Genomic DNA, 72,089 nt, shown 5'->3' on the forward strand with positions numbered 1-72,089 from the left:
GGCTGCAAAATTGGCGTACTAAGAAGACAACACGACAAGAAGACCGTTTCCTCATCCTGTCAGCACTTAGAGACCGTAGGCAGTCTTCTAAAGCGTTGCAGAACAATATAGCTAATGGCTCTCTACCCAGACAATCTGGACCACACTGCACACAGCCAGCCTCCAGTCTCACAGGGCCTGCCATCACTGCCCTTCACCATCAGGTCCGTTTGCACTGGTGTCTGCAACATGTGCAGTGGAACCTGAACATCTGGAGTAACGTTTTGTTCGGCAAGGAGTCCAGATTCTGTCTATAGCAGCTGGACTGCAGGGTAGAAAAGATACTGACTGCTGCGACTGATAAGGTAACAGCTTTTGCTGGAGGCAGTGTGATAGTGTAGGGCGGCATCTCCCTCACTGGAAAAACAAGGCTTGTCATCATTGGCGGGAATCTCAATGCAGAGAGATATCAAAATGACATTCTGTAACCAGTGGCAATCCCATATCTCCACAGTCTGGGACCGAACTCTATCCTCCAAGATGACAACACTTAAACACATAGAGGGGGGTTTATCAGAGACCAGAATTTGGGAGTTTAAAGGATGGTATGGACTGCCTGCAGTCCTGACCTCAACCTTAATGAACACTTTTTGAATCTGCTTATGGGTGCTGCTATGCCTGAGTGACCAACACAACCACATTGGCTGATATGTGACAAATGCTGGTTGAAGAATGGGATGCCCCAGCAGCGTGTGACCAAGCTGGGGACCAGCATGAGGAGGTGCCAGGCTGTTGTAGCTGTGTATGGTTCTTCCACATGCTCCTCAGGCCTCTGTTTGTTAAATTGTTAAACTGTTAAATTGCCAATATGTCTGGTTTTTTCAGACTTCAATCATCCAATCCAGTAAACGACACCAAACAACAGTCAGTAGTAGAATAAGCTGTTTGGCATTGGCAGAGAAGATCTGGTAAATTTTTCATAGTCTGCTGCTCAACCCACAAATGCATTTTCCTTACAAATGTGACACAATAAGTGGAAATAAACAGGATTGCCAATAGTATAAGATTTATTGGCGAGAGGCATTGTTACAAGAAGAAATAATCAACCAAGCAAATACAGATTTCCTAAGAGACAGGAAATTTATTTTTCGTTTAAATCTAGTTTTAAGAACTTTTAGCGAGGTAATCTTCTTTTTGTCATTATTATATAATATTATACCTATAAACCTAACTGATTGGAAAAATAATGTTTAAAGAATCTACAGGCCATGCACTTTACACAAACCCAGCAAAAAAAAAATTTGTTCTGTACTCAAACTAACAGAGATAAGAAGAAAGGGCTCGTGGTGCTGTTTTCTCCTTATTCTGTTCACAAAGAAGAGTCTTTCATTTACAAGCAAGTGTTTTTTTTCACTAGAAATGATCTGAGCACAAGAAGCAGAGCGACATGAGAAAAGATGAAAAGGCAGGATACTTTCTATCCTTCTGTATGGTTAAAACGTTAAAATTATACACTTTAGCTGTCAATTTCACAAGTGACAGATAAGGAAAGATCTCTCCCTCTCTCTTTCATTTTGATAAAATTTGTTCACATAGATCAAAAAATGATGCATGCACAAATATTTGTTTGGAAATTTCCTTGGCATCAAAAGACTAACAAAAGACGGAACAGAGAAAAACTGGAGATGCAAAGAGATTTGCTCCAAAGCAAAGGCGATATCAGTCGAAACCCTAATGAGGGCATTTTTAATGTGATTAACTGCAGGGCAATTATTGATCCTTTCCAAAAGCTGAAAATTATAATCCGGCAAACTGAAGATGATGAAATTCTGATTATTTGGATTTTATTATATTTTCACAAAAGCCTTTTTAGTTTATCTCTTGGCTGTAATTAAAATCATTTGCAATCAGATTTTTCATGCTGTTATGAATACATTATAACAGATGAAAACATATTTAGGCTTTAACTTGATGTGTTTCGCATTGTTATGTTCTAAAAATTTAAGCAGGACTGTGTCTGAATATCGGAGACAGCGAGGGTAAAAATCCCATCTGTATGGCTGTGCGACGTCTGTGCCGTCTTTGGGGCAAAAAACCCATCACACCCATGAACACACACCCCTCAACAGTCCTAAAGCGCAACAGAAAAAAGAAGGCGAAGACAAGAAACAAAAAAAGCAAAAACCTGAAGCCATGCCATTACACCAGCACTCACTTAATGCATCGGGATGCTACAAATGCATATATATGTTTTTAAGTTTGGTACATTTGAATCTGTTTTAAACAGCTGGTCATGAAGCTAATTTAATTAGGCCATTGCTGAATGTATTTTATTTGGCAAATGGGACTTAAGATTGCATTTTATTCCACTTATATGTGTGTTGTAAATTTCAGCAAAGCCCGCACAAAGCTCTGTGGAGGCATCCACCTATTGCTTGCACAGTCACTACACAACCAATTCAATTCAATTCAATTCAATTTTATTTATATAGCGCCAAATCACAACAACAGTCGCCTCACTTTATATTGTACAGTAGATCCTACAATAATAGATACAGAGAAAAACCCAACAATCATATGACCCCCTATGAGCAAGCACTTTGGCGACAGTGGGAAGAAAAATACAGAGAAAGCTCCGGCAGAACCAACAGGGGCGGCCCCTATGAGCAAGCACTTTGGCGACAGTGGGAAGGATTAAAACAGCATGGACTTTAACAGGAAGAAAGCTCCGGCAGAACCAGGCTCAGGGAGGGCAGGGCCATCTGCTGCAAAGTACTTGCGGTTGGGGAGAGGGAAGGAAGACAGGATAAAGACATGCTGTGGAAGAGAGACAGAGATTAATAACAGGTATAATTCAATGCAGAGAGGTCTATTAACACAGTGGTTTGCAGCATGGACTGGACCAGTGGGAATCTAATAGTCTTCCTCCCATCACCAGTTGTGACAGATGGCTGTTCCTTCCTGAGTGGTTCTGCCTGAGGTTTCTTCCTGTTAAAAGGAAGTTTTTACTTCCCTCTGTCACCAAAGTACTTGCTCAAAGGAGGGTCATCTGATTGTTGGGGTTTTCGCTATATTATTGTAGGGTCTTTGCCTTACAATATAAAGTACCTTGAGGCCACTGCTGTTGTGCTATATTTTATATAAATAAAAGTAAACTGAAATGAATTTAATTCAATTGCAATGAAAAAGTGACACACGCCATATAATCACGGTATTTTGACTGTGCAGCTAAAACATCTAAATACTTTTCCCTTCTTTTCAAAACTCTTATGCAGCACCATTTGCCGTAAGACACAGAGCTACACTGGAACCTAAAAATGTTTTCACACTGATTTTGTTTCTGATTTCCTGTGCGCCACCCCCTTTGCCTTTTTGTTGAATGTTTTTTAAAATCCTGGAAACACCTCTGGCTAGCATGCTTCTCTGTGCTCCTCTTCTCGTTCCCCTAGTCCTAGTCAGCCAACCAGTCATGGCAGACCATGGCCCTTCCCGAAACCTGTATTTTTCTCTGAAGAGAGAGTTTTTCCTCCCCACTATCGCCAAGTGCTTGCTCTAAATTCTATATTATTCATTGAACTCCATGACCTGTGTCCCTTAACTGAAATGGGCAGCTCACAGTTAAGTCATGCTGTGTGAAGAGGAGTTAAATGGCGTGTCAGTCACACATTATTATAGAATAGCGCACAAGGCCTGATGAAAAAAAGAAAATTGGTACCCACCTTTGTGAAACTCATTATCTCTAAATGGCTTTTTAATGGTTTTTCCGCAACCTTCTTATGCAAAGAAAGTGTATGTCAAATTTACGTGGTAATACACCCCTCTGTACTTCCTCTGCAGTTTTTTGGGTCTGCTCAGTTTTGGCAGCTTCCACAAAGTCAACAAAAGTCATCATCCAAATGTTCATTTGCTTCACACCAGTTTCAGGTGCCAAAACAGACACCATCTGCACTCTTTATGAAACTAAACCCACCCAGTGGATGGCTTTTTAAAATAAAACCCTTACAAATTTACACATCCAAAACATTTTTGTTTGTCTTGATGTTATTCCATGCTTCAGAAAAAATTCTTCAGTTCTTCGAAATGTAAAAATATCATTTGATTATTACTGTAAAATTACATGCAGGACAATTTCAACATTAGCAGTGAGCTCTTTCATTTAAATATTATGAACCAAGCTAATCATGACCAGCTGTTCGGTTATGAAAAGGAAGTTACCCAGAATTAGTCTGTTAAATTGATGTTTTTGGAAGGTTCCCTACCCTTGCATTAACCCACTCAAACACAGCATTGCTCAGAAATGCCTACACAAATGGCTATTTTAAATTCTCACAGCATATCTCTGTGTAGGAAAAGGTGTAGGTGTAAACCGCTTTAATACTGCTACACTGGGCCTGTTTGCTCTCCACCACAATGATCTGAAATCACAAGGAAAACCATGCAATAGATAGACTTAAATAGATGGATTCCACAGTGTAACACCAAATAAATCAAAGGCAGTGAGCTTGAGATAGTCATAGAGAGGCACTCCGTGAAGAGATCAAAAGTAGAGCATTTCTGCACCTGCCAGTGACTGTGTGATGCATGTCATGGATGGCTGGCTCACTGAGGGAAAAGGGGACTATACACCCTGTATCATGGTGGCACTGGAGACTGATGTTTCTATGCATACATCACGACTTGTCAGGTCTTATTTGTAATTACCTTGTTGCTCAAGGTTTAGGATGATGTGATTTGCAGAGAGTGACATATGCAAATGAAAACATGCGTTCTTTTGAGATGATGCATCAAAGTGTCTCATTCAAGAAGTGTGATGTCTGACATCTTCCAAACACATCACGTAAGTGCAAATGGTGAGATGGAAAGTGTCCTTTCCTCTAGGGAGTTTCAGGGACGGATGCAAAATACTTGTTGCTTGTGCTTGAACAAACACGTGGCTCTCGAACGCTTTTGCTTTTCTTTGGTCTTACTTATCAGTTTTTAGTTTCCAGAATTCTGTAGAACTTTGCAAATATTATTAAATTGTTATTTTGACTCAACTCGAGAGAACTAAAATTCAAAATATCAAAGAAACAAGAGCAGAATATTAAAAATCCTCCAAAGTTTTTCTCTCGCTTTCTATTTTTAACTTATATGAAAATAGTCCTTTACTGTAAACAGTGTTAACCATAAAAAATGCTATTATTTAGTTCTACTGGTACCATTTACTGAACAATCCATCAAATGTAAAGATCCACATTTAAATCACCAACTGCTGCAATCACATTTTAGCCAGAGCTGCTTTACATTTCAATTTTAGCCTGATTACACTTAGACTGCACAAGACCGTTAAGCTACTTTTAATCAATTTTTTTCTATTAATTTGTTGCTATTTTGCCACATATTGGCCAGCTATTGGCTAATATATTGGTACTAGCATTTGTAACAACCCATGATCAAAACATTATCTGTGAACTGAATTTGCCATGTTATATACAAATGCAAGTTAAAGCTTTGTTATCCAAAAATGAAGCCATATAGATAGATATAATTTTATTTCGAACATGCAAATATAATTGAAATAACAACAGAAAAAAACAAGATTGTGAACAAGATTCAGAAAATGACCGTCTTCTCTGAGCCAAAGCTCATTAAAAATGCACTAAAGAGAAGAGTAGAAGTGTTCAGACAAATCTATATTTGAAATTCGTCTTTGAAAAACATGGACTCCACATCCTCTAGACTAAAGAGGAGAAAGATCGTCCTGCTTTTTAGGAGCTCTCACTTCTTACTTGCATCTCTAACAGTACAGGGGTGCTTTAGTGGCTATGGAATTGGCAGCTTGCAATGCATACGGATTTCAGAGCAACATATTCTCCCATCCAGACGATGTCTTTTTCAGGGAAGGCCTTGCATATTTCAGCAACACAATACAAAACCACATATTGCAGCTATTCTAACAGATTGGCTTAATAGTAGAAAATTCAGGTGCTGAAAGGGCCTGCCTGAATTTTTTGAGTGATCTAAATATGTTGGTTGAGACATTTAATTGAGAAATTTAAGGTTAATTACTTTATACCAATTACTTTGTTTGAGCCTCATTAAAATTATTGCAGTGTAATATGCTGCAATACTTATCCTACCTATCTTGAGAGATTAGCTGTATCATGGTCCAAGGTAGATGCTCCCTCTCATTCTCTTTATGGTTATAAAGTTCTGAAGTTAACTGAATGTAACAGCTTCCATATGCTTGTGTAATCCATAATGTAGTTTTTAGACTCAAGAAAATACTTTTTTTCCAATTTATAATTTCACTTACGAAAAAAAAACCCCAACTTCTGAGGGGGAAGAAACATAAACTAAAAACTAAAGTTTTAGTGTGATCAGTAGAAGCCCACAGATTTGGAATAAACTTCAAAGTACTATTAAAACTATAAAATCTTCAAACAGACAGCAACAGTTGTTGCTAAAATATAGTTAATTTTAAACCCTTTCTTTTCTTTATCTATTGTATTAGTGATACATATGTGATGTGATCTTGGGCTATCTTAGTGATTTTTTTTTACAATGATCATGTATGTTGGGATTTATATGTATTTAGTGTATATTATTTGATGTCTGGTTAGCCATTTACAAGCTGTGATTAGCTCACAAATACAAATCTAAATATTTATGTTTGTATTTTAAATGATTTGTGTGAAGCATCAAAATCTAAATACATGAAATGGTAAAATAAAAATGGTACATTTGCTCAGTTTGAACACTTTTCTATATTCTATTGTGAATAAAATATCTGTCTTAGTTTGAGGTTTTGGTTCCGCTTATTTTCCTCTCTCACTCATTTTCTTTAAGTCCATTCTCAGTTTAGGCAGAGTTGTAGCCTGGTGCTTTCAGGTCCACCTTTAGGCTGGACACTCTCTCTTTGTCGTCATTCCACACCTGTTTCAGCTCTCTTTAGCTGAAGTATCTAGTAGCTGGAGGAGCTGCAGATCTTCACCAGATGTCTATGCCAACCACGGTGGTAATTAGGATCTCTTTGTTAACCTCATATTCTAGCTACTTGCGTTTGTTAACCTCGCTTCTGTCTGCCTCCTACTTGCATTTCTAGTTTCTGACCTCGTTGCATTCTCAAGGAGCTCAGCTTGAATCTTCAGCCAAACATCTGCCTGCCTACTCTTCCCAGCCATCAACCTTACCTCTCTGGAAACCTGCCTGCCCTCTCTACTCTGCATTTACTTTGGCCAGCAGCCAGTTACCACTCCCGAGTCACTTACCTGCTCTCTAATCATTCCAGTTGCCTGTTCAGTTAATCCTTTAAAACTGCAGTCAGTGTACTGACGCTGTCTGTTGAGTCTGACCCCTTTTCAAAGCTTGCAAATCACTGCATTCGGTTTTTATTCTTCATTTTGAGTAAAAAGCATCTCAACTCTTTCTTTATTAGGTTGATAATAGACAGGCAGCTAGACAGATGCCTGTACTAAATGCGTGAAATTAAGGGTGAAGTAAAGCAGGGTGAACTCGCATGTTGTTGACACCATTTATTGAATGGGCTGTTCCATCTCACCTCTCTTGCAGATAATGGTTCCCACATTGTTGCCAGCAACTTTAATCAGCATCCTAGTGCTTCCTGGTCTGGCCACTAACTTCCACTCAAATTCCACTAACATTTTATTATTGACAAATGGATGGAATTTTAGTCACACAGAAGGACGGTACTTGGTGGCTCTCATTGTTGAAGTTTTCCAGGACGTGCCAATAAAATGTGTCAGAAAGTCTCCTCATATTTTGTTTTTCATTTTTATGATTATAGAGGTAATTTTCTTATGCATCAGCAAGTTTTCCATTTTGTTCTCAGTGTTTGCCGATTTGGTTATGTCCCATGATTTACAACAGTCCACCTGTACCACAAGTGCAATGACCATTAGTCAGAACCTCTCTAGCTATAAGAGTCAATTTACAAATATAGGGAATATGATGGCTATAAAGATTACTGTAAATCTTGAGACTCGGGCCACTGTGGGATTATCTTTGCTAAAGTACACGTCTCCCCTGAGGTTAAATTAGGAGGAGACGGAGTTATACTCTGGTATATTGTTTACATCCTTCGCGGTTTTGGCATTAGGAGTATCACATTAGAGGACATGTACCTGATATTGAGTATTTTGGGGGATTTGACTGAAATTGATAGCAATCATATGTAGAAGCATGTGACTTTTCTCCATAGTGTTTTGACATGTGGTGGATTTGGCTACTGTAGTTAGGGTATTTGGCCACAAGAGTGCTCTGTTGATTACCTAATTGCCCATTTTGGCCAATTTTGAAATACTTGGGATATATAGATATACAGCAACACCGTACAGTGCTGCAAGAAGTTCGGCAACAGGAGCAAAGGAAAGTCCTGATGGTCAGCACCACTTAAGACACATCTACTATTTGCACTGATCACCCAAACTGACTGCAGAAAGTCCTGCTAAAGGTTGTAAAGGTGCCTCTGTACAATGCCATCATCCTACTATCTGCTGTGCAGCACTTCAATCGAAGAAAGGAGTCAGAGACACTTGTACTGAGAACTGTTTGTCACGATGTGAGCCACCTGTAGGGAGCTTCAGTCTCTTTTGAGATTTCACCAGCCCATGATCCTAAAGCAAGATACCGAATCATCACGCTTTCACGTGCACAGTTATCCAGTTGAGGCACTCATTCGTAAATATGTGCAATTGCAGGACTCACACTTTCTCCCATAGACACAGTACAGCCCTTGGTCCTCATTGGCTCAGACTTTCCTCACCCACTTGTCCCAACAAACCTGCACGGTCTGGTCCCCCTGGGGGTCCATTGGCAGTCTGCATACACCTTGGATGGGCAATGGAGAGTCCAGCTACCTTAGCCCAGTTCCCTGTGGAAGAGCAACAGTGTCTCTTTACTATATCCCCAAGCTCTGATCTTCTTCAACATGTGGAATGGTGTGGAAGGTGGATATGCTCCCATATACAAATGTGAAGACTGCAACACATTCTAAGGAGGATCAGAAAGTCCTTGAAGTTCTTGAGCAGTGCCCCACTAGGGTTGAGATAGATGGTATAACAAGATATGCACGCCCCTCCTCCATCACAAGGACAGTATTGGCCTCCAGGCACCCAAGAGGGCATTGTTAACAGAGCTGCGGAGCGCTGAACGTCAGATAGCGAGAGATATGAAACAGGTGGAGACCTACTGTGAAGAAGTGCAGAAACTGGAGATGGCAGAGGAACTATTCCCTGAGAAGGTGGATTTCTCCAGCAAGTCATGGTATCATGTAGTTCACCACAATGGCAAGGCTAGACTTATATGCAGCTGTTCATACCGATACAATGGGCTAAGACTCAGCAGCCAGTTGCTTCCTGGTCCAGTCCTGGGACCTTTACTGCTTGGGGTCCTCCACCAGTTCAGAGTTCAGAGAACATACAGTGGCCATAAGTGGAGATATCAAAGCAATGTTCCACCTAATCCGCTTGCTGCAAGACGACAAACCTCTACTCCGCCTTCTGTGGAGAGCTACGAGGAAGGAGGAGGAGTCAGGTTTGTACGAGAGGCAGGTTCTGCCTTTTGGTACAACGTGCAGTCCCTGTTGTGCCACATATGTCCTCCAAAGACATGTAAGGGACAACAGCCAGGGCAATAAATATATCTTGGACATGGTGGAGAAGCTTCAGTATTGGTAATTGTTTGCATAGTACTCAACCCATGCAAGGTCTGCTGTTGCTTTATCAAGCAACCAATCAAAACAAGAACAAAATATGCAGTTTGATTACTAGTAACCTGATTATTTTGTGATACCGAAAGGAACCACAGGCGTTGTTATCTTCATCATTATCACTAATGAAAACAAGAGCTGACAGAGAACACAACATTTTTAGTAAAGCAAGGGCTTTACTAAAAATGTTGTGTTTTATCTTTTTATTACAATCTGATGACATCAGCCTGTTATTGTGTCACTGTAACATTGGGTGTCGTACTAAAAAAATAAAAAGTGTGCTGTACAGCTCTCTCCATGCCCTTTTATATGAAATATTACTCTCTATAGTTTCATGTAATTTCTTTTCAAGATTTTCAATCGCTAACAATGAAGGTCAAGGTCAAATGCCTAGCAAACCTAGGTACCCCAAGGCCTAGTATATTGTTGTAAAGTAAAAGGATAATTGCAAAAGGCTGCAAATGTGAGTATGAATGGTTGTCTGTTTCTCTGTGTTAGCACTGTGACAGACTGGTCTGGTGTACTCTGTGGGTTAGGCTAAAGCGCCCCTGGATCCTGAATTGAATAAGCTTCAGAAGAGCAGCACAATGATGTTTGTTGCTAATTTACTATTTAAAGGGTTAACGACAAATAGGCTACCATAGCTAACTTTCTGAGTTGAATGAAATTAAGCCCAGCACTCTAATTTGTGGACAAAGCAAACCTAGTAGAATAGCATGCTGAATGTTGTAACATTATATTATTGCTGTATGCATTAGCTGGGTGGCTAGCATGTGTAAAGGAAAAATGTTTCTTTATGGATTCTGACTCAAAAACAGTAATGTGTTAAATATTTGCTGATACATTTTTTTAAAAGGTAGTGCATAAAATTACTACCTGTAGAAAGTAATTGGTTGTACTCCTCGTTATATTACGGTTCTGTTATTTTGCAACAGAAATACATTGTCACATAATTATGAGTTAACAATATAAACCTTAGGCTACTGTCACACACAGTGAAACACATTTCTATCCTAATGAGGAAAAAGACTCTTTGTTACCTCAAAGATGAGAGCAAAGCTTAAAATCTGCACAAAGAGCTGTTCGTGATGTTAACCATTAGCTGAGGCGCCGTTACCCCCCGCCAGCCCCGCCTCTATTCTTTGTTGAAAAGCAGTTCAAAAAATCAAAAGTTGTGTCAATGTTCGAGAAATTCATCATTAGCTGGTCACACTCCTTTTAATCACCTGAACATACTTGTTAGAATATCTGACAGAATAGTTTTACATTATCATTAGAACAAAATGAAATGAATCAAATATTCTTGATATTGGAGAGAAGAGTTAAAAACATCAAGAAAATATATATACTCCAAGGACAACTCAGACTCCTGACCTCCTGCTCTGAGCTCCATTTCTCATCATACCAGCGACGTGAGCAGACAGTTAAGTGCTCGTATCATAGGTTTATAATGCTGACATCAGGGACTGAGAGATGATGAATGTGACACTCCAGGATGCTGTGGGTTGTCGGTTTACAACCATTTAGTAACCTGATTAGCTGACAGTCAAATGTTATTGCAAAAGAAAAAAAAAGACCAGTAGATTTAATTCATATATTTTGCTTCATAGGAGAAACTCTGACCTGTCTTTTATTGTATGTGGAAACAATACCAGTATCCATTGATGCAGAGCTGTTTTTGCTATTATAGTGTGATCAGGCTTTAACAGGTGATTACATCACTGTTTCAAACACATCTGCTAAGTTAAATAATTTGTCACAACAGAACCACATATATGAAGAAAATAAACAACATTAGTTCGGGAGCTTTTTTTTTTCACAGTTGCCAAATTCTGTCATAACTGGCAAAATTCCAGTTAAACTGCCAAGGACAATCAATGCAATCAATCATACTCAAGCGAAAGAAGCTATGCACACTTTGTATTGGATTTCAGTTGTCCTTGAACCAATTCAAAGCATCAAATTAAAGTAGCTAAGTTATGTGACTAGGCAAACAGTTGGACAAGTGTGAACACTATGTCAGAATAACTGGAAGGTTTTCATGTTCTTTCAGTTCCACCAACGCCAAGTACAGTTAAAGGCTACGTAGACCTCTGCTGTGCTGGGGATTATTTGATGTCAAAAAATATGAATTAAAGACACAGACAACCCTGTAAAATGTTATCTGTAACTGCTGCAAGAAAGCAGGAATGCGAAAGAGCTGTACACATGCATACGGAGATGAAAAGAGAACTAATTAAGTGAAAACACATGTGCTGTGACTATGAATGTATAGGGCTTTAATATAGCCTTCAGATGTTGAAGCTTTAGGGCCCTCTTGTGCTTGTTCACCATCATGCCTTACTGAAATATTTAAATGGAGCGGGAACATATAGTTTTATAGCACAGTATATAAAATCTTTGCTTTTCTTTCCAAGGACATGGCTGCTGTTGTTCCTTACCTGCAGTAATGAAGCAAAACTCTTTACATTTTATGTGCATTCATATGAGGTGTGGCTATTAAATAGCTAGATTGTTACCCACAACTCATACACATATAGTCAAGTGAAAAATAAAGACTATCCAGTCCTGTAAAAAAAGTATATCCCATGAATCAGTAGCATTCATGTAGAATCACTATTAGAATCAATAAAGTAAAGTAATTGTTTAAGCACAGGTCTCATAAGGTCCCGCCACTGCATTCGTCGTGCCATTGCACCACCTTGTTTCTTTTCATTTTTCAGCCATTCTGTAGTAGATTTGCTGCTGTGTTTGGAGTCATTATCCTGTTGCATGACCCAGGTGATCCACATGGTTCCACATCTGACTCTAGATGGCTTTGGTATACAGAGGGGTACACGGTTACTTAATGACTGCAAGGTGCCAGGATAGCATGCAGTTGGTATGAGGTTTTGGTATGTGACATGTGCTGAAATGACATGGTTGGTTTTCACCAAATATGGTGCTGTGCATTATGGCCAAACATCTCAAGTTTCATCTGTTCAAATGACATTATTCCAGAATTCTTGTGGTTTTTCAGATGACACTGCAAACCTAAGCTATGCAGCTATGTTCTTCTTAGAGAAAAAAGGCTTTCTCCTGGCAACCCTTCAAACAAGTCAAACTTGTTCAATCTTTCCCTAATTTTACTATCATGAACTTTAATATGTAACATGCTAACTGAAGCCTACAGCTTTTGGGTTGTTTCAAGTTCACTGACCTTGGGATGAATTTGCTAAGATGTCCACTCCTGGCAAGATAATGAACATTGAATGTTGATTGTTTCCCACTTCTAAATAATTGTTCTGACTTTAGGATGATAGAGTTTTTGATAGACTGATGATAGACTGTTTAGAAATGACCCTATAACCCTTCCCAGACTAATGAGCAGCAACAGTTGCTTCTTTACAATCATTGCTTGGCATTATGTTAACAAACACTTGAATGTTCCAGACAAGCAAATTGCCAAAACGTCTGCTTTTAGAGATGCTTGATGATCAGTTAATCAAGTATATTTGATTAGCAGCACCTGGTTGCTCCTTACCTTTTATAGAAGCAGCAAAGGTATACTTAGGTTCTCACAGGACTGTATACATTTTCCAAAGTGTGTATGAACAGCCACTAAAAATCTGCCTTAGTCTGGAATTCATACATAATGGCTAACGTTGCCAAATCAATTAAAAGGTGTATATTTGCCTAAGGTGTAATATGAATTTCAGTAGGGCAGCAATTAACTTGATTTCCAAATAATAAACTGACTGAATGAACTGATCTGGTCGCACAATAATATAATTGGGTAGTCTGTGAAAAACACATAACTGCAGGTTCCAATAAAAATGCTCATTAAACTGCTGATTCTTGTTGGAGCTGACCTCCTTGGCACTGATACGCACTCACCTTTCAGAACAATGCCTCGGCCCGCTTTTAGTCAAGACAATTGACATATGAAAAGAATTATTCCGCAAAATTGTAACGTATTATTTCAAACCCTAGGCTAAAAGGCTCCACTTTTAATTAGCAGAGAATGAGAGTCCCCACAAGACATAATTTTCAATTTTCCAATGACTGTTCTTAACACATGTAATCTCCTCGATCTGTTAATAACCTCTAAGTTGATTAAAGAGCAAAATCATCTTTATTCCTCTTTAATCTATTAAAGTACTATCATTCATTTCCTCAAACTTTGTTCTGTCTCAAGGACTTTGATAATTTGTGTTCTGGTACGTGACATGGATAACATGTCTCAGTTTAGCTTTTTTCCTTCTGTTTGTTCAGGATGATAATGACAGACTGTGCACACGCACACACACACACACACACACACACACACACACACACACACACACACACACACAGGCTGGTATATTTGCTTGGAGAGGATCTTAAAGTATCTGTTTGACTTTCTGGATTCAGTGTCACCTTAGGGGCTTTTACCAGCCAACAGAGACACAAGTACTCAGGCAAAGATGAACATTGTGCTCCTTAGAGTCTCACTGCAGTATGTCAATGCGGTTGAACTGACTTATTAGCAGAATATAAAGAAAAATGTGATCCTTTCAGTTTTTCACTCGCATTCACTCGAATGATGATCTAAATGTGCTGCAAGCGTAAGTGGCTGATGGATATGTAGAAAATACACATTAAAAATATTATTAAACTGATATGTTCAGGCTGAGATGAAAGGTTTTTCTACTAAAACTGTAGTGACGTCAAGCTCGTCCACTTGACAGCCAAAGTAGGGTTTCTGATATGAATATTCACTGAAATTATCATTCGTATTTCACTATCTCGTGATTTCATTATCTGCAATTAAATAACAAGAGAACTTTTGTAGTAATTGCCTGCAATTACCGGATAGCCAAAGCCCATTAGCATTTTGCTTGTTTCATGATTTAAATTGGCCTGTATACCGCCAAGTGTAATAGTTCTATGAGGAACAATTACTTTTAAAGGGATGATAATGACACTCTAAGTAGAAAACAATGAACGTGCTCATCTAACAGCAAAGGGGGACTACCTTGCTTTTAGTAGAAAGAGAGTAAATAATATGAAACAATATACAGTAATACGGTGATAAGGTTGTATATATCAGGACATAACAAAATAAAATCATCTGGTCCTCAACAGGTTTAACGTTTATTTACATACAGCCTCAGCAACAGCAACATATAATATTTTACTTTTTATCTGAACAAACCACAAGACCTCTGACATATCCTTTGGAAAGGTGAGACCATAGTGGTGATGTTTGGCCATAATGCACAGCATCACATTTGGAGAAAAACAAACACCTCATATCAACTGCACAGCGGTTCGAGGGGTGATCATTTCAGCTTGCTTTGCAGCTAGAGCACCCGGGCATCTTTTAGTCACTATGCTGACTATGAACTCCTCTGTATACCAAAGTATTCAGAGTCAAATGTGAGGACATCTGTCTGACATCTAAAGCTTGGCTGAAATTGGGTCAAACACCACAGCAAATCCACAACAGAATGACTGAAAAAGATTAAAGATCTTGCAATGACTCAAAATCCAGAGCTCAACCTGATAAAAATGCTGTGGTGAGACCTTAAGAGGGCTGTGCGTTAATGATTTTTGACAAACCTCAATGAAAGGAAGCAATGCTGTAATAAAGAGCGGGCCCAGAATTTCTCCACAACAATGGAGAGACTGATGAAGTCATACAGAAAAACATTACTTCAGGCTATTGCTGCTAAAATTGGTTCTCCAAGCTACTAAATCATAGGGTCTACTTTTCCATTTTGGCTTAGTTTTTGTGAAATAAATAATGACACAGTGATGAAAGTGCATGAAACACAAGCTTTGTGTCACTGCCAAAATGTTTGGCCACGACTATGCATGACAGAAAGTTTTGTAACAATTAAAACTGTTTGTCATGAAAAAACTATCAGCAACAGCAGACTGAGTGTGCATTTAAAACATGTTATCCCTGTAAAGTGAAGTTCATTCACAGGTAATAGACACTATGGATTCAGCGCTGGAGAGTCACTCTTCTTTGACCCCTCCGGCCACCAGAAGACCTGTTATCGACAAATATGTCTGTCACCTCAGTGGACCCTGCTGGAATCTGTAAAACGAGCCAAGGGAGAGCTCGCTCAGGATTTATAATGCTTGCCTCTGTTTACACCTGAAAATAAGCAAGTTTTTGACAACAGCAATTCCAAAGTGGCAGTCGTGCATCAAAATTCCCCCATTTGTTCACAGCTGCAGAAAGCACACAAATATGTAATTAGCAAGTGTATCAGAGGCTTTTGAATTTTGACAAAGTCACGTCATGCATTTTCCTTTTCAGTACTGTCAGAGTTGTTTTTTTTTTTTTCATAAATGTGTCAGACAAACTAAAGAAGAAGGACATGTGCTTTTGTCTGGGTGCTATAGCAACATAGTCATGCAAGTATTGCGGAAACAATAAGAAGAAAGCTCCTGATTTAATTCTCCAGTGAGCCATCTAAGTGAAATGCTAAGTAGGTGATGCACTTTATCGATACAATCATTCTGGTTCAGTCAGACGCAGGTGTAAAGATTGGATCTTTCAGCCCGAAGCTTGGTTATGTGGTCTCCCCCCTTCTTTTCTTACTGTACATAAGAAAGAAACTGGGGGTAAATCTGTTTATACTTCCACTCACTGTCATGTGGGCGCCATCTGCTGGTTATTAATGTGCAAAAACTGAAGAGAAAGCCTTAAACTACCACCAGGAGGACACTGCACTACTGTATACTAAATATTCCTTCAAACACAGCTTGTAATAACCTGCAGTGTTTTGAAAATACTTTCCTGATTAAGTCTTGTTTTTTTAAGTTATCTTACAGATAAAGTCATTCATGCTCTTAACAGTATCACAAGTTATCAGAGATGATAGAGCAGTCACACGAGCTTCCTGTCCCTGTATTGTATTACACCCAGCAATAACTGCTGCCTTTATCAAAGACGCAATGTACAATAACCCCTCACACATAATGATAAGAAAGCTGAAAAGTCATAACATAATTAGTAAAGGTGTTCCACTTGATAGGTAGAGCGTGCCATAAATTACAGAAATGGATCCCTACAAAAAATCAACCTTAGCAGTATTTTAAGGCAGTCGTCATGATGCTGCAGTCAAGTGTGATTTGGCTCAACTGCCATTATCCTCCATAAAAAGAATCATATTAAAACATCTTTGATCATCTTTCATCTATTCACTAGCTGAGTGATGCATTTGCATAATTTAAACAACGATCCAACGATCAAATTGCTCATCAAAAAACAAGCAAACCAACAATTTGCCGTGAGACAAAACTGCTCGTGTTCATGTAAAAGACTATTTGTCAGCACATCTGATTTTATTGGCGAATATTTTTAGGGCTTTGTGTGACGTCCTAAAAAATCTGTGTAAAAGTAAAAAGCAGCGCTGGGATTCAAGGCCAAGGAAACTATTTCAAATGAAAGAAAAGCAAATGCTCGTGAGGAATAAAGGACTCAGCTCTGACAAGTGCAGGCCATGCCAACAAGGACATTTTTAGGACTGTACGAGGCATACTGTTCACATCTCTGGCATATCCCATGGCTTTCACAATCACATGAGTGAGTGGTGTGAGTAGTGTAATCACACAGTGACATCAAGGTTTTGAACTATGAAACATCAGGAGGCCCAACCCCCTGTTTGAGCTATGTTTTCTTCTTTCCCGCTCAACATTTTATTTATAATGATTTAAAAACATGCTAATGCAAAAAATGTTTAACTATCTTGCAGCTCTTTTACGACTTAGACAAGTTTATTTGGTTACATTTTGAGTTCGAGTTAAAACGTGTTATATTTTCATGAAAAATTTAACATAGTGTTGCTCATTTGTACAAACATAACTCATGATAGTAAAATGACATTGGTTTTCCTGTAAACGGGGACATGTGGAATTCATCTGAGAACAGTAAACATGTTGAGTTTACTTTTTACCTTTGGCTGTCCTTTTTTTCCCACACTAATGTTCTTTGGCACAGTGTTCAGTACTTCCCCTGATATGAGCCCACTACAGCGCGTTAAACATTAAGCTTTAGCCACAAACAACTCAACAGGAGGTTGCTTCAGGTAAACGTTGCATGATTGAAAGTAAGTGTTTAACAGGTGCTGTAAGAAAAGCACCGCATAAAATAATTAGACCCACACTCAGTAAAACACAGACCTTTAAATGTGAAAGTTCTGCCAAAGGTTTCTGGATTAGCTTAGCACAAAGCAGACTGGAAAGCAGGTAGCCAGGCTGAATTTGAAAAGTAGCTTACCCATGGAAAAACCCACTCCAAATTACAACCCTTTGTTTATTCACCACAAAAGCTAAGGTGAAGAAACATCAGGGGATAGTTCAACAATGTTAAAGTTTTTTTAAGTGCACTTTGCTAGTACTGGGTTGGCTCTTCTGTTCCTTCAGAACTGCCTGAATTCTTTATGACATAAGTTCAACAAAGTGCCAGAAACATTTGGTCCATATTGATGATAGCATCACATTTGTGGTCTGCACATCCAGAGAGTAAAGTTAAGTATATGAAACATCAGTATTTGAATGTATTTGAATTTAATGGCACTAATAGGAGATTCTTTTGGAAGCAGGTTATGAATAAGATTCTCTCTTTAGTGATTAGAAGTGATTCCACAGGTCAGTGAGTTTTATTATAGGCAAGTATGGTACATATATATATATATGTGTCTCAATAGGAGAGTGATGAATCATTGTGACAGTGATAATTGTTGTGGTCTACAGAAAGGGATAATAAACGTGATAATATGTTAGATTTAATTCACAAAATCTAAATGAAAATCATGTATGAATTGCGGAACAGAGATCTCATAACAAAGATGAAAAAGGAAGAACTTACTATAAAAGACCTGAAAAAGTAAAAGACCTGCCTGGAAACATAAGCACGTTATTGACAATGAAGCTGTATCTCTGCTATGCATGCAGCAGGTGCAGAAAATCCCATCTTGTCTAAGGAGGACAAGCAGATTTATCAGCTGTAAGTCACACGTATTCCTCTAACAGCAGCTCTAATGCTGAGTCGTCCTCCTATTCACTGTCTATGAAGAAACCAGAGGATTTGTAGTTCGAGAAAATTCACACTACTACTACTACTCATATATCACTCTTTCTCTCTCATACAAAACAGCCAACTGAGGCAGCGGCTATGATTGGTCTAGAATGACATCTGATTAGACAGCCGGGAGTAATTAGGGTGCTCATTGGCTGCTGGAACTGTGCTGTTTGTGACACTTGTAGTGTAAGCTGGCTTGAATGGAGCTTTTGTGTAAACGTGCCACATATACAGCTGTGGGCCCGGTAGGGTTGGGGCAGCACCTGTGCAGTCCAATGCACCAGCTCTGCAACAAAACAATATCTTTTTAAAAGCTCATATTGTTCAGTTCCTTTCAGACAGCCATTGATTCAACACTGTGGTTGTGAACTGTTTACCAGACTGCAGAAAACTCATAAAGCGATTGAAAATACAACCACCATCCCCCCTGTAGATGGAGTACTTACCACTGTTGTGCAATTTCCTTAAAAGAAAGATAAGAACCTGAAGCATCTGCTTTCAAGTGGAAAAGCTATTAGAGGGTCAAAGGCAGAAATAAGCTTAGTACTGAGAAGATCAGAAATGATAAGTGTAGCTCAGCAAACAAACGAACAAACAGGGAAGGCTATATTATGCACTGCAAACATTGTTCTAATGCAATTTACTTGCAATGAACAGCAAAAACAAGCCAAAAGAATCAATATTCTCCTTTTAAGCAGCCCCTTCTTTCTTCCGTAGAGTTGAGCACAGGTTTCAGGGTACTTGGCAGGTAGGTTGCTCCAGACATTTTGGAGAAAGTCAAAGCTTTTGGGAATTTAACCTCAGGGCTCCAGACTGACTCCATCAGGGCTCTGTGTTGGTATTTTGTTCAGTTGTAGGACTCATTGTTCATGTCACTGAAGGTAGCACTTCGAAACCGTGGCTATATGTTTGTCACGGTCGTGATGCAGATCGAATTTTGGGCAACGGTGATCAATTTTAAGTACCTAAAACTATTATAGCAACATAAAAAGCAATAGTTTGAGAGTAAGACGAGAGGCTCGATGTCAGTTTTGCATCTTTCGAAGGCTATGCTCACTATTAAGCTTTTTAAAATGTTATTTCTTTAATTCCAATTTGTAAGCTTAGCTAAACTAAGCGAATACTGGCTCAAGCTGCATATTTATCATACAGACATGAGAGTGGCAACCATCTTCCTTTTTTTACTCTTGACAAGAAAAGCGAATGAGTGTCTTCCTCTGAATATCAAACTACTCCTTTAAACAACCATTACATGTGAGTCACCATCTCAGAAATAAAAACACTCTCAATAGCAGGGGTCGCTTTTTTTTCCAGACAGCAGTTCTGAATCAGGATTTGTGTATAAGCCCAACATATTCTTTCTGTTTTGCCATGAATACTCTCAGAAAATAAGCACAGTGTAGCGGAAAGTGTGCAGGATCTGGCTATGAGCTGCTCTGAAACAATTTCAGAGCTGAGCACTAAAGAACAAAGGGGCGAGTTTGAATCCTGGTGCCACGCCCTCGGGCTGTAGAGTCAGGGCCTTTATGGCAACCTTTTAAGCTGGTTTATACAGTCTATAACCCAGAATCCCCTTTCATCTTCCGTGGCACAGAGAAAGGGTTCACCACTGAGAAGGTGAAGGGTATCCAGAAGAGTATTGACAACACACTGAAGCAGTGTTAGGGGAGAAAAAAACAGAAGGCAGAGCTGGAGAAATATTAAAGAAACTGCGGATTAATCTTCCAGTAAAAATGGATGGATGCCACAGTTGACTTATCATTATTATTATTATTATTACTATTGATTTATTAATAACTTAAAAGCGCTTTGGCTGTTACCCAAATGTGTACCTGAGAACTTGGGAAATGCAATGATTTGTGACACCTGAGCAAATGGGGTAAATAGGATGAAGCTGAAACTGTTTCCGTCTTAATCCGCTATCTGAGAGGGTGAATTATGATGTTTCCTTTCATAATTTCACACAGGATTGGGGTAAAAAATTGTCAAGCTTGAGTTTGATAGATCAATTTGCCAGCTGTTCCAGCAGCCCTCTCCTTTAGCTATAATAAAATCCCTCCCAGTCTAACGGCATAATCTATGACACGCTTGATCTGCTATTCATTTGAAGTGTCGTGGCATCCTGCTTTATCTTCTGACGTGGCGGAGACCTCCTCTACACCAGCGCCAACACTGTTGGTTGCTAGGAGCTATTTGCTATATGCCGAGTCATTTTCACGGTTGTTATGGCCCTGCATTAGCTAACATAGGACTCGTGATTCCAGCCTTCAAATTAATGCACATGTTACTGTCAGAGGAAGCATGAAGCGCTATCTAAAATCCCACAGCATCTCTCTATTACTCGCTGAAAAAAATTAGCTTCCTGTCTTCATTAAGAAATGTAATGTGTTTCCTTGTGTCACAGTCAACTCAGGTCGCACGCATCTGACACTACACGTTTTATTTCTACTAGATTAACACATATGTAACACATGCACGCTCAGGCAAAGGAACTGATTTACACACTCACACCCCCACACACTCACTGCTGTAGGCTTTTATCCTCAGGCACCTGGATAGCTAAGAATTACACAGAAAGAAACTTATTCATTTGGGGAATATACACATACTCCTTCCCTGAGACAACCTTTTGTCCTGAGGCAGAGAAGAATACTATTGTTGGATTACTGGGGTGGTGTTAGTTTGGGGCCTTGGGGAGCTCCCCGTAGGTGCACCCTTCTCTTTTTGACCTCCCCACCCCCACCCTTTTATGAAACTGTGAGGCTCGGGCGATTTATCTGCATTAACCACATGGAGCACTGAATTTAGGGTGTAGTAAATATGACTGATGACATTATCTATGGACAGCAGGAAAGTGAAAAGTCTCTGAATGTCATTCTAGGACAGCAAAAGTGTGTTTAAGGAGAGGAATGAGTGAGGATCTGTGAAATGATGTCTAAGTGTCTTTTAAGAAAGCGGTGAAAAGAGTTCTTCTTTGACACTTCTTCTTATCATGACATGCAGTATTTGTCCAAGCCTTCTGCATGTATCGACGTTGCTCTAAATACTCAGAAATAAAACCAGGGAGACAAACTTTTTAACCCTCAATATACTTTCACGCATGGCTTTATAATATAAACAACTCTAGGAAAGTGCAGCTGTGACATATATATTTACCCATTCAGTTATCAGACCCATTTTAGAAATTTTTTTTCTCATTCTACTCAGTGAAGGCATTTTTAAAGCCAATCACGTTGAATGTGCAGTCTGGACTTTAACATCTAATAATACATAGTTAATAGTATTATTTAAAGACTCATTCTCAGGCTGTTCTAGATCGAATGAAAAGCCTGATTTATTTTTTAAATTGTGCAATAACATGGTGACGGCACAGAGTAAGAAATTTCTCCACTACATTTGCCATCACTTTATGCGCCGTAACAATCATACTCATCATTTAGGAGGTTGTACTTGCTGCTGCAGGGGAACCATCAGAGTTCTTATAATTTATCCTGAAGGCCACATGAATGTCTATATATTTGCAGAAATCCATCTAGTTTACAATTAATTATAACACTAAAAGAAGTAATGGAAATCTGGTGTACAACGTTCATTAAAATCCAAAATACTGCAATGGGAGTACTGTAAAGGACTACAAACAAAGATCGCCTCGTTATTTGCTCCCTGTAAAACCCAGATAGACTTTTAAATCCTTCAAAGCCCTTAATCATCAAACCTCAAATCATCAAACTCAATCATCCTTTAAAGACCTCATAGAACTGTATTATGCCAATAGAGCACTTTAGAGTGTAGGTTGCTTGTGTTTCTTGATTATGTTCGCAAGAGTAAAATGGGAGCATATTTGACCCGACTCCCAGTTTGGGTTCAGAAGATAAGCATCCAACTACTTTAAGATTCATCTCAAAACCTCTTTTTGATGATGCTTTTATTTAGAGCGGGATCATGTGACCCTGAGCCATCCTTTAGTTATATATGAGCTACAGGCTCAGGCTGTGACACAATGCAGACCTCTCCTTTCTTCTGTTTTGCTCACAACACATTCGGCCGTCCATAGGCTGTGCTGTTTGTTATCTCGCTATAAATTTAAAGTAAAATAAACTTTATTTACAAAGTGCTTTTCAAAGAAAGTCACAATTACTATACAACAATTAATATCAATGGAGAACCATGCTAAAATAGAATAAAAAGGTAAGCAAAATGTATTTATAGCAGAGGTTTTCAACTGTTTTTTATCTGTGCAAAACAAGGTGAAGTATTAAATTGTTTCATTGCCTTTATGCACAGACTAAGAGGATCTGTTCTCCTATGGATATAAAATATAAATACCAGAAGAATCGAACAGCTGTGCATTTAACAAGAAGTTGAGATAATAAGAACATGTCTGCTAAGGTTTTCAAGTGTGAACTGTTTTCAAAATCAACGGGAACCAATGTAAAGAGAATTAAAAGGATTTTGTATTGCTTGGAGGTGTAAAAGAGAAGAATCTACAAAAATCTCGGTGCAATGACACAGGGGTGAAGTATTAAATGAAAAAAAATTGTTTCATATGTTCTTCTTTTTCTGCACAGACTCAACAGGATCTGTTCTCCTCAAATGGAATCTTGAGGTTTTCCATCGATGTTCTAAAGTATACTGTTTAGAAAAGTCAGGATAGATTTTGAGCTTATAATGAAGGAGAGAAGATAGCAGAATCAGACTGCTGGGTAAAGTGCATTAAAACAGTGGTAAATGGAGGGCCAATCCATGCATACACTTTTAACATCAGTTCTTTTCATTGTGGTTTATTGTGTGCTGTTGTGTATTGTGTGTGTGTGTGTGTGTGTGTGTGTGTGTTGAAAATGCTTTTACTATCACTTTTAACATGGCCATGAGGTTTATTGTTGCTGTTTTTATTTAATTTCACCAGATGTTTAAGTGAAATCCAATCACGATCACTCAGGATTTTTATCCAATACCATTTCTTCCTCAAAGGTGCCGGTTCATCAATAACCTTCCAGGTTTTAACAATACAGTTAAAACCTGGACAGTTCTTAACGAGAAGCTTCTCACTGCTTCAGTTAGGGTTAAAAAGCCAGCTGAATCATATTGATCCCTGCATAAATTCTGGTTAGTTAAATACAAGCGGTGCCTTTTGTTTTTTTTCACTGGGCGGTGTATTTAACTGAGTAATAATACTCATATTCTGTGGGACCAATAACATAACTATGAAAAACAGTGTGAATCCAACAAGTAGATGTTGATACATATTTAATAGGATAACTGCTGCCTTTAATCTGTTTGTGGTGCTAGAACAAAAGTCAGAGAATCAACAGACTCATTATGATTTGACCCCTGAAGACTCTGATTGTCTTCACCAAATTTCATGGCCATGCAGCCGAAGTGGTGAGGCAACTAAACCCTAGAGCCAAAAACCACTAGCAAAACTAAAAAGTCCTTGGTGTGCCCACAGTGTTACCATGTCCATTATTATTATTATTACTATTATTATAAATACAGTTATTTCCACAAATACTCCTGATAAATCGTACATTGTTTTTCTCCACACTGCACATCAAATCAGCCATAACTAAGAAGAGATAAATTCGGCAGCTGGTTGGACGCTTTGAAGCTGAACATTGGGTGAAAACCAACATTGCACCCTGATTTAGTGCCGAACTCTCTACATTTGAACACCACAAATGTGCCAAAAACACACACACACGATTAATATAATACCCCCAAAATACCAAGAGCACTGTTAATTACACCCCCAAAAAAAGACATTTAATTAAACCTAATTGAAATGAAATGCTGTCACACTGATACGGTCTCTGTTTTTGTTTACCACATTTGCTCCAGGTCATGAGGCATCAACTCACTTTTTCCAAGTCTTATTTGCATAAAGAAATGATTCATCCATGGTATTGCTTTCTAAGTGCCAAACAAATTTACAGATTATTTCAGGGTCTCTCTGTCATAGACTAAAAGCAATATAAGTGATAATATTACCATTCTGTGGAATATTTTTATATTTCACTTTAAGCTGATATTATTAAGTAAATGTGACTCAGGTTTTTTTTGGGGGGGGGTTACAAAGTGAAAAGAACGGAAAACGTTTGATTAATCTTTTTTGGAAACACAACAAGTGAGAAAGCTTGCACGGGAGTAGATTTTCATCCACGTGCGAGGTGAGGTTTTCTTCGGGCTCAGAAGCAAAATGTGCTCCGGTAGTCGCATGTGCCCTGCTGCACGTATCCAGCAGGAGGGTGTTTGTTATTGTACTGACCTACTCACGACCGACTGGATAACGCAGATTCTTGCAAAACACGTTTTCGCGTTGTTGTCGAACGAGCCCCAAAAGTCTACATGTGATCGGGGTATTGAACCTTTCAGAATACACGTTATCTCTAACAGACGTGCGCTGGCACTACACGCCCTCCCGAGCCTCCTTCCAAGCCACACCTCCTCTAAAGTGACCCAAAGTTTACCGGTTTGGTTTTTTTTTTAAACAAACGAACTGTGCCACTGACCCCATTTCCCAAAGGCTTCATATATAAGAGTGCAGAGGACTGCTGTAAGTTTAGTTACAGACGAAGAAAAGCAGCGTTTGTTTAGAGAATATCAGTGAATAATTCAACACCTAAAAGGGGTGGAGCGTGAGATCTGCCTGGTAAACGCACATTTACCTTTAAAAAAATGAGTAATATTCTAGTTGAATATAAAGCTAAAATACAGCTGTGGTACTGTGGTAGTTAAGTCATAGTTACTACTTTTATTCCGTATGTTTTTAACCGGCTCCTCTGTCTCTTAGACTTCTTTTTTACTTTCTTGTAAACTATCATAGAGAGAATACGGGCTTTTTTTAAAGAGCCGCTGTTTGGCGTTTCCACTTTCACTTCTGCTCTCCAGCCTCCCTGTTTGTGCGTCTGTCCCGGACGAAGTGGGCGGTGGGGTGGCGTCACGTCATATCAGCCGCCTAGCTCTGATTGGCTGCCGATTCTCACCCGACACAGCTGTGATTGTTTTCTGCAGAGGAAGCTCTCGTCGGTGGTATGAGGTCTGTGCGGTGGAATGGAGGAGCACTGTGTGTTTTTTCTCTCTCGCTCTGCGTGTGTTTGCTGACGATGATGTGAACAAACAACGTGACTGCAGTTCTCTTGTTGTAAAAGAGCAGGAAAACGAGGAGGGGGGATCCTGGCTTAAATCTGCTTGCCGAGGCGCGAATGAACAGGAGAAGAGGATTCTGCTTGGAGCTGATTCTGAAGACGTCTGGAGATCAAGGTAAGCAGCCGGAACAATTTTATAACAATTTCTTCGATTTTTTCTTTCAACGTGAAAACAGTGGAACTCGTGTGTTGACTGTCGCGTTTCCTTTTCTAGCTTTAAAGTGCCAAATGCCCAGGCTGGAGGAGCATTGTTGGAGCTGCTCCACTTCATCAAAGACCGAAACTAAGCACCCATCATCTGGCGCAAACTGGTTGGCATCCAGAGCTGAAGAGATGATGTCGATCATCACATCGGTGCTCAGCAGTGCCTACATCTCCCTGCACGACGTCCGGACGGCCAACCTGATCCGCCGGGGTGTCGTCCTCTTCACGGTCGGAGTGTTCCTGGCCCTGGTGCTCAACTTGCTCCAGATACAAAGAAATGTTACCCTCTTCCCCGAGGAGGTGATGACAACTTTGTTTTCGTCCGCATGGTGGATCCCACCTTGCTGCGGTACAGGAGCCGGTGAGTGAATAAAAGGCTGATTTTATACAGCTTAGTTGGTGCTTTATAAACGACCCTGCAAGGGTAGTTTTACCCGGGTGATCAGTAGTTTGCGGCTAATTTGGGGACAAAGGAATGCAGAGAGGGGAGGAGTTAGAGCACAACAGCCTTCCCTTATAAAGAGAAAATGACACTTTAAATAATATGTGGTGTGTTTTACCGCTTGTGTATATAAAATGGGCTCTTATGGTCAGGAAATCCCCCTTTGTGAGCTGGATTTTGCCATAATAAGCAGCAGAAATTTAAACCGCATACAGCAGAAGCACATCCCTTTTCTCATCACCACTGTCAGCAGCATTTGTATGATCAGATGACAATGAATCACCATTCAGTTTTGTTTTTGTTTCATATTAATTATGACTCAGTTTTGAAGGCATCATTAAGTCTGGCTGTTATCAAAAAGTTAAAAAAAAATGGCTTGGAACGGATGTTGTTTTTTATTGAGCTCTGATTGGTCGCAGCAGCCGGACACGAGGCGAGCTGCGAGCTCATTGGATGGTGTCATAACGGGTGAGCTGAGAGGGGAGGTACTTTTAAGGCCAGAAACAGGGAAGTGAGGGAAAGAAAGAAGCGCGTAAATGCTTGTCTCCTCCCCCTCCTCTCGTCATTGCATGCTGCAGGACAGAAACAAACCAAGAAATAAGAGATGTAGGCTTATGGCTTTGCACCAGGCTTCCCGTTTTAAAGCCCCAGTGTCATGCAACAGATGAAGAAAACTGTTCTTTACTTTCCCACACCTGAAGGTGATGTCATTAAATGTCTTCTTGTGCTTTATAAATAGCCCAAGAAACAGATAATATTTCGGTTTCCACAACAAGCAACTGCCACAGATCCAATTTCTGTCAACTATCAGTTCACCAGGACAATTGATTCAGACTCATCTGAGCATGATATTCCTAGTAGGATTGCAGCTAAAGATTGTCAATGAGGAGTCAAATGAGGTATTTTCTCAGATAAAAGCTTCTTGGAGCCCGAATAAGGTGAAAAATATACTAACAAAAGCTAGAGGGGTGAAGTAAATCCTCTGACTTAAGAGGCTGGTATTAAAGAGCATCTGGTGCTTTCTGTGAACAGTTTTGTTTTTTTAAGTGACGAATCGAATGTCAGAATGGTTTCGTATTCATTGTCCCGTGATCCAGGTACTAATTCCTCTAAGTCCTCCACTTCTTGTAAGATATCCACTGTGTATTTCCTTTTTACATTATAATAGTGTGGTTACATAGTTTCCTTCACGAATTCTTGGACTTTTAATGACAGTATGTAGAAGAAAATGATTGGTACACACAAAGCAGGGAGTTGCATTAAAAAGTCACACTTAAAAAGTAAAAGACAACTTTAAAATTAAAGCTAATGTTTATGCATATTCCTCATGTGGGGGTTTTGAAGTGCATGTACAGCAGGTGTGTCGCTAACTGTGGAAATGCACCTTCAGCAGTTTGTCTCTATGACACAGTTTGCCCTATTTTTATTTCACAGAAGTTCTGCTTATCTGGCACAATTCAAGACTGTTTGTTCCCTTTTTTGTTTTTTTTGCAGCTGTTATCGGCCTGCTGTATCCCTGTCTCGACAGCCACTTGGGAGAGCCGCACAAGTTCAAGAGGGAATGGGCGAGCGTCATGAGGTGTATCGCTGTGTTCGTCGGTATCAACCACGCCAGTGTTGTATCCTTTCGCCATGTCCCGTACAGCACTCAAATGCACTTTTGCTACTTTTGTGATACTTTGTTTGTTACAGTAGAGTGGAAAAGTACACCAGTAATTAACTCAAGTTTGGCTGCTGTCTGCATCAGCTCACTAATCTGCTTTATCCTTTTGCAAAAAGAGGTGGTGCAACTTGATGGTGGCCAAATATTTGCATAAGAAATAATCATATGTTATCCCCGTGCTGTTTGATTTTTGTCCTTAACTTCCCGGAACACAGAAACTAGACTTCGACAACAACGTGCAGCTCTCCTTAACGCTAGCAGCCTTGTCCCTGGGTCTGTGGTGGACATTCGACCGGTCCAGGAGTGGCTTCGGACTGGGCATCACCACTGCCTTTTTAGCTACTGTGATCACACAGCTGCTGGTCTACAATGGAGTCTACCAGTAAGTTCTCTATCAGCAACAACAGGGTGTTCAAGGAAAGCCTTTTAAGGTGAAACAAAAACATTCTTGAGTATCGTTTTCTGAGGAAACAAAACTGATGCAGCGATTTGTCATCACTATTCTTTTATTCCTTAGTACACCCACAACTAAAATTACAGTGTTTGGTGTGGGTGTTAGTTATCCAGCTGTGAGAGTAAACCCAGCTTTGGTATGAATGAAGTCAGTGAAGTGTTAGCCAATACAGTAATAACTAAAAATGTACAGCAGAGAGGGCAAAACACAGCTGCAGATCATCCTCATTTTACAAAATAGAAACAGGATGTGAGGAATGAGGGGAGGTAATTATTTGGTAATAACTGCAATTCATACTTGTGCTTGGGGTGGCTTTCTTAACTTTTATTTTTTTTCTGAAATGTGATTTCTTTTCTCTTTTTCTCTTAAGGTACACATCTCCAGACTTCTTGTATGTACGCTCCTGGCTCCCGTGCATATTCTTCTCCGGCGGTGTTACTGTGGGTAACATAGGACGCCAGCTAGCCATGGTAAAGTCTGCAAATCTTGATCACACTGTCATCCTTTAACTGAAGGTTCAGACTGATATGTTGATGTTTGTGTAAAGTGCTGATTTCATGTCAGCTCAGACATGAGGTAACACTTACCTGGCTTTATTGGAATATTACCAGTTGAAACAAGCCAAATACTCACTGCAAGAAACCACTGTTTACTGTCCTGTGATCATCATATTTAGGGGCTATAGCTAAGTCTGTAGAGTCCATTGTATATATTCTGGAGTCAGATAGCTAGGTTTTCTCGCTTATTTACTAAATTTTGCAGATTTCAGAATTAAGGGTATAAAAAAACGAGGATTTGCATATTTGGAATTTGAGTTTTATTGTCTTTTATGTGTAAAAACAGCATACAGTGTAAGCAGTGATGAGGTTGGATGCTGACATGTTAATTTTCACTTTTGAGATGAACTGTTCCTTTAAAGAGCTACCAAAACTTCAAGTTTCAGTGGAAACCAGTCACATGACTCTCTTGATCCAAAAGGTTTTTGTAATTGGCCATGTTAAAAGTTGGAGGGTAAACTGGCGATTCTGTGTTGATGGTTTAAAAAGTTTTCGGTTTGTCGTATTTGCGCAAATTATCCCTCCGCATTTATCGTTATCAGCCTCTGCTCTGTGTCTAAAGAGCTGACTTCAAAAGCTTCCCGTGCACCACACATGCTTTATTTGCAATTATTCTGCTGAGGCGTGGCAGCAGATAACATTGTCAAATGGTTTCAAATTGTGCAAAGAGCATTGGACGCCCCCCTTCCTTCATAATTATCCCAGCAAGTCAGCTTTGATGTCTTCATTAAGCTTCTGCCCAGAAGCCTCACCTCATTCTGTCTGTAAAGTACCAGTCCCCGTCACTGCCTCAGTTTGACTCACTGAAAGCGTGAAAGCAGATTAAGAGCTGTTGTTTTTCACAGTCGTGGTGAGACACAGAGCCAGTCTGGACTCGGCTGACCAGAGGGTCATTTGCTACTTGTTGTTTTTGTTTTCGTGATGAGGCCTGAGGAATGTTGGCACTAGTCTGAACTCGTGGTTTTGTTCTGTGTTTTTTCGCTCACTCGCTTCAGTGGGTCATTTATGAGAAGAATCAGGAGGCACACGAGACCTTTTTTTTGTTTTATTTTCTGGAAATGACAGTGATAGAGTCCGTTTAGTCGGATTAACCATGGAAAAAACACCCTTTACTTCAGATTAGCTGTGATTTTATGCTGAATGGCTGATAAATGTAACTGTTTTAGGAGCTCATGAGCAAATAAGGTGATTAAGCGTGTAACAAAACAGGCCGATGTTGAGAAGGAAGTACTTTCTTCCCCTGATTCTGCAAAATATTAGGTTGCCATTGGGCAGAAAGAAAAGGGGAACTGATTCTAATATCATGTCCTGATTATGAGTCAGATCAACAAAACATGCTACCTTTATACTGTGAGCAAATACAAGTATAGTCCTGTAGCTGCATTACAAATTGATTGATTGATATATAACTAACATAGGTCTTGTTTTTCTTCTCCAGGGTGGTGTTGAGAAACCCCACATGGACTGATTGGTGGACGACCGGGCGAAGGGCATCCGAGAAAAAATGGATACGTTCTGTGAGGAACGAGAAGAATGATGTGAGGAAAGAGACTCTTTGTCACGACCTCATCTTTTGCTCAGATGACAAAAGTGCAGGTCAGAAAAGCCCCTCATCAAACGTGCCATGTCCTCTGCACCTCTTCGCAGCCAAACAACCCCTTCCCGCCTCTGTTGTGCTCCATTAGCATTAAGGCTTCCTTCACACTACACAGGCGGACAGCCCTTGCCTTTTTTGTGTGTGTGTCCTCATTTGAAGTGAACAGGAGACTGGTTTAATTTCATGAAGTGGACGCGTGCTCTTGAGCGTGATTATATCCTGGAAATGGCAGAAAAGATATGATGGGGGTGCTATGATGTTTTCTTTTTTTTTTCATTTTTGTATGATCATAAAAGGGAAGTGTTGCTCTAGTGGGCAAAATGATGCCCGCTCGCTCGCACAAAGAGATCCTTTTTTTTTTTTTTTTTTTCAATGTAGAATCCCAATGAAATCAAATTGAAGTATTTATTTTCCAAGCATCCAGTGACCGCCGCCCCCAAACTAAATGTATGTATGGTAATGAATGGTGTTTCACATTTTTCGAAGGACTAGTTCAATGTCTTGGGAAATATTTGGGGAAACTGCTTTCTCATCTTATTCCCAGCAGGAAAGCAAATCATTTTCTGATTTATTAGCACTTGATTATAATACATGATTAAAGAAGGCGCCAAGAGTTGACTACCAATTTAAACTTATATATTCACAAACAGTGAAGATCACTGAAGCACAAAATTCAAGCTACTTCAATTTTTTAAAAATGGAAATGAGTTGTTTTTGCCAGTCCATAGTATTATTTTTAATCAGTTATCAAGCTTGTCTTTGCTCAGACAGAGAGGACTGTTTAAAGTAAGCATTAGTCTGGACTGGGAGTTGAGATGAACCATAGAGGTGAAGCATGCTTTGAAAGAATGTACCAGGTATACTAGCAGTTTAAAAAAACACTTTCCAGTGCATTTTTATAGAATGGACCTCACATTCCCATTTGGAAAAACACTTTACTGTGGGATCGTACACGTTTTCGACTTCAACAGCATCCTCAAACTAGAGATGATAGTTTGGGAACAGACACCAGTTAAAATGGGAGAGGACGGGACGTTATTACGTAAGATTTGCAATCTGTGATTGCCTGTGTATTATAGAATGTAGTGCTTTTGTCACTATTACAGTTTAGTTGTATCCTTGTAAAAAAACATAATGACATTACTGCTTGTGTGTATAATGGCTTGCTTGTGTAATCAGACAGGTATTATTACCATACTAGACCTACAGTATGTTAGTGTTTGGGGGTCTAGAGGATTAAGTGCAATCAGACCATACATGAGCCGATTATTCTTCCTTATTTATTATTTCTGACAACTGCTAAAAAAAATATTTGTAACTTTAAAGTATATGCAGTGTGGATCGTTCAAAACAGCAATAATATCCTCTCTTTCTTTTGTTTTTTTGTAAACAACAATGCTTTTGTCAGAGATTACATGCCTTCAGAGTCAATACCAATGACTCTCACCAGAGAGACAGCATAAAAAAATATATTGTGTCAAACTGTTGTTTTAAAAAATCTCATTTAGTAGCATTACTGAAGGAAACCTGATTTATTTTTTTAAATCCTTTTTTGTGGCAGATCACTTCAGGTCGAATCTGCGTGCATTCAGGTGTGCTAAAACTGAAGAGGAGGCTTTATGTTTTGAGGTGGTGAAGCACCTTTTGTCTCAATGTTTTAGAGTTTCCGTGTGTGTGTGTGCGTGCGTCTGATATTTCAGCTGTGTATCGTTTTTGCTACTTTGGATTTAAGTGAAAAATAAAAACACCTGACAAAAACGTCTTTGTGATTTCTTTTATTGTGTTACTCACATGGGGGACTGGAGGGACTTTGTGACTGCTATGATGTGTTTGATATCTGGTTGAAAATAACAGACACTGTAGCTTCCCCTGTGGTGGTATGAACCTGATACCATCATTCATAATTAAACTGATTACTAGACACTTCCCTAATTACACATCTCTGCACCTCCAGTAAGACACTAGCCCGCAGATTTTATTTGGTTGTCAAATGCAGCTGCAGCTTAATTGGAATGAAGCTTTCTGGGGTGCTGATGATGGCATTTGTTGTGTCTGCTGTCACGGTCATGTTGAATAGATGAGGACACTCTTTTGTCCCTTCCTTTGTACTGTCTTTGGCTGCATCTTCCCTCTCCTTCCTCTTCTCTGTAAGACCCTCTGCAACCCACCAAAAAACCCTGAAACTACCCCCCTCTGCTGTGTGTCACTGGGATCATGAGGAACTGCCCTCCCTCCCCTCTTCTGTCTACCCCCTCTCTGAACACGCCTTTCTGGAGGGCAGACTTCTATTTATACCTAGCGGGGGACTGACAGTTAACCTTTTGCACTGGGGGAAATTTCTGGGAGCGGGGCCAATGGCTGTGGGCTATTCTGAATCAATCCCTCGTTCTGGAAGTCCCTCTATACTTGCATGCATCTGTTTTTGTTTTCCATCCATCCTTCTATCCCATCTATCCATCCATCCATCTACCCATCCTCTAACAGGGCAACGGCGCCACACGCCATCTCTTTCCTCTCCCTCCTCTTTCAGTCTCCTACTCTTCTCAGGCAGAATAATTGGCCAGGCTTCAACCTCCTTTCATTTCCAGCCACAGCAAACTGAAAGACTCCATTAGAGAACCCCCCTCATTGCCAAAAGCCCCCCCACCTCTCTCCATGTCTCCGTCTCTCTATCCTTCCTTCCAGGCAAGAAGACAAGCGAGGGCACATCAGATATATTGATTCACGGCACCTATAGGTTTGCTCCGGCAGACTGCTATCATCTCTTTGCAGCACTTTTGTGACTTTGAAATTTGTGTTACTTGGCCTCGCATTTCGTGCAGCGAGTCTACTGCCAGCAAACATGAAGACAAAGATTTACAACTCTACACTGGAGTATGGCAAATTGAACTTGTTTACTTTGTATTCAACTTCATTCTCTTTGCAATTTTGTGTCTCTTGAAATGAGAGTCTCACTTACTGTGTCTGTTTAGTACAGATCACGGTATACAAGATGGATAAAATCAGATTTAAAAAAACAGCTTTATTGATCCTAGAAGGAAAACATAGCAGCAGAAAGAACAAGACAAGAAGGTATATTCATATATTAAAAAAATACACTGTACAGATATATATTTGTTTTAAACTAGCCAAAGAAAATGAGAGAGACTCCAAAATAAAGTGGAAAATGATTAGTGCAGCTTTCCAGAATAAGTTGCCATGATGGATGAAGTACGAGTATGAGTTTTGCTCATGTAACACACCGGTGGTATTGCCATTAAAATACAACAGTATGATACAGCAGAGTTTAAGGCCAATATGTATGTAATGTAATAATAATAATAGTTCTTTGCTACACTGTGTGGTTCTGTAATTTTATAGTATTTCTTAGTTTCTCACTTTTCTGAGTTCTTAGGAGCTAAAAAAGCAGCTTGAACTAGAAGAAAAAGGCTTCAGGAATTCAGAGCAACTCTAGTGGTGTTGGCACTTTTGAATATATTTGCCTTTGAGAGTTTTTTTTGTGGTGAGGCAATATTTCAAAAACTAAATTTTTCAAGGAAGAAACGGTGGTGTTCAGATGTGTACTGAGAAAGAAGATGCAATCCTATACTAAACTGCTTCTTTAGATTTGCTCTCTTTCGTTTACTGCCCCTCAACAGTGTAGAAGGCAGTGAGTATCACTATTTTGTGCTAGTTTACACTTCATCTCGATTATATTTCAGATTTGGATTTGTTCCTTTCACTGTATTGCATTTCAGGAATACACCATTGAACAGTTTGCAAACAGGATGGCATTTACAATATCATTAGAAGATGTTTACAATTTTTACAGCTCTATTTGTATCCGAATAGGCTAAATTTGACCAAATTATTATTTTAAATATGTGTATTTATATATGTGTACAGCTGGAGACTTTACATATCACAATGGTGCATGTAAGGCATAATTATAAAATACATTAAAAACCATTAAACCAACAGGTACTAATCTTATGGGATTGTGACCATTTTCAGCAGATCTGCCCATCAAAATAAATGTTTCCTTTAGAAATTTTGAAATCTTTTCACTTCAACAGGTGTTCCAACTTAACAAGAAACAAAATGTTCATAACTCGGTGCATAATTTGCAGTAAACTTTATTTTCACCACTTTCTTACCCCAGTCTTGCAAGCATTCAGATTTGTCTTAGTAGAAAAACTAGTCTTACTCTAATGCATCTGCATCTGCAATCTAAAAAGTGTAATGAAACCATCAGCTACTTTCACATTTATACTTTCTTTTCCTATCTAAACATCTGAATGCTGAACTTCTCGTCTCCTCTATAACTTCTGACTTTGTCTTCACTGAACGCCGGTGGCCTGCCTCGCTTTGAACACACGTCTCTGTGGTAAACCTGTCTGGGGGAGCGCCTGTCATCTCACCTGGGCTGTCACACACATTTAAAATCTGTCAGCTGCTGTTACACAGGCACTGTTTGCTTTATTTCATGCTCCACCTGTGGCGCTAAACTTCTGTTTGTTTCATCCAGGACAAAGACAAATCTTGACTACTTTATTAGTTTTGTTGTTTAAAAAAACGTGTAAAAAAATGTACTGTAAAGTACTGAGTTGTGGTGTGGTAGTGGATAAAGATATTACGATGCATATATTCTGGGGAAAGAAAACATGCAGTATAGTACCAGATTACCCAGTAGTGATGGCTTTTGTTACCACCAGATGACAGTATTTATCCTCTCAGCTTGTCTGGACAGGACATCTATAGACCCCTAGTGGAAGGACAAGGAACAGGAAGGTCTGGAAGGGCCTCATCTATGTAGAGGTTTTCACCTAACTACTTGTATGGAAATGTAGAAAAAACAAGTCTTCAGAGGCTTTCGAACAAAGAACAACCCGAGTGTTGCGATCTGAGAAAGCAAGAAAACACAGCACATGAAGAAAAATAAAGGCAATTAAAAGTAAAAGTAATTACAAATACGCTCATATTCTCCTTAAAGCCTCTTAAAACTTTGGATTCAGAAAGATAATTTATTAAAACAGCAGAGGAATATTATCCTTGGAATATTTATCTCACAGTGCAGTGAGCGGGCAGAGTCACATGCATGATAGAAAAGGTCAATGAAATGGATTGAGTGTGGAGAAAATCATTGCACTTTTTTTTCTCTGCCAAAAGGTCTTCAGTGGCATTAATGTCCTGCTCTCTCTGAAATATAATGAAAGATTTTGTGTGTGCAAGTGCGTGTGCGAGTGTGTGTGCGAGACTCGTTTAGGTCTACTGAGTCTTCATTACACCAGAGCGGGGTCCACTCCTGTCCTCTGCCCTCGCTCATTGCCTCTCCCAGTGCCGGCCAGGAATAATGAATTACAGTGGATGCCATGGGGGGGCTGAGTGAGTGGCTCAGAAGTGGACTCCATTTTAGCTCAAATTACCTCTCAGATCCATTCAAATGGCAGTCTCGGGCTGCTCTCTGCCTTCTCTGCGTATTCCTGTCTGAGGGTGAAATGATCCATTCACACCTTTTCTCCCTTTAAGTGGCTGTGATTCTCTTTTTGGTCGCAGTTCCTCCAGTGCTCTGGGTAAAATCACGGAGAAAAAAACCCCAAACAAATAAAAGTATGAACGTTAAAAACATTAAACAGACTGATACAGAATCATCATTAGAAGTGCTTGTGTCGTATGAGATTTATCAGTTCAGTCAACATGCTCAGCCTTGTGTGCCATTCCAGTTGATTCCTCTTCTTCCACCGCAGGACAATAATAAAATGACAGCATAAACCTCAGGTGATGGCACATTATGCATGCCATCCAAACAAATCCTTCCCAGTGTAAATTAAACACACCCAGTGCATCCCAGCGCCCAGATCAGACTCTGTAAATCGACCAGGGTAATAATAATAATAATAACAGCTGAATAAAAGGTAATGGAATAAATCAAGGTGAGCATTTCCATTGCGAGATCTATCCTGGGAGGCAGACAACAACATCTCACAAACAGAGAGAAGGCTAAAATTTACACCACAGGTCAATATCTGTGTGTATTCTTTAGTTTTCTGAAAGAAAAAGAAAGAAAAAAGAATTAAATAGTAGGAGATTCTTTTAAAAATAAAATGTGGATTTAAGATTCAAGAAGATTAGCTGGTTGTGGCCATTAGCTGTATCAATGAAGCACGTTTAAAATATTACAATATTAAAAACATATATATATATATATACACAGTATAAGCCCTTACGTTTGCGTGATTTTACAAAGAGATCACACAGATTTAGGCACAACTAATGTGGACAGTCTGCTTATGTCTTACTGCATGTCGCCCGTGTGTATATTGTCAAATAGGCTAACAGACTTCATTTGCATATACCAGTAATCTAAGACATGCTTGCAGCCCTACTTAGAATGCACTAAAGGTCGATGTTTGTCATGTTTTAATTAGTCTTCATTAGTACGCGTAAGCATAATTCAAGCAACAGGATTGCAGTCTATCCACTTCGCTCCGGAGAAATGCACAAAGTTGGCAGGCTAAAACCATCTGGGAAAGTTCTTGCGCCTAAAATGTCCTTTGACGAGCTCCTCTCCTGGTAGGTGACAAATTCACAGCATATAAGTTACTGGGGGGTAAAAACAACTCAGGTGCACTGGGTGGGACTGGGTGCACATGGTAAATCCAGGGGAGTCCAGAACTATTTTGGCGACTTTAACGGTAAAGGGCGCGATGCCACACAAGGAGCCGGGTCAAATATCCGCTTATGACTGACCTCTTTCCACTATAATTAAAGTTGCTGGACGCGGGGACATAACTTAAATTGTATCTCGCAATTAGAAAGAGCCTCGGTATGAACAAATGAAGAAGCACTGATGCCGATGCTTGATTTAATCCCTTAGCATTTACCACTCGCACTAAATGTGTAACTTTAAAATCTCTGTGATGCGATATGATTACATCTAACTTGTGGGTTTGGTGTTTGTAACTGCCCGAACGCAAAATCCGAACTGGCTGGGGTAAATCTACTTTCAGCTTAACATGAACACGAATAAGATTTGTACTATTTTTAAAAAATATATACGTATAGATGTTTTTGTCATAATTTTAGAGGAATTTCTGCTATTCGTCGGTTTGAAGAAAATAAAACTAACAGATTTGGTTCTGCAGTTAAACGATCACACGTTTAACTGCACTTCCTGCGGACTCGAAGTTCTTCTAATAAAACCTAATTAACTTATATAACGAGAAAGAACAAATATGAGTTTCAGCAAGTGATTTCCACCTGTCTTTGTCCCACTTGTTCCTTGCTTCCCCGCGACAGACAGGTGCACGAGGCATGCGGACAATCCAAAAACCGCAAAGCTTCCCGGATGACCCACACAGGAGAATCAAGGACCCCAAAAAACTTTAGGGGCCAGCGAGCTGAGCTGATTGAACATAAGGTACACACTACTTTCTTCTTCTTCTTTTTTACATTACACTGGCTTTGCTTTGAGGTCTGTTTGGCGGCACATTTTCATTCATAAATGCCCCCCCTCTGGTCCCTCTCAAACTGAACCTGTCCACCCCCACCCACACCATAGCCTATTTGTTCTGTATGACTGAGAATGTAAACCCATTAACCTTACAGAAATAGCCACCACGTGCAGTTCATTCTTTGCTGTCCGAAGTAAGACGTCCCGACACGTGAAAAGTCCCGCAGACCAGCCACAAAACTACAGTAGGAGAGGAGCTCTGTGGGCCTGACACCAGTTGAGCGTCACGCAGATAACTGTGCGCTTTATGTACCTACAGGATTACAGAGCGGAGCCTTAGAGGCTTTTACACTCTGTGAAAAACAGCCAGTTATTATTAAAGATATGAGGATCTTTACAGTGTTATTTTCTGATGCGAATATAAGTACAAAAGCACACTAGAAAAAGGAAATTCTGATCTTTAACGGGATACAAAGCGAGAGTTGCGTGCATCCTGAAGTTTTTTTTCCACTTTAACCTTTTTTAAAAATCTTTTATGCCTGTTAATGAGGCACTATGGGTCATTAAGAGTGTCTCTGAGTTATTTCAAAATAGAAGAAAGAAGGTGGACAATGCTTTTTTTTAATGCATGAGGAATATTTTTTTTTCTTGCAGCCGCTGTAAGGAAAGGTTTTTCTGTTCAAACTTTTATTCCTGTTGGTGTACTTTATATATCTGTTGCATTATTTTTTTAGAGTTTCATTCTTAGAGATGGTTGTTCTGTTCGCTATAGATTTTGGTTGTCCTTAAATTTATATTTTAAAATCCAATTTTCTCCTTTAAACCTTAATCTCCGGATCAGAATTATGTTATTTTTCTCTCTTGTAAAAAAAAACCCCCAACTTTGGATCACAGTAAGCATTTGCAGTTTTCTTTTCCCCCTCCGCTCAGAAAACAGTTAAATAGTTGCAAAACAATCCAGAGTGGCACTGATTGGCAAGAACAGAAATTAGATTTGTCAAAGATATAAGCTTTCTATGTCTGCAACCCACACAGTATGCACCACAGCTACAGGAAGTTCTCCAAATCTGTGTCTCTTATGCGCAAAGAGAAAACTTGAAAAGAAGAAAAGTTTTGCCTATTTTTCCTCTCTAAAATGATGCAAATAAAGATTGGAGTGTTGCTGCTTCGTGTCTAAAAGAAAATGCACTTTTTGACTTTTTACCCCAAAAATACAGATAAAATAATAATAATCAGTGACCATCAACTGGTATTATTCATTGTATTAATTCCAGAGTTTGCTGATGGGAAGTCAGCTGCATTCAATTAGCCTTCATCTAATTTAGCTGAAGCCTTAATTGCGCTCAGGGTGGTGCGGTTGTTTGTGCTAAGCTCTGTAGACTTCTGTGGAGAAATACGACCCGCCTCTTAAGAACAATCCAAATTCAAATGAGACTTATCTACGCCAGACTGATCAGACGGATTAAGAGTTATTAAAACCTATAAAGGGCTGAAACCAGAAGATTCAGCAGCCCCAAAGTCCGCTACGTGGCGACTCCAGAGGATTTCTCTGTAAACACAATCAAACCACGGGAAAAAAAATTATATAGACATCATCTACATAGAGTCTGTGATGAATAAGCAGCTGTGGAAATTATATACTGCGCTTTTTCCACTGGAAAAAAAGAAGAATAAAATTAATCAAACGGATTTCGAGAAACACCTGAGCATGATTTTTGCTTTAAAATCTAACAATATAAACTTGGAGGAACACCTACAGTATTTCAGCCCAAGAAGGCAGTTTTGTAAAGACTATTACTACAATTATATCCATGCATCGATGTCAGATGCCAAAAACTGCTTTTGTTACTCATTCTTTTGTTTGGGATTTATCCTGTTCTGGTTATATCTGAAACACTGCGAAGATTCTGGAAAATTCCGGGGAAACAATGAAAATATAGATACTGGTGTCAAGTCCCTCCATTTAACCTATTTTATATTCCGATGAACCACACTTCTAAAACAGATTGACTTTTTGTATTACCCACTAAATGCAGGCCAGCTTTCTAATCTAGTCTAATTCGGCTGCCATGCTCTTGGCCCATAATAAAAGAGTGGGCAGCGAGCTTCTAGGCCCACAAAAACACGACAATAAAAAAAGGAAAGAGAAAAAAGAAAGAAAAAAATCATACAGGATCATCAAATAGAAGAGAGGTGCTTTTAGGTTTTGAAAGGCACAGGAAGCTGGAGGATTTGGTTAGACCCCTGCAATGGTGACAGAGCTGATATTAGAGACCCCCATTCATCTGGAGGGAGGGGTGGTGTGATGGAGGGGGTGCATCTGCAGAGGTCCCACCGCCCTCTGATCTGTGAGCTGGCACACATCACGGCGTCCATTCACAAATCCTCCTTCTGCGCGTCACCTTTTGTAGTACTCCATAGTACTGAGCGCTGGTGACGTATAAGACAATCCTACCCAGAAAAATACAGAGGAAAAAAAAAAATAGGTTATAGGAACTCAAGGACAGGGCACATGCGCACAATGCATGCGATACATTATAATAGTAGGAGGGGTATATGTCTGTATATATGCGTGTGTGTATGTGCGCGTGTGAGGTAGAGGGGAGGGGTATAGAGCTATAAGTGATTATGAAACACACCTGGTTAGTGTGTATATACGCTGCACGCAAAATATGCATTCAAAAACAGGGAATATTAACCCTTTCAGGGCAAAAGAAGAGATGCCCCAACGCTTTTTTTTGCTTTTTTTGCAGACAAACAAAAAGAGAGAAGAAAACGGAAGCATTCACTTATTTAGTAGAACCTGACAGATATGACAAGTACAATAATCAATGTTTCCTGCTTCCGTGAACAAGAACAGAATATAATCATAAGAATCATAAGAAATGCCCATTTTATAGGCTATGTTTTAACCATAAGGCGGCACCCGGGATGCATAGAAAAGCTAACCAGCTAAATGAATAATGTTGAGCCTATATGTGAGAGGAAAAAATCCTTATAGCGGGATCAAGAATTTTTAAATCTTTATATCTTTGATTAGAGCTTTGACGGGCCTGCTGGAGGCTATTTTGGAGGTTACCTGACAGCGTGTTATAGAGCAAATGATGGCAAACAGGGTCCAAGAAATGAAAATATTTCGCATGTTGTGTTCAACATGTTAAATGGTTGCAATTATTATCCCCCCAAAGAAACAGCTGTCTCTGGCTCTTTGAGTGCTACTCTTTGACCAGTGGACTTTTTTTGTTGTTGTTGTTCTTGTCAAAATATAAAAAGTCATCTTGAACAAAAACTACAGCTAGGGTTAAGGTATAACCCCTGCACTACAATGGTTAGGTTATAACAGTAACTATAAGATTATAAGTTGATTGACTGGGAAAATAGCACAAGGAAAAACAAAGTAATTGTAATTGTTCAGTAATTTGATCATTTCCTTGCGTGTGGAAAGACTGGGCCCAGGGTTGGTGAGGCAGGGGGGACTGATAAGCTACCGTCGTTAAGGCTTGTGATTTAAAAATCACGTTTTACAAATCAGTAAATAAGGGAAACAAAGCGAATTCTGAAGAAAATGCAGTGGCTCCACCAAACCACCACAAGAGCCGAAACAGAGAAAGTAATATAGCAGTTCTCGTTGGCTGTTCTGGCATATAAGCGTGCCAAAACAGGCAAACATGAATAAAAAACCATGCCAATAAAACACAGCTTTATAGATGTCAGTTAACGCCTGCCTATATTTAAAGTATTAATATTGAGAATATGTCAATAACTGAATTATATGGTACTATTTTAACCCTTGATAAACCAGATCAGCCGTCCTGGAAAATATAATTTGACAAAAACCCGAAAAGGGTCGACCAGAAAGTCTCGTTAGCATGCAGCACCACAGAAATGTTCAGCAGGCAAAGCAATAACTGATCATTAGGAGCTAAAACAGAGCACGATCCTTTTGTCTTTTCATCAGTCATAATCAAAACAAGCCGGTCCAAAGTGGGCAGACAATAGTGAATCAGAACCCCCACAATGACCGGGATTATGGGTTTGTACAGCATAAAGAAATAAGCATGTGTGTTCCAGATTTGAGTCAAAACCTTGTTTTCGTCTAAAAACTGCACCAGGCTGAGATGACTTCCTTGCACCGCTCAGAAGCAGCACTGAGAAATAGCTCAAAGAGTCATTATTTCCAAATCCGACTTTCAAACAAGTCTCGTCCCTTGTTTAAAAACGCTTTAACAATATGAGCCAATGGAGTGATATTAGTGGAAGCTCTTTCACTCTAAAGACAAATAATATTTCAGGCTTAGATTCGTTTAGATGTGCATATTTTTTTAGTGCACAAAGGCCCCTATTATAATTCAGAGTCTGAAATGGTGTCATTTCCTCCAGACATCCCTGTTTTGCTATGAGGTTAGAGGCCAAGCCCAGGCGGTAGCGGCCTGTCTGTGAATCCATTGTGTGCTGCTTATTTAGCGCTCAACATTAATCTGCGCTTCCCCTCACAAGTGAGAAACAATCGCAGCGTGAGAGTGGCCTGTCTAATTACATCTTTCACTCCCAACTTTCACTCTTTGGATTGGGCCCTTTTGTGACTGGGGAGATGTTAGACGGGAGCAGAAGGTGCTGCTCAGGTATGGTGTAAAAATACTAAACAGAAGCAGCACAAAGCAAGAATTTTATTTTAAATCAAATCAGCTAGAAGCATGTGATGATGCACTTTGCAAATCTCTGCAAATAGGAGCTGGGCACAGCCGTGGAAACGCGCACTGTGTGAATATTTTGCTGTGCTGCTTCACCGCGATTGCTTTGCAAAAAAATAAATTCATAAAGCCTGTATTTAACAAGTGAGAAAAAAATAATCAAGAAAATTATGCCTCCCACAGGAAAAAAAAACGGGAACAAACAAAACCAGCTTAAATTACAGATTTTTGCGTTGCACAAATAGAAATGAAAACAGCTTTGGACTCTACCTCTCAGCCAACCTTCACAGTTTCCCAAAACCCAAAGCACGTGAACAAATCAAATCAAATAAATACATCACATCAGAGCAAACTGCCGGCTTGTGGTGCCCAAATAATTAGCTAACACGAGGAAACAGGTTATGTGTCCTGAATTAATTTGAAGAATCTAAGAGGCGCCAGCCAGAAAACCTAGTGACTAAGACAAAGCGTTTTTCTAATAATAAAAATAAGCCAGCCGAAAAACTCCTCACTCAGTCTCAGTCTTGCTGCTCCTCGGGTCATCCCCGATCCACTCTCCCTCTCTTTCTTTTTTTAAATGCACTTCTCCGGTTCAAACGCCAGAGAAGAGCCGTCCTCGCGAGCCGGTGGCGTCCTGGGAAGTGAAGCGCAAACTTGGTGCTGGTCAGCAAAGTTACTCAAAGTTTTGTCTTTGGCGCGACTCTGTATCCCGAGCACCGCGCACAAAACAGTTTGTTTGCATCACTGATTTCTTTTAAAGGGATATGGACCCAGTTCTTGGTCGACCGCAGCGTCACGACAGGCGAACATGAGAACATCAAAAATACTCAGCGCACATCCCCGTGCGTTTGAAAGCAGACAGGGAAGACTCTTTTGGCTGTCACGTTTTAGTTTTGATGCAATTTGTTGCCAGTTATGAGGCGACTGAAAGCAACATGACACATCCGACCACCCTGCACATCAGTGATGAGTAAACAGAAAATCTGCTGTTTATTTGGGGGATAAAGGGCATAAATGCTCGAAGATTAAGCTGCATTTTTTAAAGTAAACACACATACGTTACTTTTAGGTGAAAACATGAGCACGTAGACACCCAGAAAAAAGGCTATCCGCATTTAACCTTGGCCAGGACGGAGTGTTCTCAAGCCTTAGTTGACCTTACGAGTGCTGTAACTACGTTAATAAAGCTAAATTGTAATGTATAAACTCAACAAGTAGTTATTTTATTGTTATAGTGTTTTCAGATGGCATTTTAATACACGCCTCAAAGATCTTCATATCACGCATCCCCACGCATGTCTGTATTGGAACAGTGATCCCGTTTTGTTAAAATTCCGTCTCATTTGCCTTCATATGAGTAAATCATTACTTCTTATTGTGTTCAAATGAAACTGTATTTAATTGCGGGCGTGCGTAAAAGTGTCAAAAATTAAACTTTATAGTTATAAAAATGTTATTGGGTAAAAAAATATATATACACGTGTATAAATGGGCTATATAGTGAAAATGTGCTACTTGTGTTATTGGGAATCCCTGCCTGCCCTGCAAGCAAGGAACCCCGGGGGTCCCCGCAGCTCAATTTGACAACCGATGCTCCAGTGTCCTATTGTTTTAATATACACGACAAAAACTGACGTGCATGGCGTTTTTAAATTGAAAACCCCAAAGCGCCCCAAAATAGAATAAAATAAGTCACAGGTTCATAAACACTGATGAAATATTGTGAGTATGTGGGTGCATGCCTTGGATTTAAATTAGGTCTCTTCTCCGTTAGTCCAGCACTCTTTCTCTTTTACTAAGGAGAGGATGGGCGTTTGTAGACTGCTCTGGAGTCTGCGTCACGTGGCCTGGTTTCTGCCGTCCCATTGGTCCAAGGCACGTGTCTGGGAGGACGGTGGGAAAACGTCACTCGGGGGGCTCGTATTGAAAATAAGAACAAAACTCCAGAGTGAGAGTATTAGAGCATCAGTTTAGGAGCCTCTTTATTTACCCTTAGTTTAGTTTAGGTGTAGGCATTACCGAGCACGCTGATATTGGATGACACTAAATTGGATGGTGCGCAAATGGCAAATGTTTTAGCTGTGCGAGATCAGTTGTAACCCGAGATTGGGGGGGATATATGTCAAAAAGTATGCTTTTCTCAGAGGACACAGTCGCAAGGCTTTGCATGGTGTCCGAGGCACTCACTAGTATTTGAGTTTTCTTTTTTTATTTATTTTACTCGTGCAGTTTTTGCAGTCTAATTCCCCTAAAGTTGTTCGCGAATTTTATTGCAACGGAGAGAGCGATAAAGGGGTTAAAGAGAGTAAAGCGGGGGAAAGTGAATCAGTATGGAAGAAAATGATCACGGCAACAGAGATGTGGTGGAGCGGCAGGAGTCGGCGGACGAATCAAACAGAGCCATCCTTCCCCTCTTACAGGCGCCGGGGAACTTGCAGATCCCTCACCGGGTCACCAATTTTTTCATCGACAACATCCTGCGGCCGGATTTCGGACGGAAAAAGGACGGTGGCGCAAACCGCGAAGAGAGTAGCCTTGCGTCGCGGGAGAGCCACAACAGCCCAACCGCCCCTCAGACCGAACCGGTGGGGAGCACTGTGCCAGCAGAAGGGACCTCCACTCCACACACGGTTACCGGGACCAAGAAGCCTGCTATTGCCGCCGAGGAGCCCCTGAAACCCCGCGGGGAGAATGGAGACCAGTGCCTAAGCTCAGACTCAGACAGTTCCCAAGCCAGCTCAAACCCATCCATGTCTCAGCCCATGCTGTGGCCAGCCTGGGTCTACTGCACCAGATACTCGGATAGGCCTTCTTCAGGTTGGTGTGCGGTTTTTTTTCTTCTCTTTTCTATACCGTGTTCTCGGTAACCTGAAATACCCCGTAACACTGACCCCGAATGCCTTGACCGACTTCTCGAGAGTAGAGAAGCGAACCGTGCTGTGCAGAGCAGGCTGAGAATTTGCACGCAAAAATAGAAAACCATAAAAAATTATTTAACGCAGGAATAAGATCTACAGGAAGACAACAAGGTGTGAATTTACAGCGCGGAAAAACACAACATGAAAAGCTTTTGGCGAGGGGCAATTTTAATGCAAATGACAGAGGAGATTGTGTCTTTTTTTTCCTTAAAAAATATATATAAGTATTTTAAATACTAAAAATACAGAAATTGAATATATATGGGGGGACAATATTGCACAGAAATTTAAATTTCTCTCTGAAAATCTCACATTCAAGCAGTCATCAGTTTCACGTTGTTATGAATATGATAATATCGGAGTCCTACTTCCATTAAAAATAAGCAGCTGCGTGCCTTCCAAAGAATTTGCTCCAAATGAATATTTAGTGCACTTTGCGTGGACGTGTTGCTCTTTAAACGCGTTGCAGAAGTTGTTTGGGGTGAATTAAATATGCATATGCTTTCAAATGATGGCTGCAGTAGGACTTGTAGGCTACACGCTGGCCAGTAGAGAGCTTGGTGGTATTTTTTTCGAATCTTCATTTACAAGAACGCGTGGAAAGTCGCTTCTCATCTTGCAAGCAAGGTTAATAGCTCGTGTATTTTTGTCTGTCAAAAAAAGTGGAGTACAACTTGTTCTCATGCATTATGTAACGCCATATAGAGTGGCGTAGGCGACTACTACCGAGTTGTAGAGCTGCAGGTTTTTTGGGGGGGGTTTATGGGCACACACATCATGCACGTTGATTCATGGAGGTTCGACTCGTATTAAGTAGTTTCATTAATGTTTTCCGCGCTGTTTGGAGGAGGCGACCGAACACAGACAGCCAACGGCTCCACAAAACAGGCCTCCATCCAGACGGAAAATTAATGTGTATCTAATGTGTGCTGCTCACATTCTGTTCACGTTTGTCCACTGAGGAGCTTTTCAAGTGGCCCACAAAAAGTAAAATGCAAAGTAGCTTCACTGAAATTGATCCTGGGTTTTTTTCAGCCAACCTGCTAAACAGTGGCTGAGTTGTGTCAGCGATGTTTTATGCTAATAATTTCACATTGCTCCAGAGTTTGTGTGTGTGTGTGTGTGTGTGAGAGAGAGAGAGAGTGTGTGTATCCATACGTAGTATGTGTAAGCGGGGAAGAGGGATAAAAACAGAGGGGGGAAGGGAAGGTTTTGTTTCTGCTTTGTCAACATTTTACAAGCATCCCTGTTCAGTTTTTACAAGTTTCTAAAAATGTTTTGTGAGTTGATTCACACTTATTTTGCGATTTTTAAAAGGCACAGTGACCAGAGCAGTAAGACACAGAGCCATTTGTTTTCATACCTATTATATGGGGGTTAAATAAGCTTTATAAAATCTAGATTATTATAAAATACGCTTTACGCACGGGTTTGTAGGCACTGTGAATACAAATTAGCACAACAGTGTAATTATCATGTGTTGATTGAGGATTTTAATACACAAATAAGAAAAAATTAATCAAAATTGTTTGTGAACTTTATAAAACAGCTCTGATAATGGGCAGTGTATCTTTTATTATGGTTTTATTCTCTTTTATTCTTCACGTGTTCGGATGCTGACAAACCCATACATGTGTATCTGTGAACCCCACCTCCCAACTCCCCACACTACAGGGCCAAGATCTCGGAAACCAAAGAAGAAAACGACCAGCAAAGAGGACAAGCGACCACGGACGGCCTTCACAGCAGAACAGCTGCAAAGACTCAAATCGGAGTTTCAGACAAATCGGTATCTGACGGAGCAGAGGCGACAGAACCTGGCGCAGGAACTGGGCCTGAACGAATCCCAGATCAAGATCTGGTTTCAGAACAAGAGGGCCAAAATCAAGAAGGCTAGCGGCACTAAAAACTCTCTGGCCTTGCACCTGATGGCACAGGGACTGTACAATCACTCCACCGTCACGTCGAAAGACGAAAAATCAGACAGCGATTGATTTCCAGAGAAGTAACAGCAGCCTCCTGACGAAAAAGAACCTATAGTAATCCTATTATAGATTTTTATAGAGATATCACAGAAAAAAAAACTCTACTTACAGGAATATTTAATGATGCCACAGCAGATAAAAATACTACAAAGTACTATTACTATTACTCAACGCTTACTCAGTAGCCTACAGATGTACATCGTGTCCAGGGCACCGTTAAAAATACAATACTACAAAAAAAGTAAGAATAAGATCGCCACTACTTCGAGTCCCTACAGGAATTTTAATGCTACCATAGGTCTCTGTATGTTCCTATGGGAATATTATAGTGCTTTTTCGTTATATGGGAGGTTTAGACAAGCCTACAATGCAATAATTTCACCGAATAAAGGGCCAGTGTATAGAGTATACCAGCATAAACTGTTTGAAAAAAAGAGAGATATTTCTGCAATATCACGTCTATAAAAGATGTTGTATAAAGGTATGTTTTCATTGTTTGTTGTCCCCCAACCCAGCCCAGCCCAGCCCAAGCTCAACCCCAACAACCCCCCCGGAGGTACAAACGCTTACTCCCTTCATTTTTATATACCGTATAGGATTACTGCTACCCATGATTGTCATCGTTTCACATTTTACTAACTGGCACTTGACGTTTGGATTTGTCAGTGAAGTGAGCAAACTTTAAGTCCAAAGAATATTTTTCTGCTGCATCCAGGCTACTGTGAATTTAAATAAATGCTAACGCGGTTTTTATCTTCCATGCTTGTTGGGTTTTTTTGGGGAGGGGGGGTTGATTGTGTTTGATGTAAAATAGGCAGAGGAAGGTGTTGCGTGTCAGCTGCAAAACTAATCGGGCAGACTCTGAATTTTGATACTTTTTTTTTTTTTTTTAAATTCACAGTTTCTTACAAGTGACCGAGAGAGGTAGGGATTTTTTTTCTCTCTAACACACCACTTAACGAAAATGCTAATTTAGGCCTTGCTTATGTTTGTGGTCATCTCATAGCCTTTAAACAAATATTATGTGCGTATTCCATTCGTTATACCAATGCATCAGTGCAGCTATTATAGTTTTAAATAGCAATACGAATCATTTTTTGTAGCTAAGCGAAGGCTATAATGCTGCCTATTACGTCACAGAAACAACTCTGTAGCATAAAGACAATGATGACGCCCATTTTTGCGTACTCTCACGAGTATCTTCTAGAAATGCAGGTTATTGGATGTTCTTGTTAAATCTTTCTCTATATACATTTTAATTACATATCCATATATCATAAAAAGAAGGCAAATCCGTCAGTGACTGTATTACAAATGTTGGAAATCTCTTATCGTTGTTGAAAGGACTTCATATGTGTATTTATATAGATTATATTGAGAAAAAAAATCTATCCAATGACCAGTGTTGCTTTAGAGTAGATATCTGAGGTGTTTACACTGCTTGTTTATCTTGCAATAACTTCTTTTTGTTTTCTTTTATTTTTCTTTTTGTTTTGGTTTTTTTTTTGTGAATGAAAAATTGTTTATGGGGCCTTTTGCATGAAAGCTGCAATTTGTTGTACTTGGGCAAATAACTGTGTTTATAAAACTTTGGTCTTTATCGACGAAAGTATGATCGAGCTAAGTTTCAGACTGTATCCATACCAAATTGTGGATTATTTGCCTTTCAAAGTCTTTTTGTTGTGTATCTGCAAAAAGTGTGTGTGAATTAAAATCCACCAAACAGAAAACACACTTTGCCTTAAAGTTCAAGTGTGAACTTTTTATGAAACAGAACTGTGCCGAATCAGAGAAGCAGTATTACTTCAAATGCAGACTACTCAAGTTTAATGCCTTTATGAAAAACTGCTGGTACGACATTATGAATTTACTCATCAGCGTATATCTATCTATATATGAACATGTTTAAATAAAATTACAACACAGAGTTGTAGAATACAATGCTATTTTTTATTTTATGTTGGAAGTATTCTTTGGTATAAATGTACATAATTTGTATCATGTATTAATTGTGTAATTAACTGCCACCTGAAAACTGCAAAAGAAGAGTAAATAAACCTTGAAGATTATACACAAACATGTTTCTGAACTCTGTATGGTGCTCTAAAACCCATAAGCATTAGCCGAGGCCTGGATAGAACAGCAAACGGGACCTTCGGTCTCTCCTGATAGTGTGCACACATCATAACTTGAAGAAAAAACAAATGCATTACAAGCTAAAACACAGCATTTGCTCTTTTTAAAGAAAATTACAGACATTATTCATTTGCACAGCACAGCAGTCCTTTCCATGCAAACACACCCTCGTTTATGTTCAGAATCGTCGCTGAAAATCAGAATCATGGGTTTTGAGATTAAAACATTTGCAAAAGCTTCAAACATTATGCAAGGGAAAGCCTTGAACAATTCCCAGGCATGTTTCCTCAACAATGCCTTATCTGCATTTCCATACTTGCACCACTAGTCTTTGAACGCCATGTCTAACGGCCAGTGACTAGCATTAGAGCAAATAGGGCTGCACCCAGCACTGTCTTCGAGACGGTCAGTCTTCCTCGTTGCTTCTGAAAAGAGCCTGTGCTTCTATCACAAGGAAGAAATGGGAGTCGAAGGGAGAGAGCGAGAGAGGGGAGGGGAGGGAGGGGTGAGTGCAAGAGGGGGAGAGAGAGAGAGTGAGAGAGAGAGCAATGAAGGTCAAAGCCTGTCATGGCTGCAGGTGGCTGGTTTCCCCCTCCCGCCCCTCAGTAACCCATTCTCCACACACAGCTTTCTCACTCACCAACTCATACTCTGTCTCATACACACACACACAATGCACACAACATACACACATATCTCAGTATCACTTGGTTTATTTTATTCTTGCATGGCACACACACACATCCAAATACTCCATTCACTTCTGTTCCTCCTCACATGCGCACGCAGCCCTGTTGTTTTGATCCTTCATTCAGCGCATCAATAGGAAGCTTCATCAAAATATTCACAGGCAGAGAAGCTCCCCTGAAGTTCAGATAGGGACACCAGCGCATGAACAAAAGCTAAAGCTGTTAGGCTGCATGGGCACTTCTTTCCTGGAACAAAAGGTTTTATCTGAGAATAATGTGTCTCGTATTGGGAAGTAGAGATTCAGGTGGTCAAATGACCACGAGCGGTCCTTTTTTGAGGCTCCTCACGGTTCAGAAAAGTCTTGCATTGCTGCCGAAATACCATATATGACCGTGTAAAGCTGGGGAGGTAACACAGAGATAAAAATCTGTGCAGAAACTGTTAAAAATGCCTGGGATAAAAGCAGTTTTACTCAGTACTGCTGACAATTTCAGAGAGTTCTCATGTTGTAAAAAATGGAAGTGGGTGCAGGATACATCAGGAAAGTATCAATGTCTACCTCTACACACAAAAGGGCCCCATCCTGCTATGACCTCTCCCACCATCCTCCCCCTCCCCTACTGTGTCATTTACCCACAGTTTCTAAATGCTTCCTACGGCCAGAGTGGAATCTGCTCAGAGGTGCCTGGGCTTTGTGGCGGAAACATAATTAAAGTGGTGAAAGATGTAAAAGGTGAAGAATGGGGATGACATCAGGCCAATTTCACACTTGGCACTCGAATGGCTAGGTCCAAGCCAGGACTCTTGCCTCGCAACACAGATCAAAGCCCACTGTCACCGCACCAGTGCAGGAAAAAAAAGAGGCAAAAGGACACCTAACTATGCTAATCCCCAGGACGAATATATTTTAATCTTGTTAGAATACAAGTTAATGCCGTGGCTCAGTGGCTGAACTTTTTTGGCAAGAATGAGAGGTGGACAGAACTACTTTTACCTTTTCTACATGAGGTGCCTCTGTCTGGCACCGGATAAACAGTCAGAGTCTGAACAAACTTTCTTTTGGACAAACTCACCGTATTATCGAGCCACATACTGTACAGGGCAGCAGATAGCAGTCAAAAGGCAGTGAAAAGGCAAGCAACAGTTTTCATTAAGAACAACGATGGAAAAAAGAAAAACTGTGTCAGTGACCCCGGCTGAATCCCCACTAGGGCACCTAACATGCAAAGGAAATGAGTATTTTGTGGACTGGTTTGTCCCCTCTCACACTGAGCCCTTCTTTCTCAAAAGCACCTTGGTAACCCTTGATCTCTCATGTATGGAAGTCAGGGTGCTGGGGCCTGCAGAAGTTGACTAGGCAGACAATAGCAAGCGGATGCTTTCTGGAGAAGTCACACCCAGGCAACTCTCATTTCACACACCGTGTTTGAGTGACCCTTGAAAAAAAAGAAGATGCAAGACTTTTAAGCAAAGATTCTTTTTGTTCACTTGAAGAAATTCAGGAAAAAAAAAACATTAATGCACCTTTTCCCATGTAGCTACCATATTTGTTTCCTAAAGTAATGTTTCCTGCTCAGCGAGACTGAATTTTATGCTGCGTTCAAATTTCACAAAGTTGTTTTTAACACAGCATGAGTTGCACAGCTTGTTCTCTATACTGGTGGATTCATGGATGTGTCATATATTTAAAAAAAAAAGACGGTAAAAGAAATGTAGGAACAAAAATAAGAGAAGCAATTACAGAAAAGGAAATGTTTATCAATAAAAAAGTATTTAATATTACGGTCATAGTCATCTTACATTTAATTTAACATAAATACATCATTTCTTGCAGTTGCACCTTAAGTTGAATTGTGTCTTTTGCAGAATGCATCTGGTGTAACAGTGACTACGGCTTTGGATAAACTCTTGTCTTTGATTGCTGCTACAACATATTACAAAAAGCACTTTAGAACTTGAAAAGACACCACCTTTAAAAATAATTTCCTAATACGTCTTATGGGTCATCTTTTTTGGCGAGTGGAAGCAAATATCTTGCATGGAACAAAACGCAATGTTTTCTTTTGGACCGTCTACAGATATCAGTTTCTGAATGTTCATTTACACTTAAAAGCAGCAACTACAAAAATTATTTTCACCAATCATCATTATATTCTTTAAATTTTGCATTCGATCATTTATTGTTCAGACATTAGATACACAAAATCCCCCCAAAAATGCTTAAAGATTATCTTCAGATTAACCGTTTTATCTGACCAAAAGTCTAAAATCCATATATTTTTAAATTTGTCAGTATATGAATATAACAAAAAAAGGCCACAAATAAAACCGATATTTTATCGCAATTCAATAAATTCAAAAATTTCTTCTCAATTAGACACCTTCTCAAACTGATCAGGTATTTGCTCTAATAAGAAATCCTGAGATGTGGATAACATTTTCCAGACCCCTCATTTTGAGTGCATCGTGTACAAACGTTACACCATCTTTAAGTATCGCAACACCTCTTGCTGCAGCTGATTAACAGTGGAACATTTTTCTGCCATTTGACCACATATCCTATACAACAGCTATATTAATAAAGATTTTCTCAATCATCAGCTTCAGTTATTTTAAGTGAAAAAAAATCAAAATGCTAATTTGAGTGAATATGCCACTTTGCAACTTCAAACCTGAGTAAAATTTACCCTCAGTAATGAACAGATTTATGTTTCCTTGCATGAATGTGTTATTTAAGCCATATGTAATGCGCTGGAGTAAACGGTGTGTACAAAATTTGTGCTGAGTTTGTCTAAGGCAGGTCTGTAACAACATCACAAAGCCAAGATTAAAACATCAGCACTCTGGTGGAACAGAAATGCACACAAAGGTATCAAAGGTATCAATTTGTAATGTGCGCTTCATTATAATTTCAAAATGATCTGATGGAGTCTAGCAACAACAAAAAAAACTGATCCACTTAACAGAAAAACTCAGGTTGGTTGTATTTCTCCTACATTCTTCCTCTACATACTAAATAAAGATGTACAATGTACAGTCATGCCAGTTTTGGCCTTTTTTTTTTTTTTTTTTTTTTTTACAGAGTTTGTGTTGCTCGCTGACACACAGCCAGACAGGGTCAAGGATACATCTGACTCACCTCAGGCCCCCTTGCTTTCCCCGGGGACTGGCCTGTCACTCACTTTGTGGTTACGGATCATAGCTGACAGAGGCACAAAGTGAGAGCTCGATGCTGCATCAACAGTAGCAACATCATCACCAAAACCCATCCTTAGCATGACATCTTCCTCCTAGTACACCAGCTAGCTCCCTGCACTGTGGAAAGGAAATAAACACATTCACACCAAGAGGATCATAATAAACTGTCATTCAGTGAAAGTAGGAAGAGCTAAAAATAAAAATTTGGACATTTACCTTTAAATTTTCCACACTGCAGTTTGGATGTAGAGTGCCTTGCAATAGAGCTGTTAAGAAGAAGCTGCCAGTCCTGCAAAGGTTTAAAATGATTGGGTATAATACTTAATTTCAGCCAGTTTACTGAGATTGGTTATACCCATCTATGCTCTGTGAGCCATTTTAAAAGGGTCTCAAGCTCATTGAAACAGCACTGGGTTGGTGTAGCGTACAGCCTTTAATTGGTATTAGTTAGATGACATAATAAGCACATGCACAGAGCTGTTTAAGAGCAAAGGGTTTCAATAATCACTGATCGCACTACTTTGTTCTGTCAACATTAAAAATGAATATGGTCGCTGAAATACTGTACTGCATCACTTCAGAATACAAATGATGCAGTGGCCAATGCGTGCAGTACAAACTAATACATATTACGAGTAAAATGTGAATATTTTAGGTTCTTTTTTTGTTTTTTAACATCTTCAGATAGTACAGAGCAGAACATCCTGTGTTAATCACACAGAGCCTATAAGCAGTTGTATAAACCTGTAACCAACAACATGAAGAATGGCAGCATGCCAAAGAGCATGTTCATGTTCAATTACAGTGTAGTAAGTGTAACGCCTAATAAAATATTGCATACGAAGGGTTCGCTAATCATATTAGCCCTATTGCAAGTTTTGAAATCAGCTCATAAAAGAAGATATGATTGTTTTGAGTAAAATATCTCACAAATTGTTGCTCAAAACAGAGCGTTACAGTAAAATACAGATGGCGGATGAATCTGTGACAAAATTTGCTAACTATTCAGTGATTTCAGCAGCGTGTTCCCGTCTAGACATTTTCAGATTCACATTGTACTCAGACGACTGAAAACACCAAAAAATAATGATCTCGCTTTGAGCTGGCATACCAGGCGAGCTACAGCTCAGTCGACTGTGCCTTAGCTCACAGTAGTGGGCGTTTCCCTCTTTCTCCCTCTCACTCATTTTGCTGCGTGCTGCCATTTTAACTGTTCCTGAGTGGCAGGCGAGAGGGCGGGGTTGGAAGTGGCGGCCATGATGGTGGAATCGCTACACCCACTCCTGAGAAACAGCCTGAACATCAAAGCCAGTTCACACATTAGGCTATGTTGTAGTTCAGGCCAAAATCAGCGACTGTAGGCATAGGATAAAGAGCGACATGTGGTAAATAATAAAAGAAACATTTCACTGTGTCTGTGGCGAAACATTCCAATTAAGGAATAATGGTGCTAATTATGTTCTTCTAACCCTATGAAAATTGTTTTTTTTTTTTAAAAAGGAACAAAGAAAAAAAATCTAAATATTTGTGCATATTGGCATAAAAATTCTAGACAAGATCTGATTTGCGTTTTTAAAATTCAAACTCTTCATTACTACTTTTCAATGTTTGTCTTCTTTGGTTTTTCCAGATTACGTTTAAATCTTTTCCAAGAAATTATCTATGCATAAGCTCTGAGTAAGCAGAGATAAAGAGAAACACTGTGCTGGATATTAATTTGAGCAACTGAAATACAAAATTAAAAATGTGAAAAAGGTCGAGCAACATACGAGAGCGTAACAATGTCTAACCACACAGAAAATCTGTCTCTCGCTCAACAAGAAGGCATTAAAGCCGCTCGGACAGACAAGTGCTACTCAGCATTTGTTAAAAGTAACCAAGTAACTAAATTGAATTTATATACCACATTTAAAACCAAAGTGCTTTCCAATGAATTAAAATAAATAAAGGGCCTAAAGACTGATGCTACTTATGTTAGTAGTCAGTTTTTGTAAGTATGAGTTTAATAAATATATTAATATTTTTATTGGTTTTACCTCAAATTTACTGACTGAATATCACATTTGAAAAAGAAATTTTAAGATTACTTACTGTGTATGATGAAGAAAACATCCAAAAGTGCATCCAGTAAACAGCAAAATCACAATACAAGTCATTTGTAACCCAACTGAAATTATCATACAATATAACTAGCAAATAAATAAATAAATAAAACCAGTTTTGCCAACAAATTCATGCCTGTGGTTTCTGAAAGCAGATTGCGCATTATGTAGGTCACATCCATACCCCGCCTCATTTCCCCACCTCCAACCCTGAAATTAAAAAGAAAAAAAAAAATGTCTTCCTTGGATGACCAAAGTAGCTCCTAACCAACTACAGTTGAGGTCAAAGTTCATTGTGTCCCCCTTGGCAACACCAGGGCAACAAACAACAACTGTGTCTAGACAGGTCATGGTACACCCCCGCACCATGCCCAACCCAACCCACCACCCCCTGGCTTCTTCCGGAAGGAGGTGTCAGCAGTAGCCAAGTACAGGGTAAACAGGGCAAGGGGGCTGGAGGGGGGTGCCCTTTGGCCCTCATGAGGTCGGATCAGCACCTCCACCCTCCACTGATCAAAGATCAGCGTCCTCCATGCCAGGGCCTTGGTCAAAGGGGGCAGGGTCGAGAGATGAACTCTACATTTCTGTAAGCTAGAGGTGTCCAGACCCAATTGTCTTCTTTCACGGCCCAAAATGGACCCTTCCGGTGCTGCTGATTACATTAGGGAACGACAACCTCTTTTCAAAAGGAGCACCCAGACAAAAGAGGCGCTTCCGTGCCCCTCGCCATCTGGTCCCAAAATAACAGAAAAAGTCCTAGGGAAAAAAAGCCCAGCCAGCACACAGCTTTAAATAAAAGGAAAGCTGTTTGAATAGATGGGATGGCTGGACAGATAAGCAAACATACAGTAAAGCCTCACATTTACGCAGAGATTGGAACCCAATCTACATCAGCAAATAAAGCAGTGTACATGGGCTCTGAGTAGAGGCCTGGAAATGGTATTCTGCCTGTGCACCAGCTAGAGAAAAGTGCCACACATATATCATCATCACTATTACTGGAAAATATACAACGCCAAAGGCTCTTGATCAGGTTAAACTCATTCGTAATGGAAATTAGATAAAAACATTAAAATATATGACAGTTCTGAGTTGGTAATACAATATACACAGAGTATGTCAGGCACCACTGCACGAAAAAAGCCAATGTATTGGGAATTCAAAAGGATTTTCAACACATTAGCTTGATTGCTAATTGATTTGCAACCTCAGACACTGTGTACTCTGTCTGTCGTATCCCTAGTAGTTCATTTTCAGTACTTAGTCCTCTTCATCAGATGCATTTCTATTTTGCATATCATGACTTTTGAATGCCCACGATTCAAACAAAGCAAAAAAAACATTGATGCAGCTGATGTCAAAGATGATTTGGCCTATTTGCAGCTCAAGTTGCATTGAAAGAGAAGAGAAATGCTGCTGACTAGCAGTTAACACATTGTTATAGTGTCATTTATTACAGAGTCTGAGTAAACAGCACAGTAATATCTTATATGGATAGTCACCTTTGAAAAAACATTGTTTATTACTGAGAAATTTTTGTAAATTTTGGAAAATCTGACATGAAATTAATTTCTCTAATTAAAGTCCTAAAAATTTTGACTCTAAAATAAAGCAACGGGAAGTTCTCAAACAATTTTTTTCCCAAAGATTATGACCTATTATAATTAAATTCTTTTGTCTGAAGTGTAAACATACAGGCAATTCAGGTAAGAAACATGGGATCCTGCTGTCACTATAAAATGGGACTTTTGGAGCTCTGTTTTGCTAATGCTAATTATGTGCTCTGCTATGCATGGCCCGTTTTTCCTCTCAGTTTAAGTCCACAAGGAAATTTGGGGGAATAAACAACCTCATTAGTGGCAAAGGTGATGCTGCCCTTGATCTTGAATGCTTCTGTCAGGAGAAAGGACAATGTGCAGCATTGAGAAGTAAAGTTAGATTGAGCAGTCTCCCCACATGGGACTAACAGCTATGTTATGAAAACTGATTTCATTTAAAAAAAGAAAAAATGCAACTGCAATGTGGAAAAAGCACAGCATGAAACCCAACTTCAAACATTAGTCATTACATTAGATAACTTGTTTCGGCCCAAAGCTGCTAAAAGGCTCTCCAATCAAATCCTGCCCATCAATCCGCACTTTGATTATTTAGCATTGCTGCCTCTTTAAACTCCATCTTCACAGAACGAGAGCCTAGCATTGTGTTTTAATTGAATGCTTTTATTCAAGGTTTAAGTCACCAAAAGTTTAAATATGAATAAAAGGGATGTAGGAAATATGAAATAACGCTAGTGCCGGGAGAAAATGATGGTTTAATATCCAATGAACCTGAAAAAAAGTTTTAAATAAAGTTTCTTTTCAGTTTTCTTTTAATTTTAGAGACATTCTGCAAATATATGGCCGGTCTTACATAGTGCAAGTTTTATACAAAGATTATTTTCCAAACTTTTTCATCTTTTCTTCACATGCTTCACTCTTCTTGTTTTCTTTTAGGAACTCAACCTAAATCCCACTCTAGTTTTATGTTTTAAACATCATACAAATAAGTAAAATGTGCGCGAACACAACCAAATAATTAAAAAAATATGGTTGCACACTAAGTGATCCACATCTAAGCTGTCGAAAATGGTCAGAGGCTATAAATACATCAGCTAATTCATAAAAATGAACTGAATGCAAATGGAAGTCTGCTGGTAGGAATTCTGACAGCTAAATCCAGAGAGGAGTGGAAATTACCGTCGACTTCAATGTCTTAAAAGACCAACTCCACACATGACAACAAGCTCCTCTTATCCCTGCTGTGATGCAGCAACATCCTGCAAGATGATATTTTCATCTGTGTCATTTCTAGAAAAAGCTGTTCATATCGAAACAATATGAAGAGAATAAACGAAGGTGGTGAGGCGCTGTGATGTGTAAAGCTCCAGAGTAAAAATAAGAGATCAAAATAAGAGTTTGTTTTATTTTTAATAAACACTCCAAAGTTTTAAACTTCAGACATGTCACTCTAATACATACAGGTATAACTGCTCTAAAATGCTAAAGACAGACTGCATTGATGTGCATTTAGACCAGAATTTGACATGTATAAATATGGCTCAGTCAGTCAATTGCCAATGCTGTAAAAGTGTAATGATGTCGCTTTCTTCAAGCTGAAAGTCAAACCTCTATAACACAAATGCTCATGCACAAATTCGTGGTTGGTTTTCTTTGTTCTTTGTTTTCTCAAGAAGTACTTTTTTGCTTTGCAATTATTAATAAAGGCAGTTATAGACAAGAATATCAAATTACAGGACAGCTACAGTCAAAATGTGGAATCTGTCAGGTTTTTTTAAGGTTTGCATGCTCCAGGATGCCAATTATTGCTATACCGTAAATACCTCTCAATCAAGAAAACTTTAAAATTTACATTAAATGTGCACCAATCGCATGCACGATATGGCTGTTAGCCAATTACCATCCACACAGCATGACAATTACAGATAATTATTAAATATATTTGCATGTCCTGAACCAGTGCAACACTGCCATAAATGTTAGAGCTGGTTACTGTACTGTTCATTTTGTTGTACATGAACTACCTCCTCATTATTTTTCCAACTAGGAGAAAAAAAATAAGTAGAAAGAAAATAGCTACAACCAGAATTAAACAAACTGCACAGCAAATAGTCACACACTTGCTGAAAATGTCTACCATCTTAGAAAGAAATATGTCAGACAAAATGCAAGAAAACAAAGCTTCTTTAGACTGCAAACATGAGAAAAACTCTCTACAGTGCACTGACTCTCTAATCTTTCTAACTAAGGAGAGTACACTTCCTGTTGCTGTCGCTGACTGACCTTTCAATCCACCAAATCATCTACAAACTTATTTACCTATGGCTAAAGCAAATCTAAATAACAGCAACACAGTAAAGCCCAACCCACCACTGAGTCACTGCATGGGTGTCTGCTGGGGGTTGCACATAACTGGCAGACACTAGCTCAGTGGGATAAGAGAAGCGAGTGTAACATATAGAGGGCAGGTGGTGCCAATCATGTGGAGTACATGTGCGTCGTCCCAATCTGTACCGTCTTAGCTCCATAATGAGTTTTTTCCTTTAGCAATCCCTAAAATTATGTCATCAGGCCTTACAGAGTACTCATTATTGACTGCAACAAACAAGCTGGAAATAGCACTCAATCCTATGGAGACATGAGAAATGCATTCCAGGGAGGGACTTGAGTCGCTGTGTGAAACCAACAAGAACCAACATGACACCTGGCATTTTACAGCTAAAGTGGGTTGATGCACACTGCTGAGCACAGTAGCGAAATGGCGAGACATGCTTCTTAATTGTGCAGATTTGAGTGTAGTGTTCAAAATAAATAAATATTTAACATATGGTTGTCCAAAAAACCTCAAGCCTTTTTTTTGGCTTTGCAGACAGATGAGGTTTACCAAGCTTAAAGAAGGAACTAAATCTTAATATTAGGAAAGAAATAGAACATTTAAAAAAAGATTTTTGTTTTTGGTGGATTTTTTTTTAAGTATGAAATGTCTCTACAATTTTTTTTAAAGCGCATTTAAGTAAAGTTCATGCAAAGCATAGAGGGAGAAAAAGGTTCCTACAATAAGTTTTTCACATAAAAGACCATAGATTAAAAGCATAATGCAGTTTTTAGGGGAACAATTGTGACGTTGGAGGTGTGGGAAAATGTTCACCAATACATTAAATGTAAAACATCTACATGTAAATCTAATATAAAGGTGACTAATTCAAAGCGCACAGCAGTCAGAACGTAACTTTTTAAATCAGTGTTTTTATGACAGCACAAGGATTCAATGTACTTGAAAGAAAATTCTCATACACTAAACATTAACATAAGCAAAACTTTTGCAGAAACCTCGAATATTGCTGAGCCCAAAGAAAACTTTGCTATTCGCTTTACTCGGTAGTTTTACAAACAAATACAAATAAAATACCCCTTTAATGTCGCTTGTAAAACAACATGTATGTAACACAACAGATTTATGTGCCACTAGTTTGTAGATGCAAGGAAATTAAAAGGACACACCTTTGGAAAATATGTAATGAGTAATTACTCAAATGTACATCAAGCGTTTAGTGAAGGCGTTCTAATTTACAAACGTGTGCGATGACTTCTGATTACTATAGTGAATAAAGTCGAACTACGACAAGTAATGTAAATAATTAGTGTGTAGCGAGAGTTCTAACATTTAAAGTTAAGTATTTTAAGAGTTGGAAATTGACAGCTGGAATTTAAAAAACGAATCTTATATAATACTAGACTAATAAAATCAAAGTCAAAAGAAACCCTGAAGAACTGATGCCGCCTACATTTCTGAAGTCTTGCAGCGTCTGTGCTTTCAGAAAAGTGACATGTACCCTGACTTAAAGACTGTGCAAACATTTTAAAGAGGGTAATTAGTAAATAGTTAAAGGAAGCAATCACCTAGCAATGAAGATAAAAGGACTCAAAGGAAAACAAACTGGAAATGGGCTGGTACCATTCACATCACAGTCGGATTCTAGAGGTTATATGCTAAGTCCTGTTAAGAGTCTCAAAGGGCAAAACATTGAACACTGAGGACTTCTGCATGAGTGTTCATAAAACCCAGCCTGAGTTTAAGCACACAAACATGAAAAATATCAATTTCACATTTGGTTTAACGCTTTCACACTTTGTGTCACTGACACCCAGAGAGAAGGGCTGTGGAAGACAAAACACAGCTCCTGGATAAGGATCATGTTAATGCCTATCAATTAGGATCAAAAAGGGATTAACCGGCATGGTTGCAGCAGTGGGATGGGAGCCCATGCAAAGTCACTGAATACTAGGGGTCAAACCCCCGACTTCATTAGGCCTGACCTTTCCACGCCATTGTGTGACAGAGAGATCCTGCAGTCTGTGGGTGCAGTCTTACCCATCTTTTAAGGTTTGGGAGTCGGATATGAGACATGCAGAAAAGCTGTTGGAGATAAGTGAAATATGAAATATTCACTTTCAAAGTCCAGGGAGACTTATTAGGTTACTGCAACTTAGTGCAGGTGGGTATTTACTCATCAACCCCCACACTCTGCAAAGGAAATCAGTTTTTCACCTTAGAGAGAAGTGAGATTTACTAATTAGTCATGGTGCAGCCTTCCCTCAGTATGATGTACCGCAGGGTTGATGAGCTCTAACTCTGTCTTGCTGTCTTAATTCACAAAAGGTCAAATGGCAGAATGAAAGCAGGTATTCCAGGTGTGTTAAAATAAGCCCCAATTAGGGAAAAATGCAAGTGCGCCCTCAAGTCTCAGAAATCCAGCTTTGAGGGAAACTTTTACCAAAGCCACGGCAGTGGTGAAATTTAATGCTTTTGTATGTTAACGAAGCAGTTTTTGTAAAATATGAAACAAATGACAAAAATATAAAGCAGTAACATACACAACGATCTGCTCTACATACTATTTGCACCAAACTACTGGCTACTCCACAAATGACGTTTCTGACTTTTCACTATAAAAGTATTTTGCAGATTTATTCTTACACCTAAATTTAAGCCATTCGTTACCTTAGATATAACATGTTTGAGTTTGCCGTTTCATTTTTGTGAATATAAAGTTAATGCAACAAGTTACACTTTATCCCAAGTATGTCTTTTGTTAAAATAACCAAAATTTGTAGACGATGGCAACGTGTAATATATTACACAGAGGCAAGGAAGGCTCTCGAACTACCATATTATCATCTTACCAGATGTTTATACTCACTCGTGGTGATAGTAGTTGATCAACCAAGCAGCTATCAATTTTAGATTGATTAAAATATGCACAAAACAAAACAATATCTAATAACTCGTCACAATAAGAATGTTGTAATATAAGAATTACAAAAATCTGTCCTTTAATAATGATACAAGTCAAGCTCTATATAGTGACTACTGCACTGGTATACAAGGACACCATTTACTGCATGTTCAAACCTTCATTAGAAAGCCGAATACTGTTACGAACAATAAAATCTCCAAAAAGCATTGTGCGATATGTTAAACACTACTGTAAAAGCATACATGTCTTTTGACACAAACACACTGTATAACTAAGATCATTTTCAAAGCCTTAGTCCACTGTAAAATCCTATGTGTTGACATCTCAGAGAAAGAGGTACACAAGCAGAAGTTCACCTCAACCCAAAAGTTTCCTCCCAGAAGGTAGGTACTTGTTGAGGCTGTTGCTCACTATAAGCAAGCACACAGCTTTGCAGTGCAGTCAAACAGTGATCACCAGGCCCTATGACCTTGTTTGTATCGTTTATGAGGGCGTTGTAGATGAGCACACTCCATTTAAAAGTCAGTGGTGGTTTTGCAGTCAAATGAAACCAGGAAGTACTGCTGAAGCTGTCAATGCAACGCAGCTGAGTGGGAACAGACATGCTGCGTGTGCACATCTTAAGACTGGCTGGATCACAGCTAGTTGTAACAAATGCAAGCAAACACACTCCAGCCAACGAAAAGAGGTTATTTACTTACCTTCACAACTCTCAGAAATAACTGTGACATTTACATTGAAGTCAATGTAGAATTTCAGGCAGGCAGCCTTCTGCTAATGAAGGACTAATATTCATGTGATATGATATTGTGGCTGCAGATTACATTCACAACCTCAGTGAGTGTGAGCCGACTGTGATTCTTTAGGTCTGTTATCTCTAAGCCAAGATCCTACTGTTGACTTAAGATCAATTCAATACCTCAAAAATGTTATTTTGGCTCAAAACGACAGAAAAATTCACCTGATAAACAGCTTTTTATTATTCTGTTATTAAGGTTTAATGGAAACACTTAAAGAAACATTTTGAAGAGTAACATTGCATCAAAACGGTGAAAACAATTTAGGTTTATTAACAAAAGCATCTGCAGTCAAATGAACTAATAATAAATATTAATAAGTGTTCGATGCAATCAGAATTTCAGCTGAAATAATTTAGTTTTAGTAATCATAATTTCAAGTGGAAACTATCTAAACCACCTGCATGCATAAGCTGAACTTAATATGGTTTAGCGTGGTTCATACATTTTTTTTTTTTAATTCATTTAATTATTTTTTAACAAAATCTAACAGATATGACATTAATCTATAGGTTTGGTAATTCTGACCTGCCTCCTGGCCTCATAACACCTAAACACATGCATAAATCCAAAGTCCCTTCTCCTCTCTCTATTTTAATGGCAACAAAGCACAGACCCAGCTTAATGTTACTGACAGCCACTGTTGTGTTACATGGCATCAGAATACAGTGTGGCTTTACATAAGTGGAGGAAAACAAGTATTCAGTGGGTGGGTAAAGGTTAACTAAATAGTTTCGTAAGACAAACTAGCAGTTCTACATCCTTTTATACAGTACATTTAAAATAAATGTTGCAATGGGTGGACTTTACTTTCCAGTGCAGTCATTAGCTCATACAACTTCATTAAAAAGATGCATCACTTATAAGAGCCTGACTGAAATCTAACACACTCAAAAATACAGCACTATATCGCTCTAATATAATTTAGCATCAATAAGCATAACTTTTCTATGCTATTCTTTAATATACGAACAATATTTTATTACACTCAATACATTTTAGAGATTTATACGCTCTGCTCAATAAAATAAAAACAAACCGTGTTTAAATAAATGATTAAAAATAACTTCAATATATACGAATATTTGCATAATAATCGTACAAATCAGAAATAAATTTGCTATCAAACCGTTAATGCTGCTAAAATTTTATTACAAAAACTATAAAAGGTTTAAGATGCACAACACGCTGGAAAAAAAAACATTTTATTAATGGTGTAAATGTATTATTTTAATGCGCGTTTTTATTATCGCTGAATGCCTATAACTTTTCGACAATTTACAGAGCAAATAAAATTAAAAATCAAAAATCAAACAAACAGTTATTGCTTCAGAATCTTCTCTCGAATAATCATTTACATTGCGTGACTTAGTGATCGTCATTTAAGTCTGATAGACTTCAATAAATAACAAATAACAAAATATGTGTATCGCACGTTATATTTTAAAGCATGTATTCCATGTTAAACTTTTAATAGTACGTTATTAGAATATATTACGCTGGCGTTTAATTAATACTTTTTATTTAAATCTGAGGTGATGAGCATTTTCAGTAAATCATCTTAAACGTGGCATCAAAAACATTTAAAAGTCAGTGTAAACATTTGAAAATGAAAAAAGAAAGCATTACGGCAATAAGAAAAAACACGCTGCACTGAACAAAAATTAAAACTTTAAAAGACAAACTAAAATACTACTACTACGCTAAAAGTACGTTTCACATATACCCATAAATCTCTTTGGCTGGAAAGTTTTAGATCACAAAAGTTGTGCCGTTTTCTGTTAGGATTTATGCCGAGAGTTCAGATTTCCTTTTCTACGGGCTACATTACAGTTCTTCTCTTTTGCCAGTGCCTAAACCTAAGATGGACGTTGATGGCTTTGCGATATGGATGGCTAAGACCGGCTGAGGGTCACAGCTGTGCAGCTGTTAGAGGAGAAAAGGGAAATGGATCCATGTTTTGGCAGACTGCCAGGAGACATCTTAAATACAGAGAAGGCCTCGATTTAAAAAGAAAAAAAAAATGCCACACCATTGTCAAAGGAAACTGCGTCATTACGTAGCAAAAGCCTGGTGAGTTAAACATCCCACCATTTACAGGAGACAATGGCAGGTGATGCTGCTGTGCAGAGCAATGCTTTGAAACAGGCTCAGATTTTAGTTTGTATGTGCACAGAAATAACCCACGAAAAGCCTGTTTTTTCCAGACATCATCATGATGCTAGACCTCGTGACTGCACTTGTGGGTGGAGACAATCATCCAATAGAAAAACAGGATGAAGATTCAGAGCGCCTCTTGCATCAGCATTTTCCGGTCTAAGCCTCAAGTAAAACTTATAAGATCCATATCTATGATTATATTATGAAGAGATCAAAAATGTGTGTTGGTAAAAAAAATAAAATAAAAAAATAGTGAATGACAGCAGTGGATTTGATTAGCCAATTCTCACCATCATATCATGCAGAACTGGCATTGCAGGCAGGAGCTCAAGCTCTGGAAATGCTGGTGTGCAGCGGACTGATATTTCCCTCAGGCAATAGCATTCACTCACTGCAGCACCTTAAAGCATTCCTTGAATTGCTTTTCTCAACTTTAAACGTGCCCAAATGTGCTTTAATGAACAGGTCAACACAGATCTTACCATTTGGGCGGGTACACTTCAGGGTCAAACATATGAAGGCATGACAGGCTTCAAGAAACCAAGGCTCTCCTGTGAAAATGAAAGAAAAAAAAAAGCATTACAGGACAACTGTGTGTCTTAGTCAACGCTCACGTTCTTTTGCACCACACAGAACACAGCAGAAAACTGAAATGACAAGGATTAAATTAAACACTTTGTTTTTTCTTTGTTTATCACAGCTTTCTTCAAATTATTTTAACTAAGTCTGCGGCTAAAAAGTCACCACACATAAATGCCATATTGGCTAGACGGTAGGTGTGGCTAAAACAGTTTAAAAACAAATCGTAATTGTGCGGCTTGCTCCACAAAACACTTAAGCTGCAATCGTTAGTCACTTTATGGTAGCTGACACAATTACAGATACATAATTAAGGAATGATTTTATTTGAAGTTAGTTTTAAGCGATGCATCGCTTTAACTCACAGTTTGATTGGAGGCAGTAGTGATTAAATAAATACTCATTTAATTAATGTTGTGGTCAAGATTACAAATAATAAGTAGTACATTTCACTAAAACTGCATTACTGACGAAAAGAACGAAAAAAAAATCTGAAAATGAATCAGTAACGTATTATTCTGTGTAGCATACACCCCCAAAATGTTTCGCTATTCTGTGCTATCGTGCTACTGTACGGAAATCACATATTTTTTAAAAAAAGAAAGGTATCAAAAAGAAATATAAGACTCAGAAATTCTGCTTTGCGCGCATTTCTTACCTTTCTAATTGCATTTCCAATCATTTTTTGTCAGACACTGGTTCAGGTTAGGGACAGGCCTGCAAAAATACTGCATGTTTTATATGTGGCTACATGATCAACAAGCTCACACAAACACCTGAAAAGGATGAGACTAAAGAAGCCGTCAGACATCAGAAGAGTATGCACTAAGTAGGTGTTAATGAAGAGATCTGTCCAGGCTGGTCACTGATATGGCAAACAGATAAACATCACAGACTTAAGCAGTGGAAATAACTCGTAATGTCAGAGGAAAGCTTGAAGCACTTTTACAAGTCAAAGTTAATACTGCCTGCCTCCCTCACAGAAATAGGGGATTCTGTAAAACATTACTACAGCTGCTATAATTTTTTAATAGCGTAATAACACTGTTATAAATCAATATCCACTTCAGGTGAAGCAATGCATCTCCCAAAGACATTGTACACTTTTTTTCCTTCTGTTATCATGCATCCCACTTTACAGCACTACCTGTGGTACGAACACACTGGCTGTTTGACTTATTTTATGACAAAACACAAAATCATAAAACCTAAAGTATAATCTTACAGATCACATTATTATTTTATTTTCAACAACTTTTAGTGAACTATTTGTCTAAGACTCGCTGGATTTTTATGAAGACTGTACACATTTCAAATTTTATTTTTGAGACTGCATTTTGTACAGCTGTTGAGACCACAGCCTTCTGAAGGTGCTGGGCCAAATGCTCAGAAATGCTGAGTAGTTGCACGACAAATTTTGGAATACCCTGCAAGCCTTTGGCAGTGATGAATCAGACAAAATGGCTACCAAGCGTCCCTATAAAAGACCGGCATGCAGCAGAAGAGAAAGAAGTGGGGAGGAAAGCTCTCAGATAGTCAAGAACTGCACAAAACCACTGCAACTTCCCATTTACTGGGTTGCACTGATCCGAGGATGGTAACTAGTAACAATCAGTAATCGACCAAAAAGAATAACTGAGCTGACGATTGCAATAAATGTAGGTTTGAAAAAAATCAGTGAAAAGAGCTGATATTCACTACCCCTTCTATGTTGGTGTCATTTTAATAAGACGTGTGACCATTTTTGCCACGGTTTTCCTCCTTTACGTTGATTCATATATACGTCATGGGTTGCAACAATACTTTCGCAGCCATCTTGCCCTAAAAGAGCAGACACTGAAAGGAGGGAGGAATTCTCCCCAAGTCATATGACCGCACTGTCTGCAGACAACTGCAGTGAAGGAGGAAAAGTGTCTAGACGAGTCTGTGGCAGCAGCACATCAGGTACACAGCCACAGTGGCGCACAGATTACTTTGATCGTGTTGTTAAAGCCTTACCAATATTTCTCTGTTTTCCGTAAAGCCTCGTGTTTTAGGATAGGAAACTGTTTGACAAAGACATCTTTCAGTGTTTAAACCAAATTCATCCAGGCTGGGCTACAAAAGATGTGTAAAAGCACATGTAGGGATTTCAATTTGGTGCAATGCTGTAGCCAGATTTATTACATTTATTAAAATATATGTGCATTAGTATTCTAGATGTATTTTTTTATCCACAGAAAGTGTTTTATTATACTTTGAAGCTACAAAAGGGGGAAGTTCAGGACAAATTCTGAAAACTTTTAGAATTCAAATATTAATATCATGTTTTGAGGAAAATTTTCAGTTAATTTACAAAGCTAACAACATCCTGCATAACATCAGCCCACACTATAAGTCAGTTCAAAAATCTCTATCTTAGCCTACAATGTGCACAGCAACCAACCTTTCTGTGCTCTTGTAGGCTGCCTCCTGGATGGTGCACTCCTCTTGAACTCCAGGGCTGAAGGGTGATTCCCTGCAGAGCACAAGCAAAGATAGGAAAAGAAAAAAAAATATTTCATACAGTGTTCATTTTCCATTACCCTGTAGTCACATATACGAGTTTAGATTCCTTAAATGTGCAAAAGAAATGCATTGTAATCAAAAATGTAGTCATTTTTTTGTCAGTGTAGCTGAAAGGGTTAAACTGAGACTAGAAGAGTCCACCGAAGGCAGCATTTGCCTTCAGGTGTCTGCTGACTAACAGGTAGCTAAAGCGCGCATGGGGTTAATCAACAACCTCACGTCAGCAAAGGTGCATCACCTGCGCGTCTTCCTGAAGTAGTGAATGAGGTGAAGCCCCCACAACAAAAGAAGCTACTGCTAGTCGAATTAATACAAGTAAATAAAAATATCACAATACGCGTTATTTTATTATTTTTTTACAGTCTGCTACGTAAAACAAGCTGCCTTAGATTTTAAGGTCTGCAATTTAACTGTTTTCTATTTTTTATTTATTTATTTTTTAGTCAAAAACACATAGCTAACATTCACAAATAAACGGGTTAAAAATGAATTTAAAAAATAAATAAAATAAAAAATAAAATAAAAACCAGCTATGTAATGCTGCAGTACACTGGGCAACTCTCACTCTGACGCTTGCCTTACCTACCTGTGCATAAAGAGCTGTCTCCTGATAGACTGCAGAGGAAAAAACTTTCACAACGTTTATCTAGAAAAAAATCTATATTTTTGCCAGAGCGTGGCGACTGGTGGGCGAAGGCGCTCGAGGAGGAGAGCAAAGATCCCATTTTCCAACAGGCGGCTTCCTTGTAAATGAACACAGATATCTAAAAGTCCATTTTCAATTTTATCTATTTCAGACAGACTCCAGACAGTCTCCAAACGGTTACGTGCCTGGTCCTGCATGCGCGTGCACGCCGAATGGCGCGGGAAGCGGCGATAACAGATCGAGAGCGACAGCGCGAGCGGCCAATGAGCAAGACGAGTCGAATCTAGTGTCCAATAATAATGGGCCATAAGCGTAAGACCCGCCCCTCCTCCTCCTCAGCCGTCTGTTGACAGTGCACTGAATAAAACAACAGTCTGAGTTAAGCAGTTCATTGCGCTGAGATGTGGGTCACTGACTGCAGCCTATCCACGCTGGGAAAAAGGCACAGATGCATGGTGTTGTGTATTCAAGAAAAAGCATATAGCATAAAACAGTTAACTTTTTAGGGTTAAGACAGTTATATTCATTCATACCCTTTTTTTTGAAAAAATGTAGCATGTTCCTCAAGATGGATAGATAGATGTTTAAATACATATAAAGGCCAGACAGCTTTGATAATTACAGTCTGCATAATGCTAGAGTTATTGATTTTATGCACAGTGATGAAAAAAAAAGTTGCTGAATACATTAACCTAATAGTTTCCATGTTGCCAAGGACTTTCCCCTCATTGAGAAAACTGAACCAATTTGAACTTCCAAATCAGCATCAGAAGGTCTCGGCCGATTTTTTTTTCTTTCTTTCAAAGTTTCATTCATTCACAAAAATATTCCTACAGACCATTACAGCCCGCCCCACCCCATCCCACAGCCTTAGCATCACTTTCTCCAGACAGCTGCTGATCCTTATGAACTGACATCTAAAACTCATTGTCTGGCACAAAACAACTTCCAAGTTGGCATTTATATTCTGTCAAAGTCTACACAAGGCATACAGGCGAGTTTGTTGTAAAGAACCTCTGTCCTTTGGGTGGAGAATAACAAGTCTTGTCTCCTTCGGCTTTGCACCCTGTAATTTGCATTGTTATGGAAAACCACTGGATTTGGACAGAGCACAGAATCATTGAGGTCAGCATAATAGAGTGTGACAGGTCCCCTTTTCAAATCTATTTGGAAGTAAAATCAAAATTCCTGGGAAAGTAGATCCATGGAGCATAGAAATATCTTATACAGCTTTGAAAACAGATGTTGTGAGTGAACATGTAATGAGGTGTGGAATATATGTATTGATATGGATTGCACCTGCAGAGGTTGGGAGGCTGAAACATCAGACCTTTATAATGTAAGAAAGCATGTTATGGGCTATAAAAGCACCGGCAATGGGTCTTGCCAGATACAATTTTGGTTCCAACTTGCAAACTATTATAAACGTGGGCTTGATAAATTTCAGCACAGTATTGGGTATGTCTGCAAATTCGCAATGCTTTGGATACACAGTTTTTCATATTACTTTAAAAGAAAAGAAAAGGCAAAGTCTGCATTTTGTCTATCAGTAGCTGCAGTCTATTAGAATTCACCGACTATATTTCACTAGCAAAGTCCCTTTACACTTTCTCAAATTAAAAATCTCACGGCTGATCCCCTCCATCGCCCTGGCTTTCAGATATTGACCTTGTGGTGCTACAAAATAGCTTCTTCCTCACTGCGGGACCCCATAATGAGCCAATACAATGAGGCTTCAGTTCACTGCTCACCTCTCTTTGGTGTCTCTCGGGGTCTTTGTTGACGTTTGTCAGCCCAAGAGGAATTTGGGGGTTAGAATTCTGCTGTAGTCTAACGGCCAGACTCAGACGAAACTTTGACTCCCAGACTTAAGCACAAAAGAGGAAAAAAAATAGCGTTGAGATAAGCAGGCTGTGACCTTACAGGGAAGAAAAATCAAAGGAGTGAAATGAATAAAGATAAGGCCAGATTTTGAATTTCAGCCAAAGTGACCATTTGAAAAGGACAAGCATTTACATGACAGCTGTACTCTGTTACATTAAAACTGAAAACCAAGCACTTGTTTTTTTTTTGTTTTTTGTTTTTTAACTTTGACAGCTTTGCAGGAAACAACAGATCTGATGAGTCATGATACCTGCCTGCAGGGGAAAGTAAAGCTACGACTCATGTGAGTGAGAAAAGCTCTGCACATTCAGATGCCACTTCCAGATATCAAAACATAAAATTTGACTGCAAAGCAGATCAGAGGCCCCCACTGGAGAAATTCCAGAAACAATGACCATCTATGGACCCTGACTGATTTTTGTACAGTTGAATTTAATTGCACCAGGGTTGTTATTAAAAAGTGGCAGACGGTGGGGTATAAGTACAAAGGGGAAACCGCGGTATTGGACCCCTCTACTATTTAGAGTCTATAAACAAATGTAATATTTAACAGCCAGGGAGACACTGCATGCACTAGGACCATGTGGAAGAAGAGCATTCAAACTACCCCTCCCCATCCTTTCTCATTCATGTCAACAGCCAAACAGCAGAAATGTCCAAACCCCAAACCCTAAATGTTAAAAAAGGGGGGGATATAAG

General features: G+C 39.2%; 2 protein-coding genes across 4 annotated transcripts; both read left to right on the plus strand.

Annotated features, from left to right (window-relative positions):
• Positions 1-25,240: 25,240 nt before the first annotated feature.
• insig1 (insulin induced gene 1) lies at positions 25,241-32,569 on the plus strand. 3 transcript variants are annotated; one of them, XM_031732529.2, is made up of 8 exons: positions 25,241-25,398; positions 25,638-25,785; positions 25,898-26,009; positions 26,109-26,459; positions 28,035-28,159; positions 28,419-28,585; positions 29,028-29,127; positions 30,653-32,569. In XM_031732529.2, exons 3-8 carry the CDS (start codon positions 25,952-25,954, stop codon positions 30,680-30,682), a joined length of 831 nt encoding a protein of 276 aa, XP_031588389.1. In that variant the 5' UTR covers positions 25,241-25,398; positions 25,638-25,785; positions 25,898-25,951; the 3' UTR covers positions 30,683-32,569. The 3 variants fall into 3 exon arrangements, with proteins under 3 accessions (XP_031588389.1, XP_031588387.1, XP_031588388.1); XM_031732527.2 differs by having other exon boundaries at positions 25,903-26,009; XM_031732528.2 differs by lacking the exon at positions 25,241-25,398 and having other exon boundaries at positions 25,430-25,785; positions 25,903-26,009.
• A 12,695-nt stretch (positions 32,570-45,264) lies between these two features.
• en2a (engrailed homeobox 2a) lies at positions 45,265-47,846 on the plus strand. The gene is made up of 2 exons (XM_031732436.1): positions 45,265-45,751; positions 47,527-47,846. The coding sequence occupies exons 1-2, from the start codon at positions 45,265-45,267 to the stop codon at positions 47,844-47,846; spliced, it is 807 nt and encodes a 268-aa protein (XP_031588296.1).
• The last annotated feature ends 24,243 nt before the right edge of the window (positions 47,847-72,089 follow it).

The sequence above is a fragment of the Oreochromis aureus genome, linkage group 9, assembly GCF_013358895.1.
Source record: "Oreochromis aureus strain Israel breed Guangdong linkage group 9, ZZ_aureus, whole genome shotgun sequence".
Classification (NCBI taxonomy): Eukaryota; Metazoa; Chordata; class Actinopteri; order Cichliformes; family Cichlidae; genus Oreochromis; species Oreochromis aureus.

What these genes read in the sequence shown, in the direction of transcription:
- en2a (XM_031732436.1), top strand. Translation starts at nt 45,265, where the DNA reads ATGGAAGAAAATGATCACGGCAACAGAGATGTGGTGGAGCGGCAGGAG. An exon ending in CTCGGATAGGCCTTCTTCAG is followed by an intron (nt 45,752 to 47,526) that starts GTTGGTGTGCGG and finishes CCCACACTACAG; the next exon opens with GGCCAAGATCTCGGAAACCA.
- insig1 (XM_031732527.2), top strand. An exon ending in GTCTACAATGGAGTCTACCA is followed by an intron (nt 28,586 to 29,027) that starts GTAAGTTCTCTA and finishes TTTTCTCTTAAG; the next exon opens with GTACACATCTCCAGACTTCT. An exon ending in TAGGACGCCAGCTAGCCATG is followed by an intron (nt 29,128 to 30,652) that starts GTAAAGTCTGCA and finishes TTTCTTCTCCAG; the next exon opens with GGTGGTGTTGAGAAACCCCA.